A 68,938-nucleotide genomic window follows, 5' to 3' on the forward strand; every position below is an offset into this window, starting at 1 on the left:
TGGAGCACGGGTAATGCGCATGCTTTGAGTGAGGGGCCCCACTTACAAGGGGGTTATCGAAGATCTGCCAGAGGTCTGGGTGCAGGTGATCTGTGTCGTACCGGGAAGTGGCCAGGAGCCGGCCGAATTCATGCTGGTTGCTGAGGTGGAGGAAGATGCCCTGGAGGGGGAAGGTGGGAGGGGGGGTGATGCAGGAGATGCCAGGGGGCTGCCCCCAGCTGCCTCTCAGCACCCGGCCCCCAGGCACTGCACCCCAGAACTGACAGTTACTCACCTTGTCCCTCAGGCTCTTACAGAAGGCCATGTCTGGGTCAGTGTCGCTACCTGAGAACACCTCCTTCTGGGGCAGCTCCTTCCGCAGGGTCTCCCCACGGATCACATATGCTTGGGATATGTAGGGCACATTCCACACACCCCTGGAGGCACCAACACCAGGTTGGTGAGATGGGTGGCCCCCCTAAATTCTGCCCTGTTCATCCAGACAGTTCATCCCTCGGGGCATCCCAGTCCCTGAGCCTCAAGGCCCCCCTCCCATCCCATAAGGCATGGCTGGTCACAACCACACCAAGTCATGGTGCATCCAACTGGTGACCAACATGTGCCCCTGAGAGTAAGGGGCTGGGGTCTGAGCAGGCCCCAGGTTGGTGGCAGGGGGCGGCTGGCTAGGCAGGACTCACACTCGCTTTCGCTGCACCAGCTCCACATAGTCCTCGGAGCGTGCATAGTATTCATCTGCGCTCAGCGCACCCCAGAAGTTGGACCACAGCTTGCCATGGCGTGACAACATGGGAGCTATCACCTTCCTGTGGACAGGTGGGCATGAGGGCTGGGCAGAGGGGAGTAGCATTCCTTCAGTTATTGGGGTGTTCTGGTTGAGGGGGACAAGTGACCTGTTCTCCTCAATGAGAATGCGCAGGGTCTGCCGGTTAGTGAGGATAGCGTCAGCATCCAGGCTGAAGTAGAACTCACACTCGGGGTCTTGCCGACAACTGTCCCTAGAGGGGACAGACCCGCAGACAAAAGAGCTGACATGGGCAGCAGGCAGGTGGAGGGGCTGTAGAATGGGAAACGCCCCCACCCCCATGTCCTCTGCTGGTGGACGGCAAGGGAGGGGACAGTTGAGTGGGACTGCAAAGGTTCGAGTACAGAAGCCCAGGACAAGCTGGCTGGGTGACAGATGAAGCAAGGGCCATGCAGTAGTTGGCAAACTCCCTCCTTGCCCAGTGCTTGCTCACATGGCCATATCTCTGGCCTCGCCTGGACTCAGGGCCTCCTCTGGCCCCACCAGCTTCACAGCTGAGAAGTGATCCTGGAGCTGTGGCCAAGTGTCTGCAATGTGGGGCTCATGGAACACCTCCTGGAGATGGGGTGGGGAGGAGGATTGGACAAGAAAGATGGCATCTGAGGAGGAGGCCAAAGGTGGAAAAAAGGAGTTTGGGGTGGGGATAGGGGAAGGGTCCCCCAGAAGGGTCAACAGGGAGGTGCTGCCAGGTGTCTCACATTGTTATGTAGGAAAAGGGTAACCCTGTCAGGTGGATAGTCCAGAAGCAGCAGCCGCTGCAGGAAGCGGGGCAAGAACGGTGTAGGTTGTTCCACGAACACAGCCAAAAGCACCCGGGGGGGAGGCTGGAAGACAACAGGATATGGCTTAGAGGAGGGCCTGGGCCTGCCCTGTGCCTCCCACCCCTGCCCAGTGTGCTCTGCCTATATCCCACCTCCAGTGCCCTCATGCCCCACACTAGCACACCCCTCACCTGCCCCCCCGGGAGTGTCCTCCGCTCACGGCTGCAGAACCCACAGCCTCCCTCAGGACTCCAGCCATTGGGGACATAGTTTCCCAGGTAATTCAGCTGGAGCTGTCAGGGAGAGATGTGCATGGCTGAGTTAGAAAAGTCTGGGGTAGAGGTGAGGGGTCAGAGGACAGGTGGGGGGACAGGGCAGCAGGGGGAGGGGGAGCCTCTCCCATTTCCTCTGCTGTGGGGGCTGAGGAGGGCTGACTTCTCAGAAGGGTTACAGGTATCTAATGGTTGGGGCAGGGCAAAGGAAGGGGCCACTGGGGGCACCTTAGTGGGACCGTTTCCATGGACCACAATGGGGAGTGTATCGTAGGCCACGTTCCGGATTCGCACATGATTCCGATCAAACTTTAAAACTATTTCATCTGGGGAAGAAAGGCCAGGCTTTAGACTCCCTTTCTCTGGGAGCTGTCAAGCAACAAGTTCTAAATATGGGTCTCAATTTCTCTAAGGGATAAAGGAACGCCTGTGTTATCCTAGACTTGGGTTCCATAATAGCAGAAGCCCTGCTTCACCTACTACAGGGTGAAGCTGTGACCTACTACCTGTGACGTGGGGCAAGTCGCTATCCCCTCAGGGAGTCAGTTTCCTCCTCTGTACCAGGTGGACAACAGGGACTGTTGCTGTGTTAAACTCAGTCACAGAAGGAAAGCCCCTAGCCTGGTGCCCTTGCCAGCATGTGCTCAGCTGGTGCTGAATATGCTTTGGCTGGTATGGTTGTTGGTATTATTAGGACAGCGCAACTCACGTACACAGCTGTTGGGTGTTTGATGACATTAACATAAAGGTGACCTATAGCCAGCCCAGTCCCCCCAAGGGCCCTTCCCGGTTCCCGACCCTGTTGTCTTCTACCTCTCATGGCCTTCTTCCTCACCTAAAGCCCCATTGAGGTTCTGAAAAATCCGGGATTTATGATCCAGATTAAGGCTGAGTTTCTCCTGCATTGGGTGGGATGAGATGGACAGTTCATTGAAGGGAGGTGGGAGGATATCCTCTCTCACTCTTTTCTGTTTACATCTTTACCCCTCCTCTCCCATCCAGCCTGAGGCTCCCACTCCCACAGAGCTCCAGGGTACTGCCACTCCTCTGCTCTTCCCCACCCTCAGTCCTGGGTCCAGGTAGAGTCGCGTGTAGAACAGTTGGTCGTCATCGTCATCCTTGTACTTCCATTGGCGGACAATGTGGTGGATGGTGGGGGCAAAGCCAATGAATCCTGGTAGGAAGGAGAGGTGTTGACTCCAAGACTCCCGGGGTCCTGCAGCCCTGTCTCATGCCCTCTTCAGATCTCAGGTATGTGGAACACTCCATGCCCCACCATTCCAGGCCTCTCTACCTGGGTACTCTGCCACTCACCACCAGAGTTGAGGAAGCGCTTCCCAGTGCCCACCTCAGGGTACTGTTCCGCTAGCCCCCACTGGGGCCAGCAGAAGCCCTCTGCAGAGAAGAGCAGGCGGCTGCCACTCTGGACAAACTTCTTCAGCAGCTCTGAGGGGCTGCCAGCCAGAATCACATCGTAGCTGGGCACAGAAGGAGAGAATGAGCAAGAGGCCACTAGGAACCTCAGTATCATTATCCTCCTTACCCTTCCTCATGTCCCCTCTCCTTTCTCCCCAGTCCCAGCCCCTTTACCTGTCCACAAACATGACGACCATATCCTCCTGGTCTGCATATTTCTCCATTTCTCTCTTTAGCCACCTGACTTTCTGTCCTCCACCAACAGTTCGGGCCACATCACCCCCTCGCCACTCCTCTCCCAGGCCCAGGGTCTGTGGGAAAAACCCTCTGTGACTAGGAAGAGCTCAGCGAGCTAATATTGGAATGATGGTGGGGAGACTGGCTCCTAACTAGGCTAACGGGGGTGGGGGACCCAGCCATCAACCCACCCCACCTGCTGGGACCACATTCCCAGGGTCCCTGAGGGCTTTCCCCCTCCTCACCCGCACACTGTAGTTGAAGAACTCAGCCGACTGCAGGAAACGCCGGTATCCTTCCGTCTCAGCTGTGGCCACAGTGATCACCAGCAGCTTCTCTGTCACCAGCAGGGAATTGGCGCTTGGGACCCACCCCACCCTCAACTTCGCGCTCAAAGTGGCTCACTCTCCGTAGGCCCCCTCCACCTCCCTCTGACTCTACTGCCCTGGCTTTTCTATTCTTTCTTTCTCTCTCTCTTTTTTTTTTGAGACAGAGTCTCAAGCTGTCACCCTGGGTAGAGTGCGGTGGCATCACAGCTCACGGCAACCTCAAACTCTTGGGCTTAAGCGATTCTCTTAACTCATTCTCTTCTTTCTTATTCCCTCTTAAACGTTTCCACACCCAGGGTCACTTGAACTCCAGTGAGAGCGAAGTGGGAAGTGACACGCGGGAATCCGGGGTCAGTTCTCATGGGGAGGCTGGAAGTCCCAGTTCAGGTGGGGAGTAGGAGAGAGGCCGCGAGATTCAGTCCCAAGGAGCACGGGGGCCAAGACAGAGGCTGGACACCCCTTGGAGCCCCCGACCACCTCCCGAGCCAAGTTGACAGACACGTCAGTCCGGCACCCACTCAGCCCGTCCGCCCCTCCCGGGTTTTCACCTGGGTTGACCGGGTTGCTCCTTCGGGGCCGGTCGGAGGCTGAGGCGGCAGGAGACGGCGACGGTAGAAGCAGTAGCAGCAGCAGCAGCAGGAGGCGGGGACCCGGGCCCGACTGGGCCATGGCGGGTAGCGGGCCGGAACCGCACACAGGTTCGCAAGGGGCTCGGCTGTGGGCCTACAGCCCAACTCCGGACAGGGGCTCTGGGGAAGGGGAACCCCGGCTGCTGTGCGGCCCGCTGCAAGGAGGAACAGGGCCGAAGCTCCGCCCTGGAAAAAAGGCGTATCCGGAGGCTACAGAAAACTCAGATGCTGGCGCTACGGACAAGGAGAGGATTGTCCCGGGCGCCCGGCTTGGGGCGGAGGAGGGCGCGGGCTCAGGCCGGCTCGTGGGAGACCGGGACTTAGGTCCGAGCCAGCCGGGCCGTCTGCCCACCTGACACATGTGGAAACTGAAACACGCAGAAGGGAAGTGACCCGCTTGAGGAGGATCTGGAGGCACGCGGAGGCGGGTCCTTGCCACAGCCCGGCCGGGCACAGCCGGGAGGAAGACGGAGAGAGCGAGGAGCCGGGGGCGTGCAGAGCAGGGGCGTCAAAAGGCCACAGACGCTGCGGCCTGGGGAGCTGGGGGTTGAGTTTTCTGTACAGGGTCACCAGGGACCTCTCGTATTGCCCACTGAATCCTGCCACTTTCTTTAACTGTCCGGCCCACCAGTTCTACTGCCCCAGGAGAAGTTCCAGGAGCTGCCTTTGTGATGATGTCATCTACGGAAGGATCAAAGGAAAATAACGTTTTTCGCTAGACCTTCGGCACCACTTCTTTAAAGTGATTCGTTTCTCCACGCTCACAAAATTTACACAACCTCACTGAGGCCGGAAGCAGTTTTGCCCCTATAAAACATGGCGGAAAGCGTTCTTATCTCCAAGGGAACAGCGCCCAAGGTGTCCAAGCAAGGGGTGGGCGGGAGTCGTTGTCGTTCTGCGCGTGAGCAGAAGTACATGCCACCGGAAGTCGGGGTGCCTCGTCGAAGCCTTTGGTTTTAGTACGCTTGCGCAATAGCCATTTCCGGCAGCTGTGTTGTCCAAATGGTGGAGAAGAAAACTTCGGGTATGTGAAACCCCTGTGGTTTGCTTCGGTCCTCCTCCCAGGTCTAAGCCAGGCTCAGAATCTCCTTCCTACTTATTCGTCTCAAATCCCTAACCCAACCCTAGGGTTCTGGCATTGGGGCAGCCTCCAAACGTCTGCTCCCGGGCCACGGGATGAAGAAGAGAAAGATCCCGGTTATCTGAAAACTGACTTTTTCGGCTGGGGCTGAGACTGGGGCTGGGGCGGGGTCGGGGAGGAGACAATCTCGCTGACCTGCCACTGCATTTTGGAGTGATATACCCTGTGGCATAGGGAGGCGGCACATCACCTGGGCGCAGGGAGGATTGGTACCCAGCCTAGCTTCTGGGAATGAGGGGACCGGCAAGGCTCAGGAAGGAAAAAAACAAAACCCGCATTAATTGAGTCTGAAAGTTGAGTTACAATTTCGCTTGGTGTATGTGTGCAGCAACTACTCTTCAGCAGCGGAACCGCAGGTGCAAAGGCAAAAAGGAAAAAGCAAGTCGCTTAGGAAGCCAATTCACAGTCAGAAGCTTGTGGAGAAACAAGAAAGGCCAGAGGACTGAGAAAAGATTACATTTTGAAAGGCATTATGTATACTGCCGAAGAGTTTTATGGAGGGTAACTGAAGAACCGTCAAAGGCTTCTAAGGCAAAGGAGTGACCAAAATAAATTTGTTTCACTATGGCAGTTCTGACTTTAGTGCAGAGGACAGATTGGAGGGACTAGAACTATGCTGGCCAGTAGGACTTTCTGGATGATGGAAATGATCTTAATGTGTGCTGCTCAGTAATGGGATATTAGCCACATGTAGTTGTTGAGCGCTTGAAATGTGGCTAGTGCAACTGAGGAGTTTTAAATTGGGGTGAAGAGCAGCCTCTGCCAGAAGAATAATGGTGGAATTTGGCTCACTTTGGATAAATTAGGACTACAGTTTTCAGCCTTGGTTGTATATGAGAATAGTCTGGAGAGCTTTTCATTTATATACTTAATTTTTTTGTCAAGAGACAGGATCTTGCTATTTTGCCCAAGATGGTCTGGAACTTCTGGCTTCAAGCAATCCTCCCACCTCTGCCTCTTACAGTGCTGGGATTATAGGCATGAGGAAGCACACTTTATTGAATCTTAATTAGCCTACATTTAAATAACCACATGTGGTTAGCGGTTAATTTATTGTATAGCACAAGTCTAGAGGCTGGAAGGCCAGTTTAGAAGTTATTAAGTAGTCCAGATAAAAAGAGATGAGGGTTGGAACACTGCCAGCTTGACTTTGAGTAAATCCAGTAATGTCACTCTTTTTTGAAAAATCCTTTACTGTACTTGGGAGGCTGAAGCAAGAGAATCGCTTAAGCCCAAGACTTAGAGGTTGCTGTGAGCTGTGATGCCACAGCACTCACTGAGGGCGACATAGGGAGACTCTGTCTCAAAAAAAAAAAAAAAAAAAACACCAAAAAACAAACCCCTCACTGGATCTCCATCACGCTCATCTAAATCCCTAGTTCAAATTCCTTTAGGCACTTAAGACACTCCTCTCTACCCTCACTTTATACACCAGCCATACTGAACTCACTGTTTTGAAGTTACCACAGTCTCCCATTCAGGCCTTCTCTCATGTTGGCACAAAGGACTGAAACACCCCCGCTTTCTTCCTCAACCAGGCTATTCATCAGTTAGGGCTTAACCAGGCTATTCATCAGTTAGAGCTTAGCCTAGACTTACCTTCTTCTTGGAAGTCTTGCCTGACTACCTACTCCAAGGCCAAGTTAGGTGTTTCTGTCTTGTGTTCTGTAGTAAGTACTTTGCACTTCCCTCTCCTAGTGTATACTGTGTGTACCATGCTTGTTTGTTGAGTCATTTGTGTTACTAGACAGTATGCTCTTGCCTTCCCGGAACCTAGGGCACTGCCTGGAACATGAAAGAGAGACACTGTATAATATGGTTATCAAGATTATATGTTTTGATGCTGGTCAGTTCTGGATTTGAGCTGTGCCACTTATGAGCAGTGTGAACTTTGGATTATTTCTTAACTGGGCATAAAGATACCTATCTCATAGGATTGTTGTGAGGGTTAAATGGTTGAATTTATGTAGAGCACTTAGTACCTGGCTAATAGTAAGTATTTGGTATAAGTTTTTGCTGTTGATACTGTTGCTATTATTGTGGTTCATAGGCACTCAAATATTCATTGAATGAGTAAAGAAATATTTTGTGTAGAATTATCAGAACCTAATGGCGGTGCCTGTGGCTCAAGGAGTAGGGCTCCAGTCCCATATGCCGGAGGTGGAGGGTTCAAACCCAGCCCCGGCCAAAAAAAAAAAAGAACCTAATGAACAGAAACTAGTGACATCATGGCACTCTACCTAGAGCAGCGGTTCTCAACCTGTGGGTCGCGACCCACAGGAACTATATTAAAGGACCGCGGCATTAGGAAGGTTGAGAACCACTGAGCTAGAGCAACAGCTTGAGACTCTATCTCAATAAATAAATAAATATATAAAATATGGTACTGAGGAAGAAGGTTTAAAATAATTCCTAGGGCCAAGCGTGGTGGCTCATGCCTGTAATCCAGGCGTCCTCAAACTTTTTAAACAGGGGGCCAATTCACTATCCTTCAGACCGTTGGAGGGCCGGACTATAGTTTAAAAAAAAAACTATGAACAAATTCCTATGCACACTGCACATATCTTATTTTGAAGTAAAAGTACAAAACGGGAGCAAATACAATCACACTGCCTTATGTGGCCCGCGGGCTGCAGTTTGAGGATCCCTGCCTGGGAGGCTGAGCTGAGTGGATTGCCTGAGCTCTGGAGAGCCTGAGCAGGAGTAAGACTCTATTGCTAAAAATAGCTGGACGTTGTAGTGGACGCCTAAGCCCCAGCTCTCAGGTGGCTGAGCCAAGAGGATCTCTTGAGCCCAAGTGTTTGAGGTTGCTGTGAGTGCTGATGTGTCATGGGACTCTAAAATACAAAGTCTAGGTGCAGGGCTCATGCCTGCAATCCTAGCACTCTGGAGACCATGGCAGGTGGATTGCTTGAGCTCACAAGTTAGAGATCAGCCTGAGCAAAAGCAAGACCCTGTTTTCTACTAAAATTAGAAAAACTGAGGCAAGAGGATCGCTTGAGCCCAACAGTTGGAGGTTGCTGTGAGCTATGACACCGTGGCACTGTACCCAGGGTGACGGCTTGAGACTCTTTATCTCAAAAAATAAACAAATAGGTGCATCTTACAAGGGTACATGTGAAATTTACTAAATGTAGAATACAAATGTCTTAACACAATAACTAAGAAATGCGGTGAAGTCTATGTTAACCTATTTGATGAAAATATTTCAAATTGTATATAAAACCAGCACATCGTACCCTACGATTGCATTAATGTACACAGCTATGATTTAATTAAGAAAAAAGAAAATAAAGGCTTGGCACCTGTGGCTCAAGCGTCTAAGGTGCCAGCCATATACACCTGAGCTGGCGGGTTCGAATCCAGCCTGGGCCTGCCAAACAATGATGGCTGCAACCAAAAAAAAAAAAAAATATCCAGGCGTTGTGGCCGGTGCCTGTAATCCCAGCTACTTGGGAGGCTGAGGTGGGAGAATCGCTTGAGCCCAGGAGTTGGAGATTGCTATGAGCTGTAATGCCACAGCACTCTACCCAGGGTGACAGCTTGAGGCTTTGTCTCAAAAAAAAAAGAGAGACAAAATAAAATAAAGTTTAAAGAGTTTCCACTGGGAGCTTGGCGCCTGTGGCTTAAGCAGCTAAGGCGCCAGCCACATACACCTGAGATGGAGGGTTCAAATCCAGCCCAGGCCCGCCAAACAACAATCATGCTGCAACCAAAAAATAGCCAGGCATTGTGGCGGATGCCTGTAGTCCTAGCTACTTGGGAGGCTGAGGCAGGAGAATTACTTGAACCCAGGACTCAGAGGTTGCTGTGAGCTGTGATGCCACAGCATTCTACACAGGGCAATAGCTTGAGGCTCTGTCTCAAAAAAAAAAAAAAAGTTTCCACTGGGGGGAAAAATTAAAACATAAACAAACAGGGTGTCGCCTATGGCTCAGTGGATAGGGCACTGGCCCCATATACCAAGGGTAGTGTGTTCAAACCTGGCCCCATATACCAAGGGTGGCAGGTTTAAATCCAGCCCCGGCCAAACAGCAACAAAAAAATGGTGTTGTGGCAGGCCCCTGTAGTCCCAGCTACTTGGGAGGCTGATGCAAGAGAATCGTTTAAGACCAGGAGTTGGAGGTTGCTGTGAGCTGTGACACCGCGGCACTCTACTGAGGGCGACAAAGTGAGACTCTGTTTCTAAAAAAATAAATAAATAGACAAACAAACAAAATAATTCCTAAGTTTCTGGTCTGGGTGTCTCCACAGATGGTTCCATTAACTTAGAATCTGCAGGAGAAGCAGAGTCTGGATGGGGAGATTTTAAATTTTGAGCTGCAAGGCTGGGCATGGTGGCTCACACCTGTAATCCTAGCACTCTGGGAGGCCCAGGTGGGTGGATTGCCTGAGCTCAGGAATTGGAGACCAGCCTGAGCCAGAGCAAGACCCTGTCCCTAAAATGGCTGGGTGTTGTGTTGGGCACCTGTAGTCCCAGCTACTTGGAAGGCCGAGACAAGAGAATAGCTTGAGCTGGAAAGTATGAGTTTGCTGTGACCTGTGACTCTGGGGCACTCTACCCAGGATAACAAAGTGAGACTCTGTCTCAAAAAAAAAAAAAAAAATAATAATAATAAAATAAATAATAAATAAAATAAGATAAATTTTGAGCTGCAGCATGAATGAGGCCAGCACATGGTATCCTGCAGCTAGTTCACGAGCTGAAGAGAGGGTTCTAAGTTGAAAGAATCATTTTTGGAGTCATTTGCTTGTGGGTAATAGTCATAGCCCTGTGTTTGTGTTAGAAATCCCAGGAAGTAGGTGGCACCTGTGGCTCAGTGAGTAGGGCACTGGCCCCATATACCTAGGGTACCACTGAGCCACAGGCGCCACCCAAGGAGCTCTTTCAACTTAAGAAAAGCAGCATAGTTGTAGGTACCGGTTTGAACCCGCCAAACTGCAACAAAAAAATAGCCAGGCATTGTGGCGGGTGCCGGTAGTCCCAGCTGCTTGGGAGGCTGAGGCAAGAGTATTGCCTAAGCCCAAGAGGTGGAGGTTGCTGTGGGACGTGTGATGTCATGGCACTCTACCGAGGGCCATAAAGTGAGACTCTGTCTCTACAAAAAAAAAAAGAAAGAAAGAAAGAAATCCCAGGAAGTGTGTGTATACTGAGCGAGGGAAGAGGGACAGCCACTTTTTTTTTTGCAGTTTTTGGCCGGGGCTGGATTTGAACCCGCCACCTCTGGCATATGGGGCCAGTGCCCTACTCTGTTGAGCCACAGGTGCTGCCCTGGAGAGCCACTTTTGTAGAGACAGAGAGCAGCCCCACTGGAAAACATTGCCAAACCTGGAGGAAGAGGACTATAGTCTTTTTTTTTTTGAGACAGAGCCTCAAGCTGTTGCCCTGGGTAGAGTGCTGTGGCATCACAGCTCACAGCAAACTCCAACTCCTGGGCTCAAGTGATTCTCCTGCCTCTGCCTCCCAAGTAGCTGGGACTACAGGCACCCGCCACAACACCCTGCTATTTTTTGGTTGTAGCCATCATTGTTGTTTGACGGACCTGGGCTGTATTCGAACCCGCCAGCTCAGGTGTATATGGCTGGCGCCTTAGCTACCTGAGCCACAGGCACCGAGCCAAGGACTAGAGTCTTGTTGAGCAAGCAAACAAAGGAGCTCTTTCTTTCTGTTCTTTTTTTTGAGACAGTCTCACTTTGTCACCCCCCCTCCCCCAGTAGAGTGCCCTGGTGTCATAGCTCACAGCAACCTCAAACTCTCTGGCTTAAGTGTTTTTCTTCCCTCAGCCTCCCAAGTAGCTGGGATTATGGGATTACGGGTGCCTGCCACAATGCCCAGCTATTTTTAGAGATGGGGTCTTGCTCTGGTTCAGGCTGGTCTTGAACTCATGAGCTCAGACAATCCACCTGCCTTGGCCTCCCAGAGTTTGATGATATGCAGACATTGTTGAGGCAGGTGGAAGACAGGTGTGAGTCTAGGAGCCTAGGATTACAGGTATGAGCCACTGCAACTGGCCCCCGAAGGAGCTCTTTCTTTCTTTCTTTTTTCAAATTTAATTTTATTTTTTTGTTTTATTTTTTTTGTTGTTGCAGTTTGGCTGGGGCTGGTTTCAAACCTGCCACCCTTGGTATATGGGGCCAGCACCCTACTCACTGAGCCACAGGCGCCACCCAAGGAGCTCTTTTAACTTAAGAAAAGTAGCATAGTTGTAGGGTGCAGGGATGTCCAACCTTTTTTCTTTTCTGTTATACATCAGAAGAAAAGTTGTTTTGGACCCCATGTTTAACATAAAAACACTAACGTAGATGATGAGCCAAAGAAAAGGTCCGTGTATACTTTCCCAATATCTAACACTACAGATAAGCAAAACATTCCTTAAATAATCTGCATGCAGCCCATGGGCCACAGGTTGGACATCCCTGAACTGCAGAGAGAGGAGAAGCCTAGAAATGCATATTCCAGTTAGCCCTACAAGGTCACTAGAGCCCTAAGTGTGGGTAGTCCCCATTGGCTGGTCAGGTGGAGTCAGATTGATGGGGTGGAGGAGCAAATGGAAGGTGAAGACACATCAAATGTGGCCGCTCAAAGCAGAGTAGCCATGAGGTGGGAAAACACAAAGCCTCAGCAGGCTTTTCTGTTAAAGGGAAAGTGCCAGCTGAGGAGGAATTGAACATGCCAGAGGGAGGAGAGGGACTTGAGCTGGAGCTGGAGGTTTGGATTTAGTGGTGGGACTGGGGGAGGGGTGCATCTACTTGGAATCCTGTTTTCAGGTGAGCCAAAAGGTGAGAGTGTCTACGTGTAGGTGGACCCAGACTCTTTTGAGGTAGGAAATGAGATTTCTGAGTAGGATGGTCTCATGCATTAAAGTCCCAGTAGAGCCTAGAAGCCCTGACTGCAGTGGCCTCTAAAGTAGGCACAGTCATGTGATTCCTGCTGACAGCGAGATGTCTCCAGGAGGAGTCTCACTGGCTAGGTGTGGACTGGAAGGAAGGGCCAGGCCAAAGAGCTAGACAACAGCCATGAGAGACTAAAAGGGTGTCAGCCAGCTGGGAAGGAAGCAAAGGCAGAGGGCTGGCCTTCTGGGGAAAGACATGGGGGGCGGAGGGCTTGGTGACTGGGACGAGAGCAGGCATCTTCCACACACCACCAGAGCTGAGGCTGCCAGCTTCTTTCTTCTCCATTCTCACATAACTCTGCCTCCCCCCATCTAGTCCGCTCTCAGGACCCTGGGCAGCGGCGGGTACTGGACCGGGCAGCCCGGCAGCGTCGCATCAACAGGCAGCTCGAGGCCTTGGAGAATGACAACTTTCAGGATGACCCCCATGCTGGACTCCCCCAGCTTGGCAAGAGGCTGCCTCAGTTTGATGATGATGCAGACACTGGTGAGGCAGGTGGAAGACAAAGGGTGGTTGGGCCTGGCAAGACGAAGCTGAATGAAGGGGGACGAGTTTGCCTGGGTCAGGGTTATAGAAGGACCCAGGAGTCCTTTCTGCCTCTGTCATCTATTGTGAGCTGTGAGCAGTGGCCTCAGGTTCTTCCTGTGTGTGTAGACTGGAGAAGATGGAGAAGACAATATCTGATGTGAAGCCTGAGGTGTGGGGTGTGGAGATGATAGTTGGTTAGGATTGGAGAAGTCTGGTGAGGGCAGAGGCTGGTGGAGCAGGGCAGACTTAGAGCGCAGGAGAGCATGTGGGCACTGGCAGTGACCAGGCACAGAAAGGTGGAGTCTTCCTTGGCAAGTGTTAAGCAACTAATTACCCTTGACCCCTAGGAAAGAAAAAGAAGAAAACTCGAGGTGATCATTTTAAACTTCGCTTCCGAAAAAACTTTCAGGCCTTGTTGGAGGAGCAGGTGAGATGGGAGCTAGCTTGGGAGGATCTCCAGGGAAGGGTCAGGCCTGTGGAGAGCCTGGTTCTTGTTGCGTGTTTGCTGCATGGGTGAGCAGAGGAGTCATAGAGTCTGCCTCCTGTCTGCAGAACTTAAGTGTGGCCGAGGGCCCCAACTACCTGACAGCCTGCGCGGGGCCCCCATCACGGCCCCAGCGCCCCTTCTGTGCTGTCTGTGGCTTCCCCTCCCCGTATACCTGCGTCAGCTGTGGTGCCCGGTATTGTACTGTACGCTGCCTGGGAACCCACCAGGAGACCAGGTGAGCATGGGACCTCACTTGGTCCATACCCACTTCTCTCCCTGCCAGCCTCCCCCAGGCCTCTCTCCTCATCTTGGGCTTCCTCTCTGCAGATGTCTTAAGTGGACTGTGTGAGCCTGGGCATCCCCAGAGAGGCAGGGCCTCTGTGTATCACCTGGCCTCTGAAAGGCATCACTAGAAGGAGGGGGCTCTTCCTGGACCAAGAGAGGAGCCACTTCCTCACACACTTATCCAACAAAACTTAACCTACCAGGGAAGACCAGTCTTCCATCCAGGGACTACGGCGGGAGGTGGGCTGGGCACACTGAGTGCTGTTATAATAAAGATCTTGTGTCAGGAGCCTTCTGTTTTGGTTGTGGGTCCTTGGGGGTGAGGGTGGTATGTCAGTTTATCCTCCTCACTACTCTGTCTCTCTTCTCACCCTTCCCACTGTTTACCCCTCTGTGTCCCTGACCATGAGATTTTGTCACCTTCCACCCCCACATTTCTGCCCTTCTTGGCCACTACTTTATGTTTTCTTGGTTATTGACTTTGTTTTTGCTTTTTTTTTTTCTCTAGTTGCTCTGAGTATTTTCCAAGTACAGCTAGGTCCTCTCTCACCTGGGAGATGGTGAGAGAACTAGAGAGGCGGGTGCAGAATAATGTGCTGCAGAAGGAGCCAGGCCTGTCTCCACCATCAGATGCTTAACCAAATGGGAGTGATTGGGCCTTGGTCCTTAGGACCAGGCTGAAGGAACACTTGTCTTTAGGAAGACCCTATTATCAAGGGCTGTAGTATATGAAGTTATTAGCAACACAGAAAACCTAGAAGTTTCTGGGAGGCATGGGTAGAATTCATGGTAGAGGTTTCTGTCTGTGATGGCTCTGGGTGCTGTGACTTGGGTGGTACTGGGACTTCTAACATCAACGTCTGGTCTAGGTGGATTGCAAAATGCAATGTTTTTCTTTTTTTGAGATACAGCCTCAAACTGTCACCCTGGGTAAAGGGCCGTGGCATCATAGCTCATAGCAACCTCCAACTCCTGGACTCAAGCGATTCTCCTGCCTCCACCTCCCAAGTAGCTGGGACTACAGGCGCCCGCCACAACGCCCGGCTATTTTTTGGTTGCAGCCGTCATTGTTGTTTGGTGGGCCAGGGCTGGATTTGAACCTACCAGCTCAGGAGTATGTGGCTGGTGCCTTAGCCACTTGAGCCACAGGCGCCAAGCTGCAAAATGCAATTTTTTAAGCTCCTTAGAGTTGTTATTTTAAGGCGCAGTACCTTCTTAAGCACATAGCAAAAGCAAGTGCTTAGTAAGTATTGGTGAACAAATAACTTCATTAAGATATTAATGAGATCCAGCAAAGTCAATGTTAGGCTCCTTCCTCTGCTTTGAGGGACTTTCTTGGGAGCTAGCCCAAATGTTCCCAGTGTGTTCCTGAGGAACTTATTTTCCTTTTTCCAAAGACTTGTTGCTGGGCAAATGATGTTGGTGGCAGCTTCATTTTGGAGACGGCTCTTCTCTGCTGTGCCTGTCTAAACTCCTAACCTACAGGATCATAGAACAGTGATGTGTCCCTTTGGGATGTTTTTTTTTTTCTTTTCTTTTGAGACGGAGTCTCACTTTGTCACCCTCGTTAGAGTGAGGTGGCATCACAGCTCACAGCAACCTCCAACTCTTGGGCTTAGGCAATCCTCTTGTCTCAGCCTCCTGAATAGCTGGGACTACAGGTACCTGCCACAACCCCCGGCTATTTTTTGTTGCAGTTTGGCCCGGGCTGGGTTTGAACCCGCCACCTTCGGTATATGGGGCCAGCGCCTACCCACTGAGCCACAGGCGCCATCCCCCTGGGGTGGTTTGTTAACAATGATAGTAACTGGGCCCCCAGGCATTTTGCCTAGTCTCATTGTCTGCTCCAGGAAAGGGGCCTCTCTGGGATCTTTAGCTTCCTCTCCTTCCTTTTCTTTTCCTCTCCATCAAGAAGTATACTCAAGCAAGGAAATAGAAGTGGAAAAGATTGTTTGTGGCTGCACAACACTATCTGTGCTTCTCTGTAGCATCCTGCATCAGGACTCACATTTGATTTGTGCTGTCAGTACAGTGTCTTTGGTTTGTTTCCTAATTGACTTGGTTTCATATTTTGTTGTTTTATTTTTTTCAAGACAGTTTCACTCCATTGCCTCTGTAGAGTGGTATGGTGTCACAGCTCACAGCAACCTCCAGCTCTTGGGCTTAGGCGATTCACTTGCCTCAGCCTCCCAGTAGCTGGGACTACAGACGCCCGCCACAACACCCAGCTATTTTTTGTTGCAGTTTGGCCGGGGCCGGGTTTGAACCCACCACCCTTGGTATATGGGGCCGGCACCCTACTCACTGAGCCACAGGCGCTGCCCCATATTTTGTTGTTATAAACTGAACAGTCACATATGTTCTGCTTGGTATGTCTCTCCTCAGTGATTCACTAAATCACCTTGAGAGGATAGAGTCAGACCCCAAGGGCTTCCCATTGCTCTGATGCTGATCACTCTACTATCACCCATTGATGTCCTCTAGGAAGTAGATTCCAGGATCTCTGGATCCTCATTGAAAACCCTAACTCCCAAGGGCTGGGTGAGATGGCTCTTACCTATAATCCTAGCACTCAGGGAGGCTGAGGTGGGAGGATAGCTTGAGCCCAGAAGTTTGAGATTGTTGTGAGCTAGGCTGACACAATGGCACTCTAGACTGGGCAACAGAGTGAAACTGTGTCTCAAAAACAACAACAAAGCAAAACCAAAACCATAGCTCGTCAAGGAAAACCTTGAACAATTTTGCCAGCTTCCTTGTTCCCTACCTTGGAAGACACCTGATCTTTGGGAAATCTACACTATGCCAAAAGATTCTAGAACCTAAACCTAGTGTCATGTGATAAGGGCGGTACCACCCTTTCCTGGGAACACAGGGGAAGAAGACCTAGGTGGCTGGAGACGGGGATTGATTCCTAAACACCTCAGTGAGCCTTGGATTTAATTTAATTGATATAAATTAGGAGAGCCAAGAGTTCTGGGAAGCAGGGAAGTTGTGTTTTCAGTCTTGGAGAAAACTTGCTCCCACTAACTAGTTGTGAAGCCTGACCAGGTCACTTCACCTGACTTTGTGAAAGCCACCTTGCAGATCAACTGAGATTGTGCACCTAGCCCTGGGCCTGCCTTGTAGTGAGCACCTAGTAAATGAGAGCTGTTGATACTGGCCAAGACCTAAAGCAGTTTCTGGAGCTTTTCACAGCCAGCTCCCTCAAAGTAGCCACAGCACTAGTCCATAGTTGAGGAACCAGCGATTTACATTTGTTTGCTCCTAGGTTGTGAGTTCTTTGAGGGCAGGGACCATATTTTGTTGCCCACTCTGGTTCCTAGCAGAGAAGCAACCCGGTAAGTTGTAGAAAAGGGCAAATATGTCAATGGCTCTTTATTGCTGCATGACCACACATGATAGATTAAGAAATCAAAACTCAACCTAGTGACCATGTTAAGGCACACACTTCAATGCTCAATTGTGAAACTTGGCTCAGATTGGTTTTCCTGAGAGGGGAAGGGGTGATCAGGGCAGAGCTGGCATGTGGAAAAGGAGGAAGGGACTTGGCGAGGAAGGAAACGGAGGAGACTGTGTTGGAGGCGCCAGAGCTGTCAGAAGTTGTAACTGGCTTTTGTCTTTCTTCATGGGGGGAAGGGAACTCTCATGGCTCTTCAGGATTGGAAGACAGATGCCTATCTGTCCCACCTTTGAGAGAGAAGTCTCTTATCTGTGCCAACAAAGCAAGTCATGTTGCCCAAGACTTGGCAGGGATGGAGTGCTGCACTGAGGGTCCCAATGTGACGTACTTCCCAGTGTCCGAGCTCTGGTGCTGACTCTTCCACATTGATTCTGAACTTGGCCAATGGGACACCTACATGCTTTAGGAAAGCAGAGCATGGAGGGGTAGGATGTATGGATTTTTGTAGACTCGTTGGCCATGGGACCCTGTATATAGGGTGCTCAGGAAGCACCAGTCTTTCTGGGTGGAGCCTAATTGGAAGCCTTGATGGAAAGGTGTATGTAAGGCCTGGGGAGCAGACAGAGAGGTTGGGGATGCTGGTAACAGGAGTGACAGGAGCTGCAGCCTCAGTAGAAAGTGATAGTTTTGACGTGCCTGAAGCTCAGACTTGGGAGAACATGCTGGGGGTTGGTGTGCTTCTGAGGCCATGGAGAGAGGCCCAGGCAGAATGCAACCAAGTTGATGAGATGAGGGAGAAAAGTGGACGGAGCTGCCGTCAGAACCCAGGGAACCCCCAAGCAACTAGTCACTCATCAGTGCTGTGGAAGGTGCTGGCTGGGATAGGGCCCTGCTCCCTTGTCTTCACAGACTCCAGGCTTCTTTCTGGTGTCCTCATTGTTCAATTTCAAACAAGTGCAGCTCTGCTGAGTGTTCACTGGGCTGCACCAAGCCCATCCACACCCCAGGTCTCAGTCTGAGCTGGACACGATCCATGCACACACCAACAAGCTTCGGAGCCTCTTCTGGAAGCTATTGAACCCTCCCAGAGACACGTGCCTGCACCAGACCCAGTTAATTTGACACAGAATTTTAAAGGGCTTGTCAATGACATCCATTCTTGGCTCAGGTAGAGCAGCTCTGCTTTAGGTCAACTGTCGCCTTGTCCAGCTAAGGAGAGTAAAAGGAGAGGCAAGTTATCCTGGAATGACCAGGGCCAGCTCTGCTGTTTCCAGTTTCTTGGAGCCATGGCTGCCTCATATCTGCTCCTTGATGACTCTTGTCAGTAATTATGTGCCATCACTTGTAGCCCTTTCTCTGTTTTGCTGGAGGATACAGCCCAAAGGTTGTGGACAGTGACAATCTGGGGTCTGAGAACTGAAAAGACCCCTGGAGCACCCCCCCATCCCTTGCGTGGATAGCGGTTTCATGACATCCTCGGTTCCTGAACAGTCACAATATACCTTTATTTATGCATGAAGAATACACACGCACAGGGCCACCGCTGACCCCTTCACAGCCCAGATGCCAGGTTCTGAAGACTGATGAGAGGGGTCCAGCCAAAGGGACTCAGGAGGAGTTCTTGGCCTGGAAGGCCCCTGGAGCATGAGGCAAGGGGGCGTGGCGGGCCAGGTTTAGGGTCCTGGGTATAGCCTTACCCTGAGGCTGTCATTGGGAGGGCGGGACACGGCCAAGACTCCTTCTCACCGGGGCAGTGGGAAGGAAAATGGGGCTCAAGGGCCAAAGCGCCTACACATAAGCGTTTTTGCCGTATTTGCCAAAGCTGCTGTCACCTTCTTCCCCTGAAGCGGCAAAGGGCACCACGGACCCGGAGGCCTTGTAGGGAAGGTGGGCGCTGTAGGGAGGGGCCAGGTCAGAGAGAGGTGCTGCCATTGCTCCCAGCTCACTCCTCCTCCCACCCTGCTTCGCTTCAACCCTTCCCGTCCCCACCAACCTCCCCCCCACCCCACCCCCACCACCACTGCTCGCCCTTCCCTCACCTGGCAGCGGTGTCCTCGTCAGGGCCGCAGCAGCAGGTAGAGCAGAGGCAGATGCCACCCAGGATGGAGAGCAGAGAGGCGCTCCAGCCCAGGTAGAGGGCGGGGCCCAGCTCATATCTGGAACCAGGACATCACGGTGGGTGGGGGGAGTGGGAGGTGAGGTACCTCCAGAGGGTGAGCCCCACCCACTGCCTCAGAGTGGCATCCCCTAACTCACTTTGTTCCAGGATACAGGGGGTCAAAGAACTCCCGGGTGATGTTGAAGGCGTACCAGGAGATGGCCACCATCCCACAGACACCTGCAGGGGTGGGAGGAAGCTTAGGAGAGGAAAAGGCGGGGGCTGCCCAGAGTGGAACATGGGGCATCAAGTCCAAGAGCAGCAATTTTGCCAAATTCCTTCCTCCCCGCTCCAGTTTATGCCTTCCCACTTCCTGGGGTCAACTGTAAACTCCCTAATCCAGCACTCAGGACCCCAATTCTAGCCCACCTTCCTCCTCTCTCACCACTGTGGCCTCTTGGTCTCCTTCTTGGTCCCACACCTGCCTAGTTCATTCCATCATGTCATTTCCTCACTTGGAATGTGCGGCATACAAACTCTACCCACATGCAAAAGCCAGGCTGCCCACAGGAGTCCTCCCCACGGGCGGGCCTCCCGAAGCCCTCGGCCTGTGATGGGCTTCAACTACTTGGGCAGGGGGTGCCCACAAGCACGCAGACCCCAGGGCTGGCACCACTCCACTCGTTGGGAGCTTGGCCTTACTTTTCACCTGAACTTTTACTTTTGGAAAACAATACCCACCCTACTTCAAAGGCTTATTGTGAGGTAATGTAGGCAGAAATGTTATAGAAGCTGAAAAGTGATGGCCAGTCCTATGGTACTGTTGTCCACAATGTGTGTGTGTCTAACTTCGGTTGCCCAGTGAAGATATAGGCTCTGGGAGGGTGATGCTCACTTTCACCTTTGACATCCTTCCCACACCTGCCTCATGCCTGGATTATAATGGGTGAGCTTATGAAGCATTGCAATGGACTGATTGGAGCCAAAGGATGTGGGGGGCTGGTGATGAGGGTGCTGTGAGCAGGGAGGGAAGGAAGAGCTGAGCATGGGAGGGCAGGTGTAAGGTGAGGCAAGGGGAAAGTGAGACAATATCAGGAGTGGAGGGCTGGAGATGAGGACAAAGAACCCAGGGTGTGCTGTGGAAGGCCACCCCAACCCCCACTGCCGTGCAGCCCCCTCTCACCCCCATCACCTTCCCGAAGTTACCAGCCAGCATGTGCAGGGCCCCTGCAGTGGCTGCCAGCTTGGCTTTCCTGGAGAACACCATGTTCCCAATGGTCGTGCAGCGCAGCCCCAGTATGCTCAGAAAGAGGCCAAGGAAGCCCAGTAGGATCGCGGTGATCATGAGTGCCCGGCAGGCCTGGATATACCCTGGGGAGGTGGGCACGGTGTCAGTCTTTCCATCTCTTCTCCCCTTTACCACTCAGCCACTGACAGGCCCTTAACTTCTTGCTCCTCTCTTGTCCCTACAAGTCCCCAGATCCTCTCCTTCCCCTTTGGTCTCTGTCCAGCCTACCCTGCTGAGCAGTCACACATCCCTCCCTAGGAATTTCAGCCCCTCTGGCCTGCTCCCTTCCTTCCCTGCACCAGCCGCACTTTGCTTGTCCTTCTATTACAGGGTTTCTCCTCCCCACTACTAACACATTGGACCAGATGGTTCTTTGTTCTGGAGGACCATCCTGAGCACTATAGGATGTTCAGCAGCCTCCTTGACCTCTACACACTGGATGCCAGGAGTAAATCCCCTTCTCTAAGCCATAACAATCAAAGTGCAGGGTTGCCCCGTTGAGAACTGCTGCTCTGTTAGATGGCTTCTGTGTTCTGTAGTGTATTATAGAAACTGCACCAGAGCACCCGGCCCCCTTCCTCACACCTGGTTCCTCTCCAAGTTCACCCTAGTGCCCAGCACAGTGCAGGACACAGTGAACTGAGTTTCTTCCTGGAGTAACCAGTAGGTGGCAGCAGTGTTCTACAGCAGAGGGTCCAAGGGCAATTTCTGATCTGGAAGGTGGGATACCTGCACCCAGGACCCATCCAAATCAATCTAGCTCATATTTTTTCCTTCGTTCTTTCTTTCTTTTCTTTTTTTTTTTTTGTAGAGACAGAGTCTCACTTTTATGGCCCTCGGTAGAGTGCCATGGCCTCACACAGCTCACAGCAACCTCCAACTCCTGGGCTTAAGCGATTCTCTTGCCTCAGCCTCCCGAGTAGCTGGGACTACAGGTGCCCGCCACAACGCCCGGCTATTTTTTGGTTGCAGTTCAGCCGGGACCAGGTTTGAACCCGCCACCCTCAATATATGGGGCCAGCGCCTTACCGACTGAGCCACAGGCGCCGCCCTCCTTCGTTCTTTCTTTCTTTTTTTTTTTTCTGAGATAAGGTTTCACTATATGGCCCAGGGTAGTCTTGAACTCTTGGGTTCAAGCAATCCTCCTGCCTCAGCCTCCTGAGTCACTGGGATTATAAGCAGATGCCACCACTCCTGGCTTAGTTTGTAATTCTTTTTTTTTTTTCTTTTAGAGACAGAGTCTCATTTTGTCACAGAGTGCCGTGGCATCATAGCTTATAGCAACCTACAACTCCTGGGTTTAGGCAATTCTCTTGCCTCAGCTTCCAGAGTAGCTGGGACTACAGAATGCCTGTTAGGATGCCCGGCTATTTTTTTGTTGCAGTTTGTCCGGGGCCAGGTTCAAACCTGCCACCCTTGGTATATGGGCCAGTGCCCATATACAGGCGCCACCCAGCTCGTAATTCTTTCAATGCCTCAGTTCTCCTTTCTCAAAGCTGAGGCAAGCTGCTGGCTCCCTCCTTGACCCTCTCCTCCTTTCTCTGTGATAGTTGCCAAGCACTTCCAAGGACCTTGCACCCCTTTCCTGGGTGGGGCTGTACCATTGGTGCTGAAGGGGAAAGTCTGGGTTCCTGCCAGGAGGAGGTGAAGTGGTGAGTTGGGGGGTAGGAAGGAGGGACAAAGTTCTCTGGGAGCACATCCTCACTCCCTGCCACTCCCTCTGGCCTTCCCCTCCCAGCCCTGAATCCCCAGGTAGCTCCAGCAAAGGAAGATGATGGATAGGCATGGGAGAACATAGGCTGAGTGGGTGGTGGTTGTGGTGCACAGCTGGGAAATGATCAAATGATGGCCACAGTCACCCCTCAGGACTACAACCAGCCATCGAGTCTGAATTCCAGCTCCCCTCTCTACCACCTGTGGCACTCTGGGCAGGTTGTCTAACCTTGCCAAGTTTTTTTCAGCTTCTGTAAAAGGAGGCCTTGCCTGCTGCCATCCCCAACAGCATAGCTATTGTAAGACATCAGGAAAATATGTAGATAGCAGTACCTCGCACAAGGCCTGTAATCTGCTCCCCTCTGACCCTATCCTCATGGGCTCTGGCACCTGTCTTTCATGCACACCCATGCCCTCTCTAAAGCCAAGAGCAGCAGTTCCAAGCGGGGCCCCTTTCAGGTATACAGGCTCATAGCAAAGGCCCTCCTGGCACCATGGTATTTGCCATGGGGCTGGCATGGGTTGCTGAGCAGCTGTCCTCAGTGTCACTTCTGGCCACCCAGCACTCTGGGCTTCTGGCCCAGATTATACTCAGCCTTTACAGGGTTGGTGATGGTGGGGATTGCCCTGAAGTTAGTTCTGGAGAAATGGATGGAACACATGGCCCTGGTCACAACTTCTGGAGATTCTAGGACTAGTGGGAGCACAAGAGACCTACCCAGACCTCTCACTGCTTAGAGTGTCTCTGACATTCAAGGGGGCAATTTCAAGCAGCCCCACTTCATACCCACTGTTGGCCTCAGTTCCTTCTCCCACCACTGAATACCTACAGCATGGTGCTGGGAGAACAGGCTGCCCCCAAAGGACCCAGTGAAGGTGGGGAGTGGCGCCGCCTATGATTCACAGCCAACACCTCTTGGTCTCCGGCATGGGGTAGACCAAAGGGAGACCACCCCCCAGGAGAATGATGGTGAGAGATAGTTCCAGGGAGTGGGCAGGAAGTAGTAAGATACTGTAGCCTCCAGAAAGGACTGCTCTGGTCCCAAAGAACTGTAGGTTCCAGCCCTCTAAGAACCTCAAACACGGGTGGCGCCTGTGGCTCAGTCAGTAAGGCGCTGGCCCCATATCCCAAGGGTGGCGGGTTCAAACCCGGCCCCGGCCAAACTGCAACCAAAAAATAGCCGGGCGTTGTGGCGGGTGCCTGTAGTCCCAGCTACTCGGGAGGCTGAGGCAAGAGAATCGCTTAAGCCCAGGAGCTGGAGGTTGCTGTGAGCTGTTTGATGCCACGGCACTCCACCGAGGGCCATAAAAGCGAGACTCTGTCTCTACAAAAAAAAAAAAAAAAAAAGAACCTCATACACATACACATATACACATACCTCCTTCTTATAGTAGACACTCAGACCTGCAAGACCCCTCCCTTCTGGGAACCAGGCCTTCACAAGGGGCCTTTAGAGCTAAGCAGACATGGAGAGCAATATCCTAGCCAGTGGCAGCCTGGAGAAGCTACTGATACTGCGAGTGCGTCAACCACCAAGAATCTGAGATGAGGCCGCCTCACCCAGCCAACCCCAGCAATCCCACCCCAGCAATAAAATGTGAAACTCTGTTGCATACATATATGTTAATATTACATTAACATTTTGTACTTTCTCACCACCTGTGAACTGGGACTATTACCATCCTAATCTTACAGATGGGTTAAAATGAAGCTCATCTTATCACCTCCCCAATACACAGAGTCAGTAAAGGTAGGAGTTGCACCCGGCAGTCTGACTCTGGTGCTTGCACCTGTAACCCTTAAGGTAGAGTGTTACACTAGGGCAGGGAGCCGTGTGTAACAAGGTCTCCATTACAGTTCTAGTTCCAGGTTTCCCACCCCCAGTACTCCTGGATGCAGAAGCCCGGACTCCAGAGCTTGACCCGTGGCCCCCTGCATCCTTACGGCAGTACCCAGCCTCCCCTGGGGTCTCTCCCACCTCCCACCCCCCTTTGCTCCCTGAAGCTCTCCCCACCCCCTACCAGAGAGGGCCAGCATTGACGGGAACTCCCAGCAGTTGGAGACTCCCAGGGAGTCTGTAGCACAGCTATACCAAAGGTTCTCGAAGATGGTGTTGGTCGTGATGACGCTTCCGTGCACGGTGGAGACTCGCCAGTAGCTGTTTGGCAAGGTCACCCCCAGCATCAGCAGCCCCAGGGCTGCCATGAAGAAGCCAAAAGTTTCCACAGCCATGGACATGGTGGGAAACAGGGCCCTGAGGGGCTGGTGCCCCAGAGAGGGGGTAGGTAGAACCCCTGGGGAACTTTGAAGGGGCTTTGGCTAAATAGGGGTGTTAAGGGAGGTTGGGGAGGGAGGGAAAGGACGCAAATCCTGCCGCAGCCACTGCCCGCCTCTTCCTCAGGTCTGTCTCCAGGTTTCTGTCTCCCTCCTCTCTCTGGTCTCTGCTTCCTGGCAGGTCAGAGCCCAGCACACAGCAGCTGTTGACGATGGAGGGAATAAACGAAACAAATGGGCCAAAAGTCCATCCCCTCCCCCTAGCCTCTGGGCTGCCCCAACTCTCCGCCCCATGAGGGTGGGGGGAGCTGACTTACCCGGGAGTGACTGACAATACAACCAAGGAAGGGCCCCCAGGGAGGCATTGGGAGCCAAGGGGAAGCGTCTGTCTCTGACTCAGCTTTCATGGGGGCCAGGGAACAGATCAGAGGGACAGGGGAAAAGGTGACTGAGAAAGATGATAGAGATGAGAATGAACTCAGGCCCACAAAGCAACCTTCAGTGGAGAAGGATGGGGGGAATACAGCCACGCCCTCAGAATGGAGAGAACAATCTAAGACACTCAAAGACCTAGGGATTGGGACATTTGAGTCTCCAAGAAAGATTAAGGTTGCATGAGGATGTGGGAAGTTAGGAGAGACTGATAACTCTGGAGTCCAACCCAATGAAATTTGAGCTAGACCCCCACCATTTACCCAGGTGACTGGGGCAAGGGTTTCAGCCCCTTTGAGCTTGTTTCTGCTTCTGTAAACTAGAGATACCACTACTCACTTCATAGGTTGTCATAAGGACGGGGACCACAGATCCAAACTCTCCAAACATATCAACTGCTCAATACTTGGAGATTGTCCTGGATCTGAGTGCCCCACAGGGCTGAGCAAGGTCAGCAGGGCATCACTTTCCTCCAGAACTGTAATTTCCACCTTGTTGAGTTGATCTTTGACTCTCAGCATCAAGTTTGAACCTGCTGCCGACGGGGCCCATAGTAAATCACAGGCCCAGAACGTGATCCTGTGGCTAACATCTCTGACCTATTCAGAATTATCAGGAGCTTTCACCAGCTCTATCATGTTGAATTAGAAATGTCTGGGTTGGACAGCACCCATAGCTCAGTTGGCAGGGCACCAGCCACATACACTGAGGTTGGCGGGTTCAAACCCAGCCCCTGCCAGCTAAAACAACTGCAACAATAAAAAAATAGCCGGGTGTTGTGATGGGCACCTGTAGTCCCAGCTACTTGGGAGACTGAAGCAAGAGGATCACTTGAACCCAGGAGTTTGAGGTTGCTGTGAGCTATGATAATCTATCTCATCAAAAAAAAGAAAAAGAAACGTCTGGGTCCCCAGCCAGCACTGAGCACCTGTCCCAGTGTGGACACCTTCATTTTCTGGTCCCCAGAATCAGAGCTGGGACATCCCTGGTTCTCTTCTGGCAAATGGCACTAGATCTCATCCCTGAGGGGCTGATCCTACACACTCAGTTACAGGGGACATCACTGGTCTAGATGTGTAACATCCCCGTTCCTCCTTCTTGTGTCAGCCTCCTCCATGCTCCCCTCAGGTGCCTCAACCCTGCCTCTCAGCTGGGCTGGCCTGGGCTGTGGAACGAGAGGTATGCAGCGAAGCAAAACAGGCCCACTCGGAGCCTGGCACAAGGGGGTGTAGGGGCATAGCAGGCTGGGTGGGGACCGGTTCTGACCTTCCATCCCACAGTAGAGCTGGAGCACCCTGAGCTCCTGACCTCCTCCAAGGCCCCACCTACCCCATGCCAATGCCAGTTTCCTTCCTCACCAGCAGGCAGCCCCCCCCTTATCCGGAGGAGAATGAGGTAGGAGGAAGGGGAGGTTGCAGGAAGACAAAGAGAGGGAAGGGTGGAGGGTTGGGAGGGAGCTGAGAGGGGTCCCTGCTGCTGTGGAAAACTCCATGAGCTGAGAAGCAGCCGAGTGGGTCAGAGGAGATGGGAAGCATAAATCCCTGCCTGTGTCCTCAGCTCTCCCCTTCCCTTCTCCGATCAATGCTCCCTCCAAGGATTCTAGGGCCATGAAAAGTCTCTGCTCAAAGATAGGACTTCAGGGGAGGGAGGAAGGGTGTGGGATCTGGAAGGGACAAAGGAGGACCTCCCCTCACCAGCCTGGATGATAGGGATGGGGCGAGAGAGGACCACAAATGACTCTCCTCTATCCTCTGCGCCCTGTGAGACCCCCATACCCCCAATTCAGACACAGAGGTTCCCAAGCCACAGCCCACTTTTATTTACACTCATCCCAAAGCACATGATTTGGGGCTGAAGGGCAAGTCTTAAGGAAGTGGAAGTTGAAGATCACAGAGGGCAGTGGCAGGAGTGCAGGGGAAGAATAGGAAAGGGACGGTTAAGACAGATGTCTTCCAGGGTCTCCCGTGTCACCCTCGGCAGAGGAGGAGGTGCAGTCTCCCTCAGGATTTTGACTTGGACACAGCAAGCCCGATGAGTCCAGCCAGTCCTGCCACGCCCAGGGCCATGCCTCCAACAATGGCCATGCCCACCAGTCCATCTGGGAAAAGGAAAAAGGACACTGTCAGAAGCCCGGCCCTCACTTCTGCAGGGACCCTAACCATCACCTTCACCCTGGCTCTGATCCTCAATAGAAGTGTACACCCCTACCAGGAGACTCAGGCAAGAGCCTCCAAGGATTATAGAGGGGTTTTGAGGAGGGACTTCCTGGAAGGAGTCATTTAAAAAGAAACCAAAGGGGCTCGGCGCCTGTGGCTCAAGTGGCTAAGGCGCCAGCCACATACACCTGAGCTGGCGGGTTTGAATCGTGCCCAGGCCCACCAAAACAACAATGACAGCTGCAACCAAAAAATAGAAGGGTGTTGTGGCAGGCGCCTGTAGTCCCAGCTATTTGGGAGGCGGAGGCAGGAGAATCGCTTGAGGCCAGGAGTTGGAGGTTGCTGTGAGCTAAGATGCCACAGCACTCTAGCCAGGATGACAGCTTGAGGCTCTGTCTCAAAAAAAAAAGAAACCAAAGGGTCCAGACATGGGGGAAAGAAGAGGACTTAATAGGGCGGTGCCTGTGGCTCAGTGAGTAGGACACTGGCCCCATATACTGAGGGTGGTGGGTTCAAACCCGGCCCCGGCCAAACTGCAACAACAAAAAAAAAATAGCCGGGCGTTGTGACGGGCACCTGTAGTCCCAGTTACTCAGGAGCTGAGGCAAGAGAATTGCCTAAGTCCAAAAATTTAAGGTTGCTGTGAGGTGTGTGATGCCATGGCCCTCTATTGAGGGTGATAAAGTGAGACTCTGTCTCTACAAAAAAAAAAAAAACAAAAAGAAGACGACTTAACAAATAGACATGAGACTTTCACCTTTCTTCATGGCCTTGTCAATGAGCCGTTCCAGTTCCTTGGCTTGGTTGTTTTGGGGCTCAGTCTGCAGCAGCCCTCGAACGTACTTTAAGGCTTTCTCATATTCCTACACTCAGGAAAAAAAACATACACACATATTATATACGCCCCAGTGTGCTATCACTCCTTTGCCCACCCAAAGAGCTTTCCCTGTTGAGCCCCCGGGGCTCCTCCCTCTACCTCCACCAGCTCCTTCACTGTAGCCCCACCCCAATGGAGTAGAGTCCACAAACAGCCCAACTGTGTAGCGGTGATAAACTAGGGGAGATAACAGCCCAGGGCTTAGGGCTGCACCCCAATCTTGATGTCACCTTGTTCCCCACACCCTTGGTACCCTGATCCTCTCTCACCTTCCCTAAGAGTCCTGGTCTGGTATCACTCAACACCTCTGTACCCAACACTATCCCTTGCCCTGATGTCCAGGGTTCTACTCTGGAGAAGTAAGAAGTTACTATAGACCACTCAGTAGGCTGGAGGGAAAGAAAGGAGCCCTTTCTGCCTTACTTTAAGCCGGTAGTTCCCCACAGCCAGGTAGAAGACATAATCCCGCTGTTCTTCTTTGCTCCCCTTGGGCAGCAGCTCTGGAGAGGGAGAAGGGAAAACAGTGTGTTTTCCTAAAACTGTGTCCCAGAGATCCCTTCTGCTCTCTGAATCCTTCTGCGACCCTGGGAAAGTCACTGTCCTGAGCCTGTTTCAGCTCCTGTCACTCTCAACTCCCCAGCCAGAGCTGTGGGGCAGGGTGAACCCAGGTTGCCAGAACGCCCCAGTGTTAAATCATGTTATCAGTATCAGTCAATTCTGGCTCATACACGTGAACTGATAGGAAACCAAGGCCCTGGAGAAGTCCAAAGGCAGCTGAACTCAGTTTTGATATCTGTTGTATGTTTCAACTATATTGCCTGCTATACAATCACTGTTAAGAGTAAGTTTGTAGCTTCTGGCCTGTGGCTCAAGGAGTAAGGCACTGGCTCCATATACCGGAGGTGGCGGGTTCAAACCTGGCCCTGGCCAAGAAACCTGCAACAACAACAAAGAATAAGTTTGTAGGGCGCCGGCTCCATATAGGAGGGTGGTGGGTTCGAACCTGGCCCCGGGCAAACTGCAACAACAAAAAAATAGCTGGGCATTGTGGTGGGTGCCTGTAGTCCCAGCTACTAGGGAGGCTGAGGCAAGAAAATCGGCTAAGCCCAACAGCTGGAGATTGCTGTGAGCCATGATGCCACAGCACTCTACCAAGGGCGACAAAGTGAGACTCTGTCTCTAAGAAAAAAAAAAAAAAAAAAGAATAAGTTTGTACTTGGCTTGGTGCCTGTAGCTCAACAACGAGGGCACCAGCCATGTACACTGGAGCTGGTGGGTTCAAATCCAGCCAGGGCCCGCCAAACAACAATGACAACTACAACCAAAAACTCTGTCTCCAAAAAAAAAAACTCAAACAAAAATAAGTTTGTACACCAGGTGCAGCAGCTCATGCCTATAATCTTAGCACTGTGGCACTGTGGGGGCTGAGGCAGGTGGACTGCTTGAGCTCAAGAGTTCGAGACCAGCTTGAGCTAGAGCGACACCCCAAGAGCGAGGCTCTGTCACTACTAAAAATAGAAAAACTAGCCGGGCATTGTGTTGTGGTGGGCTCCTGTAGTCCCAGCTACTCAGGAGACTGAAGCAAGAGGATTACCTGAACCCAGGAGTTTAAGGTTGCTGTGAGCTATGATACCATAGCACTCAACCCTAGAGTGAGGAGGTGAGATTCTGCCCCCCTCCCCCCGTGCCAACTACAGTGGTTCATGTCTATAATCCTAGTACTCTGGGAGGCCAAGGTGGGAGGATAGTTTGAGGTCAGGAGTTTGAGACCAGTCTGAGCAAGAGTGAGACCCCATCTAAAAACAGAATTTTTTTCTATTTTCTAAAAATAGGAAAATTAACCAGGCATTGTGATGGGCACCTATATTCCCAGCTACTCAGGAGGCTAAGAAAGGAGGATCCCTTGAGCCCAGGAGTCTGAGTTGCTATAAGCTAGGTTGATGGCACTCTAGCCAAGGCAACAGAGTGAGACTCAATCTCTAAACAAACAAACAAACAAATAACAAAAATGTTTGCACTGACCCTCCCCCTTTAAAAAATCAGCTCAAAATTCACCTTCAATTAGCCTTCTCTGAATGACCCCACCTGACTTTCTTAATTCAGTGACTTCCCAGAGCCTTCTGTGTTTGATTGTACACTAAGCACTAGAATTAGTTGCTAAGTAGTTTTGCAGGTGTTTATAAATCTTAAAATCTTTGTTCTGTCTCCTCAACTAGAATGGCAACACTTAGAAAGACTACTTCTACAGTTGTGTCCCGCTATAGAATAAATCTGAAAAATGAGAATTACCAAAACAGACAAATGTAGGGTGAGACTATTTGCATTAAGGAATATTCTTCTTGGGTGGTGCCTGTGGCTCAGTGGGTAGGGTGCCAGCCCCATATACTGAGGGTGGAGGGTTCAAACCCAGCCCTGGCCAAACTGCAACAAAAAATAGCTGGGCGTTGTAGTGGGCACCTGTGGTCCCAGCTATTCAGGAGGCTGAGGAAAGAGAATCACCTAAGCCCAGGAGTTGGAGGTTGCTGTGAGCTGTGACACCACGGCACTCTACCGAGGGTAATAAAGTAAGACTGTCTCTAAAATAAAAGAAAGAAAAAAAAGAAAAGATTCTTCTAGCTGAGCATGGTGGCTCACACCTGTAGTCCTAGCACTCTGGGAGGCCGAGGTGAGTAGATTGCTTGAGCTCACAGGTTGGAGACCAGCCTGAGCAAAAATTGAGACCCCTCCCATCTCTACTACAAAGAGAAAAACTAAAGCAAAAAGGATTGCCTGAGCCCAAGAGATGGAGGTTGCTGTGAGCTATAACACCACGGCACTCTACCCAGGATGACAGCTTGAGACTCTGTCTCAACAACAAAAGTAAATAAATAAATAAATAATTTAAAATATTCTTCTTTTTATAGGTTTACAGTATGAATTCTCTGCTAGTACAGTCAGCCCTCATATCCACTGGTTCCAATCTGTAGGTTCCCCAACCACAGACTGAAAATACTAAAAATAAAAAAGGAAAAAAAGAAAAATATTTGAAGATGTACAAATTTTTTTCTTGTCTTTATTCCCTAAATAATACAGTATAACAACTATTTACATAGTATGGACATCGCATTAGGTATTGTAAGTAATCTAAAGATGATTTGAACGCTATGGGAAGATGTGCATAACATTATATCCAAGTGCTATATACCATTTTATACCAAGGACTTGAGGATCTGTGTATTGTATCCACAAGGGTCCTGGCACTAGTCACCCACACATACCAAGGGATGACTGTACATGGACTGTTTGCTTATAAATGATTACTTGACCACTAGAAAGGGGATACAGAGAAATTTAAAGGTCAAGTATTGTGGCCTCTGTCAAGTGACAACCCACCCCAAACCAATGGAAAATGGGTTCCAATCCCAAAAAGCACCATCTGTGACCATTTTTTAGGACAGTCTTCCATACCTCTTCTATGCCATCCCCACAAAAGGTTGTGGCTAAGCAACACGGTGGGGGACAAAAGCATGGGACTGAGACTCACAAGACATGAGCTTCTGTTCTAATCCAGCCAATTAACTGATTATTTGTGTGACCTAAGACAAGTCACTTTCTCTATCAGATTAAGACTCTCCTGTGGGAACAAGCGTGCTATGTCTCTGGCAAAACAATGGTGCGTGGTAATTAGCTAAAGTTCACCGGGAGAAGTCAGACTAAGTATAGCCCTTTGCTACATAAATTTAGTGGCGCTAACTGCCAGATAACTGTATTACAGGGGCCCACGTTGAAGAGCAGCCCCCAATGGCAGTAGGAAAGGGGAGAGTTGGGTAGCCCAGCACCTCACCCTCGAGCAGCGCGATGCCTTTACGGATGTCATCATTGTACTTGCTCCGCACCAGGCACCAGGCGTACTCAAACTGCGTGCTCTTGGACACCGAGCCTGCTGACTTCTCAGACTGAAATTTCATTTCAAACTTCTGCCATGGGGAGGAGAGGAATTATTTAGAAAGGGTGTCAACTATTCTCCAATTGGACATGGTATCCATTTCCAGTTACACTCTATCTTCCTGTCTCTGCCCCATTTCCCTCGCGGGTCTTGGTACATGGCACCCCGGCTCCTACTATCTCCATCCCTGGGATCCAGGAATTCTGCTTCTCAGGGCTGCGAGGGGCTGGCTATTTGGACAGAACCCCCTCAGTCTTCTCGCCCCCTAGTGGTACCGAGCAGCGATGCCACCTGGTGGCAGTTCCAGGCACCGCTCTCGGAGCAGCTGACTCTGAGTGGCTGAACAGTAAACACGCTGTTAGAACTGCTCAACAACAGCCCACACGGGCCTGGTGGGAGAATGCTGGACCCATTCGGCCCCGCCCTGCCCCACCTTGCCGGGTCTGACCCTTACTTGTCTGCAAGACAGGAATAGAAAGAGTGCCTACCTCCTTTAGAGCTACAAAGATTGAGACGTGGCATGCAATGCACTTAGCACCGTGCCGGACGCAGTAATATGTGAAACTTTGATAGTCGCTGTATTTCCTCGCCACTGAAGGAGCACCCTGAGTTCCCAACTCCTGCATGAACCCAGAACCCGTCAGTCTTTCTACCGTCAGACTCCAGGCCTTTACAACTAAGGTGTGGTGGCTCAAGAAACTACAACTCCCACCAGCCTCCGGAGCAAAGTGGGCACCTCGGACAGGAGCCCGACGCTGCAGAGGCTGCCGGGAGCCGTAGTTCGGCTTCTCTGGGCTAAGCTGATGCTGGGAAGAGCGTTTGGTCAAAGCCCAACTCTCCTCAGGACCCACCCTCCGAATCGTCCCTTTCCCTCTCTCAGGGCCAGGCCTCACCAGCAAGTCATCCACAGACACCAGCTCGTTCAACACGGCCTCCATGGCCGCTGCCCCCACAAGCCTCACACCAGACTCTACGGTGCCTCAGTCTCCATGGCCCAGGAGAAGGGGCTGAGGGCCACTTCCGGCGTCTGGCGGAAGCAGGCGCAAGGGGGCGACGCCCCGCCCCTTTCTCTCAGCGTGGCCGGCGCCCGAGGGGGCACCATTGCGCACGCTCGGTCAGTCCCTGCCACTCCAGGAGATTCTTGCTTGTTAGTGTTACTGGAGGCTGCCGCAGGAGATGGTGGGACTATGTTTTGGTAGTTAGCTCTTGGGCTGAAAATAGCGGAAAAGGGAGGGTGGAAAACAGGGCAGGGATCACGTTAGGGACCAGTCTAATGCGCCCCAGTAATCTAGGACCCTGGAGGCTACGTGACTTATCACTGCTGCAACAAAATCATACTCAGGGTCTCTGCTGACTCTTACAATGCAAGAAGGTAGATGACTGGATCCATCACACACCCATAGACTGGAATACATAATAGGGGATGCTATTAATGTAATTTTAAAAGCTATTGTTCCATTACTTGAAGAAAGCATCCAATCTTTTAAATATTTAGATAAACCATCTTCTAGGAAGCGGGAGAGCCTGTGAATGAGAAAGCCGCTAACTTGACTTTCAGTGTTCCGTGCAGTGAGAGGACTGGGTAGTGACTTTCATATTCTTTTTACTTGACCTAAGTACTCTAGCACGTATCAGAATGTAAGTTCCACGAGGACAGGGACTATATCTTGTTTATCCCCTATCTAGCACAGCATGCGGCACAATGTGAATGCTCCATAAATATTTGTCGAATAAACGTAGAATAAAGCAAATAATAGTGAAGAGGGCAGTGCAAATGCAGGGGATTATCATCCGAACACTTACCACATTTGCAAAGCCCTTTCAATTTTTTTTTTTTTTTTTGAGACAGAATCTTCGTCGCGTCACAACTCACAGCAACCTCAAACTCTTGGACTTAAGCAATTCTCTTGCCTCAGCCTTCCAAATAATTGGGACTACAGGTGCCCACCACTATGCCCAGCTATTTTTTGGTTGCAGTTGTTGTTTAGCAGGCCTGCGCCTGGCTTGAACCCACCACTCTCAGTGTATATGGACGGCATCCTACTCACTGAGCTACGGGTGCCGAGCCCATTTTTTTTTTTTTTTTAATTCTCTTAACAGTCTTGTAAGTTAAGTAGAGTTGTTCTTCCCTATTGGGCTTGGACAGCTGAAATAAGCTCTGTACACTTTAAGAAAAGCTTGAGTTTAGGGAACTAGCTTCATAATGATCACCAATATAAGACTTATGAAAAATGCATATTCATTCAAAGATGTATTGAACACCTAATCTTGGCTGGGCCTTGAGGTGAGCAGAGGATAAAAAGGACACAATATGAACCAGACAAGTGAAAACAGGACCAAAGACAGGAGGCAAACACTAGCAAGGAAGGGGAGATAGGAAGGCCAAAGAGGCCTTATTCCTATTAGGAGGCTCCTTTTGGGGGTAGCCTGCACCATATTCATCTTTGTATTTGCTACAGCTTTTTACGCTCACTTAACACATGGTAAATCAGAATTTGTTGAATGTATATATGGAGGGGGGTGTTGAAAGGGCTTTGGGGCTCAGCACCTATGACTCAAGCGGCTAAGGCACCAGCCATATACACCTGAGCTGGCAGGTTCAAATCCAGCCCGGCCCGGCCTGCCAAACAATGAGGGCTACAACCGAAAGAAAAAAAAAAAAAATAGCCAGGCGATGTGGCGGGCTCCTGTAGTCCCAGCTACTTGGGAGGTAGAGGCAGGAGAATTGCTTGAGCTCAGGAGTTGGAGGTTGCTATGAGCTATGATGCCATGGCACTCTACCCAGGGTGACAGCTTGAGGCTCTGTCTCAAAAAAGAAAAAAAAGGCTTGGCACCTGTGACTCAAGTGGCTAAGGTGCCAGCCACATACACCTGAGCTGGCGGTTAGAATCCAGCCCGGGCCCATCAAACAACAATGATGGCTGCAACCAAAAAATAGCTGGGCGTTGTGGCGGGCGCCTGTAGTCCCAGCTACTTGGGAGGCGGAGACAGGAGATTCGTTTGAGCCCAGGAGTTTGAGGTTGCTGTGAGCTATGATGCCACAGCACTGTACCCAGGGCAACAGCTTGAGGCTCTGTCTCAAAAAAAAAAAAAAAAGGGGGGCTCTGGCAGTGTACCCAGGACCAGACCTGGAGAGGGTTAGTCCAAGTTTAACGAAAGGGGACAGAGACTGACCAGGACAAAAATGGTGGCTGCAATGAGGATGGCTGGAGGCTTGTTTTTATACTGAGCATAGGGGAAAGGAAGATTCCACAGCTTGCTGGAAGGAGGGGACTTTCTGGGGAAATTCATGGGGTGGGACCAGGTAGGCCTTTTGTTCTAAGGGAGTAGGAGGGGGAAGGATTTAGGCCCTCAACAAGAATAACTTGATCTGTTGGCTAAATTTTGTGCCAATGAACAGATCCTAAGTCTGAGTTTGTGCCTTTCCAGTTTAGTTAGCATAGCCATCCACCTTGGATCATAGGCATAGGAAGCAGTTTCTGCTAATTTTACATCCAAACCTGTGTCATCTCTACCTAGATGTCTTCAACAGCCATCTCACTGGTCACCTACCTCCATTTGCCCCATTCCCACTATTTACCACCCAGTAGTCATAAGGAGCTTATAAAAACACAGTTCTCAATTTACATGAAACCCTTTAATGGCTTCTCATTGCCCTCAGAACAAAGGTTAGCATCTTGTAACACAGCCTACAAGACCCTCCACGGTCTGGTCCACCCGAAATTCTTTGCCTTACCTCTCTCCGAGTGGCCCCATGGCCTCAGACATGCAATTTCTTCTGCTTACAACATCTATCTCCTCCTTTGATTATCTGGCTCATTCATTCATTCAAGATTAGTGCATTCAACAAATACTTATTAAGCACCTCTTTAAGTGCTAGGGATCCACTGAATAAAGTTCCTGTTCCCATGCAGTTAACATTTTTTTTGTGGGGAAAACAGAATAAAGTAATTAAACAAGTAAATACATAAAAACACTGTGGCATAACAGGAAATATACTGTATATTTGGTCTCTGTCCTGATTCCTAACACCAGGCTCCTAAAATCCTTGTAATTTCCTGAGTGATGGGAGTAATAGGAGCATCTTACAGAGCTCCTAAATTCTTGGAACTTTGCCAGTGATAGGAGTGTCTTTTGTTCTAATGACATGTCTCTTGGTGGGCTGCTGGATAGTATCAGGATGGGGGCTGGTTACCAGAAAGACCAAGCCATGAGTGGGAACTTTCCGTCCCACTCCCCTATCCTCTGGCAAAAGGAGTGGAGTTGGAGGTTGACTTAATAATTGGTCGTGCCTACATGGTAAAACCTCCATAAAAATCACTCAACTTTGGAGTTTAGAGAACTTCCGGGTTGGTGAACACAACAGAGGTGCTGGGAGGGTATGGAATCTCTGAGCCCCTTCCCTGTAACTTGACCTTTGCATTGTTTACCTTTGGCTGGTCCTGAGTTGTGTTCTTTATGGTAAACTGATAATAGTACATAAAGTGTTTCCTTGAGTTCTGTGAGCTGTTATAGCAAATTATCAAACTTGAGGAGGGGGTCTTGGGAACCCTCAACTTGTATCCAGTTGGTCAGGAGTTCAGCTGGCAACCTGAGCATCGGAAGTGCAGGCAGTCTTGTGGAACAGTGCCCTTAACTTGTAGGACCAGGTGCTAATTCTAGGCAGATGGCATCAGAATTGAACTGAAGGACACCCAGTTGATGTCCACAAAAAGATAATTGCTTGGTGTCAAAAGTTCCCACATATTTGGTGTCAGAAGTGTTACAAAAGTCAAGAAATAGTTTTTTCATTTAAACACAGTAATGTCATGAGTTGAAAGGGGGACAAAACTACAGCAGGGTGAAGGAACAGAGGAAGAGGATACTACTGTAGAGTGTTCAACAAAGACCACTGTGAGAAGGCAACACCTAGCAGAACCCTGACATGAACGAATAAACCACACAGGTAAATGGGAAAAGAACATTCCAGGAAGATAAAGTATCAGGGACAAAGGCCTCTAGGAGGAAGCATGCAAAGGTGATATGGTTTGGATGTTTTGTCCTCTCCAAATCCCATGTTGAAATTGATCCCTAATGGGGTGGCGCCTGTGGCTCAGTGGCACCGGCCCATGTATGGAGGGTGGTGAGTTCAAACCCGATCCTGGCCAAACTGCAACAAAAAAATAGCCAGGCATTGTGGCAGGCCCCTATAGTCCCAGCTACTCAGGAGGCTGAGGCAAGAGAATCACCTAAGCCCAGGAGAGAGAGAGAGAGAGAAATTGATCCCCAATGTGGGAGGAGTTTGGGTCAGGGGGCAGATCCCTCTTGAATGGCTTGGTGCTGTCCTGGTTTTGGTGAAGAGTGAGTTCTCACTGCTATATTCCCGTGAGAGCTGGTTGTTTAAGAGAGCCTAGCACAGCTCCTCCTCCCTCTCTTGCTCCTTCTCTCACCTTACAACGTGCCTGCTCCCCTTTATCTTCTGTCTTGATTAGAAACTCCCAGAGGCTCTCACCAGAAGCAGGTATTGGTGCCATGCTTCTTGTACAGCCTGCAGAACTGTGAACCAAATAAGCCTTTGGTAATTTCTCTATAAATTATCTCAGAAATACCAGAATAGCCTCAGATATTTCTTTTATAGCAATACAGAACAGACCAGACAGAAGCTTAGGTGACAAGTGGAATGAGCGAAGGAAAGTATGACAGAAAGTGAGGGGAGATAACACAGGGCTCTGTAGGCCAGAGTAAGGAATTTGAATTTAATTTTACATGTAAAGGGATCCTTTTGGCAGATGCCTGGAGAAAAAGTGGGAGGGGCCAGAGTGAAAGCAGGATGCCACTTAATAAGAAGACCCTGTGGTGGGCCAGCTTCCAATCTTTGGTGACCTGGTCTACAGCAGTAGTTATGGAGGGATTCAGGGTATATGTTCAAAAGGTAAAGTCACTGGGATTTGCTGATAGAAGGCATGTGAGAGGGGAGACTAGGATGACAAATTCATTTCTGCCCTCACTGGCCTGGTAAACTCCTACTCATCCCCAAGTTCTCATCTCAACGACCGGGGCTTAGGGAAAGCCTTCTCTGGCATCCCAGACTAGGTGGGTTTCTGGAGAGGGAAAATGTCACTAGTCCTACATTTTCATTACATAAAATTATAATATACACCTCACTTTCTTTGCAACCACTGTATTTTTGTTAGCCACCTGATTGCTTTGGGTATGATAATAAAACCTGCAGGAGCAGACCCTGTTTTGCTCCCGTCTATTTTTTTCCCACATCATAGAATGCTGACATGTGACATGTTGTCAAAAATTGAACCCAGAAAGATGCTATTATTAGCTCTATTTGACTCAAGAGAAAATTGAGGCTCAAAAATGGTTAAGTAATCTTCTCAATGTCATAGAACTAGAAGCCAAGAAGCCGGGATTCAAACCCGAGTCCTGCACAAACCCAGCTTCCTGAGAAACGGTTGTGTGTTCCAAAGAGGAGGAGAAATCACTTAAAGGACAAATAGGAAAAAAGGTTAGGACATGTTCCTAAGTACACTCTAGTTATTCATCCGTAAAAATATTAGGCTGGGAGTGCCTGTGGCTCAGTGGGTAGGGAGCTACCCCCATATACCGAGGGTGGCGGGTTAGAACCCAGCCCCGCCAAACTAGAACAAAAAATAGCTGGGCATTGTGGCAGGCGCTTGTAGTCCCAGATACCCAGGAGGCTGAGGCAAGAGAATTGCCTAAGCCCAAGAGCTGGAGGTTGCTGTGAGCTATGACACCACAGCACTCTACCAAGGGCGACAAAGTGAGACTGTCTCTAAAACAACAAACACACACCACCCCCTTCCCCAAACCACCACCAGTTGCTGAAAATTGTTGTAAAATTGGTTTTAAACTCTTGGCTAGTGGTGTTTTTTCTTCATACCATCTGTCAGTTTGTCATTACACATTTGTGAGATGATGTGATTAATGCTGGCCTCCTGCACTAGACTGGAAGCCACATGTGGGCCAGGTCTATCCCTATTTTGCTTATATTATGCCCCTAAAACCCAGCTCAGTAGATATTTGATTGTAATTATTACATAAGTGGATATTGCTGTTGCCATTATTAAATTTTTGGAAAGCAATTGAGCAATACATACCCTGTTTCCCCGAAAATAAGATCTACTTACAGGAAAGATAAGACGTCCCCTGAAAATAAGACCTAGCGCATTTTTGGGAGCACACCTTAAAATAAGACACTGTCTTATTTTCGGGGAAATGGGGTAGTAAGAGCTATCAGTAAAATGCAATATTATTTGGCTAAATAATCTACTCCTTTGGGAAAATATTCAAGGAAAGGAGAAAAATAGAGGAAAAGAGAAATGAAGATGCTCATTCCTGCATTATCTGTGAAGGTAAACAAACAACAACCATGCTAGGGAATGATTTTATTAAATAATATATCAATATAATAGAATAATATACAGCCTTAACGTCACATTCATATGGATTCTATGCATGTATATTGTAATATTCAAAGCAAAACAAAAAAGTATGTACTTCTCAAATTCAGTCAGGTGGTTAAGCAGAAAGGAAACTGACTTTCTTTTCTTTTTTTAAAGAGACAGGGTCTCCCTATGTTGCCCAGGCTGACGTGCAGTGGCTATTCACAGGTGTGATCCCAGTATCGATCAGCATGGGAGTTTTGACCCGCTCTGTTTCTGACCTGGGCCAGTTCACCCCTCCTTAGGCAACCTGGTGCCCCCCTCCCCCCCCGCTCCCGGGAGGTCACCAGATTGACGCCAAACTTAGTGCAGACACCAGATCCGCATAGCGCACTACAGCCCAGACCTCAAGGATTCAAGCGATCCTCCTGTCTTAGCCTCCCGAGTAGCTGCGACTACAGGCGCACACCACCGAGTCTGGCAAGAAACTGACTTTTTTAGTGAAACTAAAACCGAGAACTGGTATTTGTTAGCAATCTGGGCTTTGGGCCCCTCCCTTGAGTACACCAGCAGTTGGGGGCCTGTTCTGGACCTCAGCCCTTTAGTCTTTTGTAGTGCTTAGCCCAGGAAAAGTGCTCACCAAACACTCAAAGAACAAGACTCTACTCTTTGTGTTTTTCCAATTTTCAGTAAGTTACTTCCTAGTTCCATCTACTCTCCAGTTAGGAAGCCCTACCAACAGTAAATTCATTCAGCCACTCACCCAACAAATATTTTTAAGAATCTACTATATGCCAGGCACTCTTCTAAGTGCTGGATAAGAGAAGTGAACTAAACAGAGTCCTTGCTTTCACAGAAGTCACAGCTTTGTGGAAGAGACAAGACTGCTAAAGAATAAATGACAGGCCATCCCCGCCCCTAGTCCTCCTCAACTTAGCCTGGCTGCCACTTGTATTTCAAAGTGCAAATCGGAACTCCTATGTCCTGATTAAAATACCGTCTTGGCTACTCGGGATTCTGTTTAAATTTCATATCACGCACACGAAGCCCTTTAGGGTCGCCCCAGCTTACCTTTCGAGCTTCATCTCCAGCAACCCACGCACCCTGCACAAGCAAACGTCTTCACTACAGTCACCTTTCTTCTCCTCAGAGTGTTCTTTCCACCTGCAATGCTCTGCCAACCGGAGATCCCCGTTCACTAAACACCAGGGTGCCTACGTGGCAGGCAACTGTTAGGCCCGAGGACGTTACCCCCCGCGAGCTTTCTTCTACCCGGCCCACCACCCCTCAGGGTCCTTGGAGACAACAGCATCCTGACACTACAGTACAGCATTTATCGCTCAATCTTACAGTCCTATCTGTGGACATAAACTGTGCCGCGTTCATCTCTCTGCCAAAATACAAGTATCCAGGAATCATCTGTTAGGTAAATGAAAGAGTAAGCGGTTCCAAAAAGGACGCTCAGAACCTCTCGTCGTCCGCACTTCCGGGTAGTTCTGGAGGGAAGGAAAAAGAAGAGGCCGGGAGGCATCCTCTCTGGGGCCGCTCTAGGAGAAAGGTTCGGTGGCCTGGAGGACTAGGGGCTGCTCCAGGGGCGAGCGCTGCGCCGGCGGTGGCGTCAGCGCCTGCGCAGTAGCCGCCCTCCGCGGGAAGGCGTGGGCCGAACGGAGTCCGCGGGGCGTGAAGGACCCACTGTCCAATTAATGCGTAGGTTAGCGGGAAGGGTGGGGCGCCGGGCGAAGGGGAAGTGGAAAGGAGGGTCACTCGTTTACGTCAGATTATTGAAGTGGTTTATGGCTCCTGTAAAGAGGACAATGACCAACAATTCCCCCAACCAAAAACTCAGAATCTTTGACTTAGGCGAGTCTCACTGTACTGGATCCAGGTGTCTCCTCCTCCCAAGTCATTACTGTAACTCGTCCATGTTTAGTGTCTCAAACCTCCATTCAAATGCGCTCCACCCAAGCCAAGTAACTCAAAAGTTAACACCTCCTTAACGGTTTGCTCCAGTATATATATGTGTGTGTGTGTGTGTGTATATATATATATTTTTTTTTTTTTTTTTGAGACAGTCTCACTTTGTCGCCCTCGGTAGAGTGCCGTGCCGTTCCTTTTTGGAACCGCTTACTCTTTCATTCACCCAACAGATGATTCCTGGATGCTTGTCTTTTGGCAGAGAGATGAACGCGGCACAGTTTTTGTCCACAGATAGGACTGTAAGACTGAGCGATTCTCTTGCCTCAGCCTCCCGAATAGCTGGGACTACAGGCGCCCCCCACAACGCCTGGCTATTTTTTGGTTGCAGTTGTCATTGTCGTTTAGCAGGCCCGGGTCAGGTTCGAACCCGCCAGCCTCAGTGCATGTGGCTGGCGCTGTGACTACTGTGTTACGGGCGCCGCCTCCAGTAAGTATCTTTCTTCCCACCCCCTCAGAATGCTGTCTCATTTCTGGATCAATCTAATACGCAATTGAAAGATATTAGGAAGAGACAAATTTACGACAGCGGTGATGACCTGCCCAGCAAATTCCTGGCCTGTTACATTTATACTGGCTTCCAAGCCCCTCCTACACTTAACTTGTCTATAGTTCAGGTTAAAAGTAAAAGTATCCGGAGCAGGTAGGAGAGAGTGCTAATTTCCGTCACAACAAGATTTTGCAGATGTAAGGTCACTGAGACGCAGCCCTTAGGAATGAACAGCTAACACGCAAGGGGAGAGGTTCTTCATGATAACTGCATTAGGACCTGGAGCATACTTTATTTATTTATTTAGAAACAGAGACCCACTATGTTGTCCTCCGTAGAGTGCTGTGGTGTCACAGCTCACAGCAACCTCAAACTCTTGGGCTTAAGCTATTCTCTTGCCTCAGCCTCCCAAGTAGCTGGGACTACCGGTGCCCACCACAATGCCAGCTATTTTTGTTGTTGTTGTTGCTGTTTAGCAGACTGAGGCTGGATTTGAACCCTCCAGTCCTGGTGCATGTGGCTGGTGCCCTAACCACTAAGCTAAGGGCGCTGAACCTGGAGTATACTTTTAGAGTATTTTATTCTTTTCTTTTGTATTTTATTCTTTTTCTTTTATATTATTTAAAACCGTGATTTAGATGATACTCTGAAATCCAGTTTTCTTCATTGGAAAAATATATGCTTTGCAACATGATTCTCAGCAACACATAGCAGCAAAAAGGAGATTTATTTCCTTTTAACTAAACAAGCTATTCTGTAACTTTAATTCATTTACCTTGTTGCCAAGTTTTTGGCCAGGTGGGCTGTTCACTGTATCTGTATGCTGCTAAGACCCAACATCTCCTAAGATTTTTTTCTGTGTAACCTTGGCTCTGCACCTAAACTTCCCGTTTTCTGTTTCACTTCCTTTTGGTCATTATTCCTGTTGTATTCACCGGCTCCCATTATTTTCTGTCTACTTTGCCTTTGTAACTGACAGCTAGAAGAATGATTTAATGACAAAAATCATAAAAGCTCATTGTGAATGAGCCTTGTGGTCAAGTGCTAATGAGAAGGTGCTTTCTTGGCCAGAGTTTAAGTTAAATAGATCACTGTCTCGATTTATATTCTTGAGCCTACATGATTGGAAATCAAATAGGCATCAGCATATTCTCTTTTATTTTGTTATTAGCTTTGTTCTAATAGGATCTGAAACTCAGATCCTATTAGACACAAAAACTCCAACAGATTGAGCAATGTTTTTACCAAATAGAGGTATTAAGCTACAAAAGAGAATTCAGATGTATTTACAGATTTGCCTATTCATTTAGCAACTATTTATCCAACACGTGTACAGATTATTTAGTAGAAAAATGAGTTTAGACTTGACTTAAGTTCAGCTAAGGGAGCATCCCTACTCTCTGCCTTCCCAAGATCTAAAAAGTAACAGTTATAATCATAATATTTTATGGTATTACCAATGTACTTAATAGTTTATGCAATTTTTTAATGTCTTAAGGTGCTAGGAATATTAAATTAATTATCACTCACTTTACTTTTACAATAACAAAGGGAACCTTTATTGAGGATATTCTGGACCAGAATTTAATTTACCCTTGCAATGAGGCAGAATTGCAGCAGCATCATGAGTGGCTTATGAGGACTTAGCTTCCCACAATCTCCATTAGCCTTCCCTTCTCAAAATCACCCCAAATAATTAGATTATTGGTGTGATTAAAATATGAATGTTAAATATGCAGACAAAGCTTCAGTCCCTTCCAACTACATTACCACTCCTAAGTCCCTCCTATGTAGTTATTCTGGAACTTTTGCTGGTCCTCTCCTACTTTTCCTCTATAGCATCCTAGCTCAAAGCTCCTAAGAATCTAAGACAAAACAGTTAATATTGATCAGTCATTTCAAGGTCATCCTGAAGGAAACCCTGACTAGTTGCCATCAAGAAATAGGTCTGTTTCATGTTCATAATGAGGGTCTAAAGAGAAAAACAAATAGATCTGCAGAAAATCAACTTACCACCAATGCAAGAATAAACATGATAAGCATATCTGTCAACTAGAAAACTCAAAACTATTTTTACAGAAGGATGTCTTTATGTCTACTTATTACTTTTTTTTTGAAACAGAGTCTCACTATGTCACCCTGGGTAGAGTTCTGTGGTGACACAGTTCACAGCAACCTCAAACTCTGGGGCTTAAGCGACTCTCTTGCCTCAGCCTCCCAAGTAGCTGGGACTACAGGTGCCCACCACAATACCCAGCTATTTTGTTGTTGTTTTTGTCATCGTTTTAGCAGGTCCAGGCTGGGTTTGAACCCACCAGCACCGGTGTATGTGGCCAACACCCTAACCAGTGAGCTATGGACATCGAACCACGTCTACTTATTTTAATACACAAATATTTTCTGTTGTTTACTCTTGAATAAAGTTGCTAACTATCAGAGACAAATATTGATACTCAGAAGCACTTTCCCCCTTAAGCTTGCATATAAAACTGCATGGATATTTAATCCGTAGTTTCCCTTTTCCTTGAATGGGAAATTGGTGATATTTATATTTTCTTTTACTTCTACATGTGAAACTGGGAGTGAAAGTAAGGGGTTGGCTGAAAAGCAGGAACATTTTGCAGAAGCGAAATCACCAACTGCTGCACTGAGAAGATGTTCCCAGCTGCTGTCCGTTCAGCCATGTCTGTAGGAAGACAACTTGGAGCAGCACTAGGGAACCTCAGTGTGGGAGAAACAGCAGTCTGGGCTCAGTGATTATTTTCCATCAGATAGTTTCTATGGAAAAGAAACCTCATAGGTATTTGATAGAATTATTATTATTATTATTTTTGAGATAGAGTGTCACTCCGTTGCACTGGGTAGAGTGCTGTGGCATCATCATAGCTCACAGTAACCTCAAACTCCTGGTCTCAAGCAATCCTCTTTGCCTCAGAATAGTTGGGATTTCAGGTGCCCACCATGACACCCAGCTAATTTTTCTATTTTTAGTACAGATGGGTTCTCACTTTTTCTCAGGCTGGTCTCGAACCCCTGAGCTTAAGTAGTCCACACACCTCGGCCTCCCAGGGTGCTGGGATTACAGGCATGAGCTATTGTTCCTGGCCACTATTTGGCAGAATTCAGAACACAACATTGCAGTATTTATACTGAAGACAAAATCTTTGAATGTAGCAAGCATGGGAAAACTTATACATCTTATTGAACATGAGAAAAACACTAAAGTGGGCAGCTCCTGTGGCTCAAAGGAGTAGGGCGCTGGCCCCATATACCAGAGGTGGCGGATTCAAACCCAGCCCCGGCCAAAAACTGCAAAAAAAGAAAAACACTAAAGAAAAACCATGTGAACATAAGGAGTGTGGGAAAGCATTTAAGTGAAGCTCAGATCCTATTAGACACAAGAATATTTGTAGTGAAGAGAAATTCTATTAATGTGATAAATGTAGGTAAACCTTCAGCTAGAGTCCAAATCTTAACAGTGTATAATTCATATAAGAGAGAAATGTAGTTAATGTGGAAGGGCTTTCAGGGAAAATGAACACTCGTTCAGTATGTGATAGTTCATACTGGAGAAACAATATCTTTTTTTTTTTTTTTTTTTGTAGAGACAGAGTCTCACCCTATGGCCCTCGGTAGAGTGCCGTGGCCTCACACAGCTCACAGCAACCTCCAACTCCTGGGCTTAGGCGATTCTCCTGCCTCAGCCTCCCGAGCAGCTGGGACCACAGGCACCCGCCACAACGCCCGGCTATTTTTTGGTTGCAGTTTGGCTGGGGCTGGGTTTGAACCCGCCACCCTCGGTATATGGGGCCGGCGCCCTACCGACTGAGCCACAGGTGCCGCCCTATCTTTTTTTTTTTTTTTTAATTGTATTTGCTTTTTATGTTTTTTACTTTTTTTTTTTCTTTTGAAGTTTTTGGCTGGGGCTGGGTTTGAACCCGCCACCTCCGGTATATGGGGCCGGTGCCCTACTCCTTTGAGCCACAGGTGCCACCCTGGAGAAACAATATCTAACTGTAGGAAATCTTTCACTTGAGTCTCACACCTTATTCAACATCAGGGAATTCACACTAGAGGCTGAGGAGGGAGGATCACTTGAGGCCAGGAGTTCAGGACCAGCCTGAGCAACATAGCAAGACCCCAGGCCCCATCTATGAAAATATAAAACACTTATGCAGCATCAAATAATTCAAACTGGAAAGAAACCCCATTTGTTTTGACGAAGCAGGCAGAAAATTGTTTGGAAGAAGTTCAACCATTCCTCAGAAAATTCCTCCTGAAAAAAACCTTGTAAGTGCAAGGAATGTGGGAAAGTCTTAGTTGATGATTAAGAGTGATTTATCATTTGATACTTCATATTGGAAAAAGCCTCAGGAATATGAGGAAAGGTTCAGTTTAAGGTCAGTTCTTCTTGGCTACCAGAGAATTCTTAGTGAAGAAATGAGTTTGGGGAAGGTTTCTAAACTAATAAACTAAGTTTATTTTTTTATTTTTTATTTTATTTTATTTTATTTTTGAGACAGAGTCTCACTCTGTTGCCTAGGCTAGAGTGCCATGGCCTCAGCCTAGCTCAATGCAACCTCAAATTCCTGGGTTCAAGCAATCTCCCTCCCTCAGCCTCCTGAGTAGCTGGGACTACAGGCACCCGCTATGACAACCTGGCTTATGTTTTTTATTTTTAGTAGGAAAAATAAAACTTTTTTTTTTTTTGAGACAGAGTCTTCCTATGTTGCCCTCGATAGAGTGCTGTGGTGTCACAGCTCACAGCAACCTCAAACTCTTGGGCTTAAGCGATTCTCTTGCTTCAGCCTCCCAAGTATCGGGGACTACAGGCGCCTGCCGCAACACCTGGCTAATCTTTTTACGATTGTCATTGTTTAGCTGGCCTGGGCCAGGTTTGAAACCGCTGTCTTCGGTGTATGTGGCTGGCGCTGTAACCACTGTGCTACAGGTGCCGAGCCCAGAGTCTGACTCTTGTTCAGGCTGGTCTCTGAGCTCAAGTGATCCTTCTGCCTTGCCCTCCCACAGTGCTAGGATTACTGGCATGAGCCACTGTGCCCAGCCAACATTAAGTTTATTAAACATCAGAGCATTTATACCAAAGATTACTTCTGTGAACTTAAGATTTTTAATATTCACAATTACACCTCATTTAGAATAATGATATTCTAAATATCATAATTTTCTCCTGTCCAAAACTTTCTTAGTGCTTCCATAATGCTGTTTAGCATATGATCTTGTATTTTGACTTATATGAGGTTTTCTTCCATACCATGTGGTCTTTAATAACTTATTATTAAGTCTAAGAAGTAATAGAGGAAAACAGGGACCTTGTTAAGTCCAGAACTCCAAAAATATAGAAGGTGCGTTAAGGCCAAGACAGAGTCTGTTCTGAATGAGATGGAGGCCTAGTGGTAGCATTGTGCTAACTCTGATATCACTGTGGCTTGTTCATAGTTGTGCCCTGTAAATGTGGTCACTCCCATGAGCTACAATTCTGCATTGTTAAGGCTCACCTTAGATGGGTAATGGTTGGGCAACTATGCTTAAGTTCAGAGTTTAATGGAATAATCTTAATTTTTACTGTAAGGTAGGAGAATGCCAGTGTGGTGAAAGCTGTATGGCCTGTAATCCCAGTACTTTGGAAGGCCAAGGCAGGAAGATTGCTTGAGGCCCAGAGTTTCAGCAATGTAGCAAGATCCTGTTTCTAAAAAAAAAAAAAAAAAAATCTAAAAATTCGCCAGGTGCGATGGTGGCACATGTCTGTAACTACTTGGGAGCCTGAGGTGGGAGGATCACTTGAACCCAGGAAGTTCGAAGTTACAGTGAGTTACGATCATGCCACTGCACTCTAGCCTGGGTGACAAAAAACCTAGAATTTTGCAGCAGGAAATGATTGAAAATCTTTAACTGCTCATTTTTCAAAGAACAAAATATGATCAAAGAAGTTGGGCAATTTTTTCAAGGCTTAGTACTTAGGGATGGAAACCTTCCTAGGTCTTTTGACCCTATAAATTGTCTATAGCAATTTCTTAATGCACTATTACCTCTTTTGATTTGTGGTAGAGCAACTTTTTAAAAAAGCAATTTTGATGTAAAATCATCTATTTTGGGTCAAAAAGGCAGGTAGCTCTGTCGTTCCTGAGTGGGATGCCTGTGTGAGCTAGATTACTCAAAATGTTCCAGTATAAAAGAAGCCCCCTAAAGCACTTGGAAGAGTTCAAATGCTAGAAGGGATGTTCCAGGAGACCAGCTGTGACTAAAAGGTGAATAGAGGCTGCTTCCTCTGAAAAATAAGATCACATCAAGCTGGGCAAATCTAAGAGCTAGCAAAGGCATTGAACCTTCCTAGATGCCAAAATTGGTAAGATATTTTTAAAATTCTGGAACTTTTATTGATTTAACAACTGAGAGGATGAAAGCAGTGGAAAAATATGAAGACATCTATAACTTTTATAAGTTTTTCTATACTGGGAAGGTTTTTGTTTGGTGTTGAATTGCCTGAGCTTTATGTGTTATGGGCTGAATTGTGTCCTCCAAAATTCACACGTTGAAGTCCTAACCTCCAGGACCTCAGAATGTGACTGAAGTGGAGATAGGTTTTAAAAGAGGAAATTAAGTTAAAATGAGGTCATTAGGGAGGGCCCTATCCCAACATAACTGGCGTCCTTCTAAGATGAGGAGATTAGGACACAGACACACAGAGAGGAGACAATGTGAAGACAGAGAGAGAAGGTGGCCCTCCCCCAGCTAAGGAGAAAGGCCTCAGAGAAACCCAACTTTCTGACACCTTGATATCAAACTTCCAGCCTCCAGAACTGTGAAGAAATAAACTTTTGTTGTTTAAACCACCCAGTCTGTGGTCCTAGCAAATTATTAATAATACAACATGTAAAAGTCAGCTAGTGCATGTCTTTTTATAATTTTACAGAAACATTCCTTACCATATCCTGGTGAGTACACAACACAGTCTTCCTTTGGGTTTCAGCTTTGCTGTTGCAGAGTTTTCCTGATCTGATTCCCAGGCAAGCTTTGTGCATTCCTGGCTTCTTTGATTGTTTCTGCCATGCACTCTGAGTGTAGGATGCAGAAGCAGCTTTTCAGATACTGGTGTTTAACTCCCAAAGGGCATGAAGAAAAAGGTCTTTGTACATCTTCTGTGATCATGGAGGCTCTGAGGACAGGTCTGCTGGCCTCTTGCTATTCTCAGACCCCTACTTAGTGTTCTGGAGGAGTTTGGAGGAAGGGGGGGAAAGAGCTGAGCTTCAGTTCCCTTTAGGTGTGAGGGTGGTCTTTCTGTGTGCAGTGAGGAGCTAGGCTCAGAGACTCATGATCCCTAACACACTTCCCTTCCTTTCTCTGGCCAGGTTGTCTCACTTGCCCCCCGACCTCAGAACATCCAGCTTTGCCAACCCTGCAGGAAGATCTTGGTAGGGAGCAATCTCCATTCTGACCATATACTGTGCAGCCTCACAGGGCACTGGAGCAAGAGCCAGGTCACAGTAGACCCTGATGGAAACTTTAATAAAAACATTTAGCTCAAAGAGTAGGATAGAGAGGCCAACCTTTGTGAAGATATATATTGCAAACTAATAGTACTGGCCATGTGCCCAGTACTATGTGATGTATAAGCCCTAAAAAGATAAAAGAGCAAAACAAAAGAAAAGAAAAACCCTAGCATCTCCCCAACACAAGCTCGTCTAGTGAAGATTAGGTAAAGCAGTTTTTACAGTATGATGAGCAGAGTGTTCCGCCTCTTACCAGAACACAGAGAGGAGGGGTCTGAACACCAGCCTGCAAAGCTAAATAAACATTTAGAAGAGGAAATGGCAGAGCTGAGTTTTGAAAGGTGAGTAGCAGCTGGTCAGAGGGAGAACAGTTTAGTACAAAAGACAATTTAGGATAAAGGGCGAGAATTTGACTTTGGAGGCATGTTCCTGCTGGGTGCAGCCCTGGCACCTAATAGCTAAATGACCTTGAGTGAGTTTCTCAATGTCTCAGCTTCAGTTCTATCATCTGTAAAATGGATATAATAACCGTTTCATATTGTTATTTTGAGGATCCCTTGAAATAATGTACATTGCCTGAAAAAAAGTAGATGCTCGGTAAATCACAAAGGATTTCTAAAGAAAGGATACAGGACTTGTTATATATAAGGGGGGAATGGCAGGGGGAAGGGGGAGGCTTCAGATGAAGCAGGGCCTCGTGTGCTAGGTTGAAGGAGCTGGGGCTTCATCTCACAGGCAGCAGCAGAATAGTGTGATCAGATTTATGTCTTAATAATACCACTCTTGACATCGTTAGGGAGCATGAATGATGAATTGGTCTTGGTGAGGAATGATTTAAGGAGACTCTGGGTCAAGGCAGGGGATAGAGGGTGACACCAGAGATGTTTGGTGGTAGGATCACCAGGCCTTGGTAACCAACTGGATGTAGAGAGGGAGGGAGTGGATGTGCAGTAGAAGGCCAGGTGTCCAGATCCTAGGGACAGAAGGACCTTAAGTCAGGAGGACGTGCTGGGTAGGAGGTAGGAGACCTTATGTGTGCTATGTGGCATGAGATGGAGGGGTCTTGAGTCAGTCATTGGTAGCCAATGACTTAATCAATCATGCTTACATAATGACACTGCCCGAGACGCACATGGGTGGCCCCAAAGGTTGCTTCCTGTAAGCCCCAACCCCCCATTGCCTTCCGCTGCCCACCTGGCTTGACCCCTCTTTTTACCTTCTGTTTGTTTTTTTTCAGACAGCCTCAAGCTGTTGCCCTGGGTAGTAGAGTGCTGTGACATCACAGCTCACAGCAACCTCCAACTCCTGGGCTTAAGCGATTCTGTTGCCTCAGCCTCCCAAGTAGTTGGGACTATAGGCACCTGTCACAATGTCCGGGTATTTTTTTTTTTTTTTTTTTTTTTTGAGACAGAGCCTCAAGCTGTTGCTATGGGTAGAGTTCTGTTGCATCACAGCTCGCAGCAACCTCCAACTCCTAGGCTCAAGTGATTCTCCTGCCTCTGCCTCCCAAGTAGCTGGGACTACAGGTGCCTGCCACAATGCCTGGCTATTTTTTTTTTTTTGGTTGCAGCCATCATTGTTGTTTGTCAGACCTGGGCTGGATTTGAACCTATGAGCTCAGGTGTATGTGGCTGGCACCTTAGCCGTTTGAGCCATAGGCGCCGAGCCAATGCCCGGCTATTTTTTGGTTATAGTTGTCATTGTTGTTTGGTAGGCCCAGGCTGGATTTGAACCCACCAGCTCTGGTGTATGTGGCTGGCATGCTAGCCACTGAGCTACAGCTGCTGAGCCCATTTTGAATTACTTTTTGTACAACATGAGTTTTAGGTTGAGATCCATTTTCTTGTTTACAGATGTCCAATTGCTCCAGCATCATTTGCTGAAAAGACTCTACTGAATTGTTTGCACCCTTGTGGAAGATTTGTTGGAAGTATTTGTAGGGATACACCCAACAAGTACACCCAAGATTTGTTGGGTTTATTTCTATTTCTGGATGCTCTCTTCTGTTATTTTGATCTATATTTCTATTTGTGATCTATGTGTCTATCCTCTCTCCACACATTGTCTTGAATACATTATCTATAGAGTAAGCCTTATAGTCAGGTAGCATATGCCTCCCACTTTAACTTTTTTCAAAATTGTTTTGGCTCTCTTAGTTCCTTTTCTTTCCATATATAAGAGCTGTCCAGAAAGTGCCATGTAATATGACAATAAAGACATACATGGCTGGGAATACTTTTTGGACAGCCTTCATATATTTTAGAACATGATTGCTAATATACCTAAAATTGTTTCTGTGATTTTGATAGGAATTGCATCAAACCTATAGGTCAATTTGGGAAGTGATTATCTTCACTACATTACATCTTCCAATATATGATCACAATGTCTCTTCATTTATTTTGATTTTATTTGCATATTTTTTAGTTCTCAGTGTACAAATTCTGTATATATTTTGTCAGATTTATTAATATAACTAATGTTTTGAATGAAGTATTTTTTATTTCAGAATATTAGGGGGCACACACATTTTGTTTACATACTTTTTTTTGGACAGATCGAGTCAAAGTGTGTCCTTCACCCAGATAGTGTGCACTATGCCCAACAGGTAATGAAGGATGTTTTAAATACAGTTTTCATGTGTCATTGCTAGTATGTTGAAATACAATTAATTTTTCCGTGTTGCCTTTTTTTTTTTTTTTTGAGACAGAATCCACTCTGCTACCCTAGGTAGAGTGTTGTGGTGTCACAGCTCACAGAAACCTCAAACTCTTGGGCTCAAGTGATCCTCTTATCTCAGCCTCCCAAGTAGCTGGGACTATAGGCGCCCGCCACAATGCCTGGCTTTTTTCTATTTTAAGTAGAGATGGGTTCTCACTCTCACTCAAATCCCTGGTCTCAAATTCCTGTGCTCAAGGAATCCACCCACTTCGGCCTCCCAGAGTGCTAGGATTATAGGAATGAGCCATTGCACCCAATCGTGTGTTGGTCTTGTATCCTGAGACATTGCTGAACTCATTATTAGTTTTAGAAGTTTGTTATTATTGTTGATTCCTTGAGCCTTTCTATATAAGATAATCATGCTATCTGAAAGTAGGAAGTTTTATTTCCTCTTTTGCAATCTGTGTGCTTTTTATTTCCTTTTCTTGCCTTATTATATTGGCTAGATCTTCCAGTATCGTGTTGAATAAGATGGTAAGTGCAGACATCCTTGTCTTATTCCTAATCTTAGGGGAAATACATTCAGCCTTTCCCCATTTAGAATGATATTAACTGTACATTTTTTAAAATTTTTTTATTATTATTATTATTTTTTTATTGTTGGGGATTCATTGAGGGTACAATAAGCCAGGTTACACTGATTGCAATTGTTAGGTAAAGTCCCTCTTGCAATCATGTCTTGCCCCCATAAAGTGTGACACACACCAAGGCCCCAAATTGTAGATTTTTTGCAGATGTTCTTTATCAGGTTGAGGAAGTTCTTTCTATTCCAAGTTTTCCGAGAGTTATCCTAAATGGATGTCAAATATTGTTAAATGCTTTTCTACATCAATTGATAGGATCCTGTGGTTTTTCTTCTTAGCTTTTTAATATGATGGATTACAGTCTTTAATTTTTTTTTTTTTGAGACAAAATCTCACTATGTTGCTCTCAGTAGAGTGCTGTAGCATCATAGCTCACAGCAACCTCCAACTCCTGGGCTTAGGTAATTCTCTTGCCTCAGCCTCCCGAGTAGCTGGGACTACAGGTGCTCACCACAACGCCTGGCTATTTTTTGTCGCAGTTTGGCTGGGGTTGGGTTCTAACCCGCCACCCTCGGTATATGGGGCCGGCGCCCTACCCACTGAGCTACAGGCACCGCCCAGTGTTCATATTTCTTATAAGTAAAATTCTTCAGCGAAACTATCTGGGTCTGGAGATTTCTTTTTCAAGAGTGTGAGGAAAGAGTTAACACAGCAGGTCTGTTTTGTCATTTTTAACTGATCTCTGTAGTCATGTGATGGCCCTTGGTCCAATTTGGAGAACTTCTGGAATATTCATGTAGCTACTGCGTGAGATGTTATTCTCTACGCCCAAAATGGTGGGTCAAGATGAACCAGGGTTTCAGCATGTTTAAGTAAACATGAGGATTCATAATGCCCACTCAGTACGTGGTTTGGAGTTATGCTCAGGTAGGTGATTAGAGGAATTTTCGACTCTTGAACTCAAGTGGAATTTCCTGGGCAAGGACATCTCACACATGTCCCTGCTGTTTGCCATCCCCGCAGAGAGAAAGGCCAAAAGACTTTGACTCTCCAGCCTTCATCTATTAATATCTTTCCCCCTGCTGTTCCTGCACTGGATCCTTTGCTATAATAAATCTTAACTTAGAGTATAACTTTATCTAGCATCGTGGGTCCTTCCAGTGAATCACTAATCTAGTTCTATGGGGCCACCAAAACAGGACATTGTTTTTTTTTAAAGCTGTGAATTCAGTTTTTAAAGTTGTTACAAGATTTTTCAAATTATCTATTTTGTATTAAGTGACTTTTGGTAGTTTGTAGTTTTCAAGTAATTGGTCCATTTCATCCAATTTGTTAAATTTGTTTATTTGGTGGCCAGGCATGGTGGCTCATGCCTGTAATCCTAGCACTCTGGGAGGTCAAGACCAGTGGATCGCTTAGGCCCAGGAGTTCGAGACCAACTTGAGCAATAGTGAGACCCTGTCTCTATTAAAAATGAAAAACTGGATTGCTTGAGCCCAAGAATTTGAGGTTGCTGTGAGCTATGACACCATGGTGCTCTACCAAAGGTGACAAAGTGAGACTCTAACTCAAAAAATATTTATAGATAGGGTCTTGCTCTATCACCCAAGCTGGAGAGCAGTGGTGTGACCATAGCTCACCTTAGCCTCAAACTGCAGGGCTCAAGCAATCCTCTTGTTTCAGCCTTCTGAATAGCTAGGACTATAGGCCCACACTACTACACTTTGGCTGATTTCTTTATTTTTTTGTAGAGATGGGAGTCTTGACTGTGCTGCCCAGGCTGGTCTCAAACTCTTGGCCTCAAGGAATCCTCCTACCTTGGCCTAACAAAGTGCTGGGATTATAGGTGTGAACAACCACACCCAGCCCTAAATTGTTAAATTTATAGGGGTAGAGTTGTTTATAGTATTCCCTAATTATCATTTTAAGATCTGCAGACTCTGTAGTGATAGACAGTGTTATTCTTGACATTGGTAATTTGTGTCTTCCTCTTCTTTTATCAGTCTTGTTAGAGGTTTATCAACTTTATTGATAAAGAACTAGTTTTTTGTTTCATTGACTTTCTGTTGTTTTTGTTTTTCCATTCCATTTATCTTTTATAATTTTCTTCCTTTTGTTTGGGCTTATTTTACTTTTCTTTTACTAGTTTCTTGTGGCGGGAGCTTAAATTATTAGAGATCTTTCTGTAAGCATTTAGGGCTGTGAATTAACCTCAGCCTACTTTAGTTGTATCCCGCAAATACTGATATGTTGTATTTTTATTTTAGTTCAATGTGACTTTTTTTTTTCTAGAGACAGAGTCTTACTTTATCGCCCTCAGTAGAGAGCTTACAGCAACCTCCAACTCCTGGGCTTAGGCATTCTCTTGCCTCAGTCTCCCAAGTAGCTGGGACTACAGGCACCCACCACGATTCCCAGCTATTTTTTGTTGCAGTTTGGTCAATGTGATTTTAAAATTTATCTTGATGGTGGCGCCTGTGGCTCAAACGAGTAGGGCACCAGCCCTATGGGTTCAAACCCAGCCCTGGCCAAAAAAAACAAAACAAAAAACTTACCTTGAGATTTCCTTTTTTTTTTTCTTAGCATCTCAAGTGTTCTATAGAGACTTCCTACTTAACTCATGAATTAAAGTGTGTATTATTTAATGTCTATGTGTTTGGAGATTTTTTTCCTGCTATTTTCTGTTACTGATTTCTAGTTTGATTCCATTATGGTCGGAGATCGCACTCTGTATGATTTCAATTCTTCTGCATTTGTTAAGGTTTGTTTCACACCTATAATCCTAGCACTCTGGGAGGCCAAGGTGGGTAGATTGCTTGAGCTCAGGAGTTGAAGACCAACCCAAGCAAGAGTGAGACCCTGTGTCTACTAAAAATAGAAAAACTAGCCAAGTGTTGTGGCGGGTGCCTGTAGTCCCTGCTACTTGGGAGGTGGAGGCAAGAGGATCACTTGAACCTAGAAGTTTGAAGTTGCTGTGAGTTAGGATGCCAAGACACTCTATCTAACCTGGGGACAACAAAGTGAGACTCTGTCTAAAAAAATAAAAGAACACTGCTACAAAATGTTAACATGTTAATAATTATGGAGTGGTAAAAATATAAACATACACAATTCAGAAACCATAAAATGAAAATGTACATAGTAAACTCTGATCTATTTAAAAATACAAACAAACTTGAAAGACAAATAACAAATTTGGAAAGATATCTGCACCAGATTTGACATATAAAGAACTATGATCTTCAATAAATACAAAACTTTTGCAAATCAAGAAAGGGAAAAATAAGTAGAAAATAAAATATAAGAGGCCTCTCTTAGGGTCACTGTGACATCTTTTACACATGGCCCTCCTCCCCCTGGTCCCAGGATGGCTGCTTTGCCTTCAGGGGTCATCTCCAGGACCAGGCAGGAAGAAGGGGGGCAAGCAGGGACAAGGTGCAGAGGCTGCTTCCTTTCACAAATTTTCTTGGAAGCCCAAATTTTGCTTCTGTCTCTTTTGCCGGAACTGTCCCATAGGGACTGTCCATGAGGAGGGAAGGTTCTGGGTTTTTTTAACTTTCATAGTATAAAGTACACAAATCCTATGTATCTGATCTGATGGATTTTCACAAAATGAACATACCCATCAGACCAGCATCCAGAGCAAGAAACAGCCTCCTTGCAACTCCCATGCTGCCTCCCTGTCATTAGAGAAGGTGTTTTTTAGGGGGCACATTCTCACTGTAACCAAGATTGGGTTCATTAAGAAAGAAAATAAATATATAAAATACATCACCAGTAGTCTATCACATTCATCATTTTATTTTATTTTTTAGTACATTCATCATTTTATATATTTGCTCAAAGGCTTCTTATCCTTAAACTTTCTTCCAAAATCTTTCATTCTCAGTCCAAAAAATTTTTCTGCTTCAAGACAGCGCAGCTGCCAGGTACAGTGTCTCATGCCTATAATCCTATCAATTTAGTAGGCTGAAGCAGGAGAATCACTTGAGCTCAGGAATTTGAGACCAACCTGAGCAAGAGCGAGACCCCATCTCTAAAAATAGCCAGGCATTTGGCAGGCACCTGTAGTCCCAGCTACTTGGGAGGCTGAGGAAGAGAATCACTTGAGCTCGAGAGTTTGAGGCTGCTATGAGCTATGATGCCATGGAACTCCACCAAAGACAACAATGTGACACTCTAAAAAAAAAAGCAGCCGATACTGACATTTTCTTTGATTTCATACTGTGGGACAGGGACCATGAACAATCAATGGGCTGACTCCAAAGCAGGAACTCTATGCATCAGAATCACGGATGGATATAATGAGATGATCCCTGTAGGCTGCTGACCAGGCCCCTGATTTGGAGAGGTCTGTGAATACGGAGACATTCCAGAGAACCATTTTAGGAACCTCTTCCATGTGCGGGATAAATATGGAAAAAACTTGTGATTTCAATTTGCATTATTTTAGAAGTGAGAAAACCCCCAAATAAGATATATATGGCCAAGGCTTGGTACAGACACTAGAATTTATTTGATGTTACGGTATTCGTATTAGAATATCTCTGACTGTTATGAATACAAGGCAGTTTCCCTGGAGCTCCCATCCTATTGAACATTGTAACATTCATCTTAGAGAGAATCCCAGGGGATGGGGTAGGCATTATCAGCATTCCAACATGGCATCAGTTAATTCACATGCAATAGAAAGTGTACAAATGCATAAATGTGCCAGGGCTTTCAGGAAAGTAAAGCTCATTCAACGTCAGAGAATTCACATTGGAGAAAAACCATATGTACGTAATAGATATAAAATTGCTTTTGGATGGTGCTCAGAGCTAATTAGACATCTGGGATTTCATAGCAGAGAGAGGCTCTGAATATAATGGGTGAGGAAGAACCTTCAATCAGAGTTCTATCCTTAGACAATATCAGCTAATTCATTTGGAACTTAAATTGGTCATATGCAATGAATATGGAAAACTATCTAGGGGAAGTGTGGGGCATACTGAACATTAGATCATTCATTCTGGAGAGATGATTATGAGTATAATCAATGTGGAAAATCACTTGGGGATAGCTTAGCACTTTTTCATCACTGGAGAATTCACAGGAAAGAACTGCTCTTATAAGGACTGTGGGAGAGCTTTCGTCAGTAATCAGGCTAATTCATACTGGAGACAAACCTCGATGATGAAGAACAGGGAAAAGCCTTCAGTTCTTTTCCTTTTTGGACTTCAGAAAATCCTTAGTGATGCACAGGGAAACTTTCTGGGGAAATTCCTGGTTTATTAAGTATCTTATTAAAGCATTAATACCATCAAAGTAGGAGTTCAACCTTTTCTGCTTCTTTCATCACAAAAGAAAGTATTCATTCCTTTCTCTGATTATGTCATATGATTAGTCCCTTAGTCCTTTTACAAACGTAAGTTTATCCAACTAGGTATTCAATACATTTCTGTCAAATGAAGTAGTAAGATAGGCAAACATCAGCGTGACACTAGTTTTGGCCTTTGTGTGTGAGGACTGCATTGAGAGAGTTAGGCTCAATAGCATAATCTGGCCCCATAAATTTGATAAACTTCTACGGGCCACATCTCCACACTGCCAAAGATTATTCTGACATAGGAAATGGGGTGGGTGAAATAATTTGCATTTGTAAGATACAATGGGAGGATGCCAGATTATTTTTTGTTTTATATATATATATATATATTTTTTTTTTTTTTTTTTTTTTTGCAGTTTTTGGCCAGGGCTAGGTTTGAACCCTCCACCTCCGGAATATGAGGCTGGCGCCCTACCCCTTTGAGCCACAGGCGCTGCCCTTTCTTTTATATTTTTAAAAACAGAAAGGTAAAAGAGGAAGGGCTAGAACTCTTTGAGTTCATCGTCTCATTTCCCAAAGGAAGGATTGGGCACATTTATTATGTTGAAGACACAGACACACACAGGCACCACACATGAAAGTTGAATCAGAAGAAAGCTTTCTCCAGCCTCCATCAACTGCTTGCTTCTGTTCTACCAATCAGCTCACTCTTCAACTTAGACAAGCATTCTAAGTCTTCAGAATACATCTTTGCTTCCCACTATATTAACTCTCTAATTGAGCTAGAATTGATTCAGATCTTACTTATTTCTGGCTCCTGGCTTTCCTTACAGAAGGCAGAAGAAAAAGGTAGAGAGAAGAGAGGAGAGTTGGAGAGACAATGACTAGACAAAATGGGGAGTGCCTTTGCACGGGACGGCGATAGAGGGCCACAATTCAGGCCACTTTATTCCCAAGAGGATCTGAAACATCACTAAGGTTGGCTGGCGAGTAACCAAAAGGCCTAGTTTTCCACCAGTTTAGTGTCAGCCATAAACTTCTTCCAATTAGTATGTAAAACTCATAAAATCCAGCTGTGGACACTAGCTTCTTTCTCGAGAATTTGTCAGACCCACCTGCCGTCTGCCCATCCCAACCTGCTACTCCCTCCATGTACTTTCTGTGGCTTCCTGGCTCTGGCTTAGGCTCTGCACCTCAGGCATTACAACCCCCACCAAACTTCCTGAAATCCATCACTGAGCCCCGTTTGAGAAGACATGTTCATACGTCTGGAACTTGCTCTTTCTTTCCTTGTTTGTCCTGTAGCCTGGGGGAGGGGACCAAGATCTGGGATTGCTCTGTAGGCTGTGACAAATCCTGATTTTTATTTTCTACCATATGAACAAGATTTCTTTTTCTTTTTTTTTTAAGAGAATTTTATTTTATTTATTTATTTATTTTTTTGTAGAGACAGAGTCTCACCTGATTGGCCTCAGTAGAGTGCTGTGGCGTCACACAGCTCACAGCAACCTCCAAATCCTTGGGCTTAGGCGATTCTTGAACAAGATTTCTAATGTCTAAACTTGGGCTGATTTCCCAAGGAGATGATGACAGAGAAGAAGTGAGGAATGCTTTAAGCTGCAAGTAGCAGAAATCTGCTTAGAAAACAAAAAGACCCATGAGGCTCAGTGCCTTGTAGCTCAGTGGCTAGGGTGCCAGCCACATACACTGGAGCTGGCAGGTTTGAATCCAGTCTGGGCTTGCCCAAAAAGTGACAACTACAACAAAAAAATAGATGGGTGTTGTGGCAGGTGCCTGTAGTCTCAGCTACTTGGGAGGCTGAGGCAAGAGAATTGCTTAAGCGCAGGAGTTTGAGGTTGAGGTTGCTGTGAGCTGTGATGCCATGGCATTCTACCAAAGGCAACATAGACTCTGTCTTAAAAAAAAATAAAACCCTTGATTTATGTATCAATAACATATCACTGGAAGTAGGCGACTTCCAGAATAGGTATGATGGCTCAACAATGTCACTAAGGGCTCAGGCTCTTTTTTTTTTTTGTAGTTTTTGGCCGGGGCCGTGTTTGAACCTGTCACATCCTATATACGGAGCGGCACCCTACTGCTTGAGCCACAGGTGCTGCCCAAATTGTATTTTTTTCTTTTTTGCAGTTTTTGGCCAGGGCTGGGTTTGAATTCACCACCTCCGGCATATGGGGCTGGCGCCCTAGTCCTTTGAGCCACAGGTGCCCCCAGGGCTCAGGCTCTTTTTGTCTGTTCACTCTGCCATCCCCAGATATTGGCTTTCCCCTTGGTCTCCAGGTGTCCCAGTCATTTCCCTGTAAATTTTATTGGCAGAACTAAGTCACATGCTCACTTCTAAGCCAAATGACTGCAAAGGGAACAAGTATCAAGCTGGCTGCAGTGACACATATGTGAGGCCAGGCCTGGTGAGCCTTGGGCAGGAGGACAGCTGCCGGGCTGGCTCCCTCTGCCTTCATGGGGCCCCACTGCTGCTCTGTCATTCCTTCCTTTGACAAAAAAAAAAAAAAAAGCTTATTTTTTGTTGAAAATTCACTATGAATGGATTTTTCTCCATGTCAAAACTTATTTTAGTTTTTTCTTCAATTTCCAAGTTTCTTCTTCAGAGTGATTTTGGCCAACCCACCTACCCTCTACCTACACTATTGGATATTTTGGTTCCAATTTCCAAAAGTAGACATCTGTCTGGCTTTCTTTACATGTCTGTGCCAGATGCCTTTAAGAATCACTGGCCAGCACACACTGGAGCCTGGTCCAGTGAACTGTATGTCAGGGCAGGGAGGGGCACAGAGGTAGCCTTAGGAGCTACGACACAGCTGCTGGGCAGCACTTCCCACAGAAAGGGCTGTTGGGTAGCACAGGATAGCGTGATGGGGCAGAGCATTGACAGAGGGCTCCTAGGGCCCTGATACCTACACAAGAAGTCAAAGCTGCTTTGCTGGAGAGAGAGGCCACATGGAAGAATCCATGAGTGAAGAAGTCATTTTGGACATTTCAGCCCCAGTGGATGCCACAAGGAAAGAAGTGGAAGAATGCAGCTGGCAAACAGAACGAGGCCCTAGGCGCAGAGCTCTAGTTGGAGCATCCCAGCCATCTCTGGCTGGTAACAGCTCCTCCAGTTAAAGCCCAGACACAGTGGAGCAGAAATAAATTGCAGTACCTGACTTACAGAACTGAGAGCATAACTGCAGATTCTCAAGTCTTCTTTGGCTCAATAATCTCAAATTTCCACAGCAGAAGTTTCAGTGACTGCTAGTAGAAAGTTTGGCGTCTCTCATGAACACAGCTTTAATAGGGATTGGAAGTCTTCCTTACCTGCCAGAATTGGTCTCTTAGAAATCTTTCTTTTGTGTGTATGTGTGGCTTTGACAGGCTGAAGAAGGGACTGTAGAAGCAGGACTATTCGAGATGGCCACACAACACAGAAAACAGGCTGGTTATCCCAGCAAATGGAATTAAAAATCCTGCAATGGAAAAACTAGAATGTATAAAAGCATGAGTAATGGGAAAACCTGGATTTGAATCCCTGCTCCCCTACTGATTAGTTGCATGACCTTGGGCAAGTTATTTAGCCTCTCTAGTCTTATTTCTTTCATTTGTAAGGTGAGGATAGAGACATACTTATTTCAATGGGTCGTTGGGAGGATTAAATGAGATCCTGCATGTGAAGCACTTGGCACCAGTCGGCACTCAGTAATGTTACTGGTAGAGTCAGAGGAGTCAGAGGCCCAGCGATGAGACCCAGTTATGGAATGTGAACATGCTGGCTTGGCTCCTAGATGGGGACTTTACTGGTGTTCTCTAAGGTGGGAGTGAGATATGGGATAATGGAGTGTCTTGTCTTTACAGTTTTCCATCTAGACCCAGTTTCTTGAACAATTTCCTAGAAGCCTATCCTTCTCTTTGAACAGCCTTTGCCATCCCCATGAGTGCCTAGTTTAGGGTCATTAGCCCTCCAGTCCTCTGCTTCTCTAATAGCTTCACTGGTTAACGCTTTCTGTCTCTTCTACTTGTTTTTACAATTTCTTATCCAATCTGCATAGAGGAGTGATTAGAGGAGTGACATGGGAGATCATTCAGGAGTCTCACTGTAAATGACACTCCAGCTGTAAACTTCTGAGACTGGATTACACAAGCTGGTGGCTGGCTGTCCCCAGAGGCCCAGAGAGGTCTAGGTAGGCACATAGTCCTAAGCAGATAAAAATGTGGCAGATAAAGGGACCTTTCCTTTCTTTCTCTCTGATTACTCAATGACCTAATGACATGTTGACGAAGTCAAGGTTCAGCTGCATGGAGGAAGACCCAGGTCCTTTGGGAATACAGTTCTTACAGGCAGTGCCAACACTAAGGTTCTCACTAGCTCATCCATGAACATACTTACTAGCTTTTAAAGCAAGTCAGAAGAGAGCTCTAAGGCTATATAAAACTCTGGAGTTAGATACAGAATTTGTCCCTAATTTTTTTTCAGAGTAAATAGTATTTGGGGGCCTTTTCTGTACTTTGTGCTTGGGACCCAGAACTTAGCTGCATACCAGTAGGATAAGGAGCTCACTGGGGGTGGCCAAGGCACAGGTGGAACATTCCAGTAGAGTCACTAACATCTGTTCTCCTTGTTACCTCCATGAACTCTTTGGTTGCTTGGCAACTGTGGTGCATTATTCACTCAGTAAATACTGGTGAATATGTACTATGTGCCAGATGTTAAGTCGGGCACTGTGAAAACAGAGACAGGCCTAAGACATAGGCCTTGACTTCAAAGAGCTCCAGGTTCACATCAAGGGTGGTCCCTGAGCAGTTGTACTTAGCCAGGACATTGTGAACACAGCTCTATGGCAATTTTGATTTCTTGCTTGTTCCCTGCCTCCCTCTCCCCAGGTCCCTCCTAGGCCCCTAGCGCAATGCATGGCAACTAGCCACACCTGTTGGGCAGAGCTGAGGAATAGGGGACAAAGCATCTGCCACCTTACCATCATCAAGGCTAATCTGGCTGCACTGTCCAGTAGGTAGTAGGTAGGGGCTGGGGAGGAAGGTGTGGCAATACGTACAAGATCATCCTCCCTGTATGACCTTGAAGACAATGACCAATAACTGTCCCAGAGAAGATGGGCTTCATCTTCAGTGAAAGGCAAATTCCCGAATCACAAACCCGTCTGCGTAGACTGCAGCGTCAGAATCAATCCAGAGTTCCTGAGTGTTTCAGCGTTCAAAGGTGCCACGGAGAATCCAAAGGACAGATGTGGTTCTTCCTCAAAAAGCTTTAAGTCCGTCTGAGAAGATAAAGGCATAAAAAGATGACGAAGCCCGCCAGTGTTAAATGTGTTTCACAGGCAGTGAGTTCTCAGAGAAGTACAGGGAGCTGAACCGCAAGGCTCGCGGGTTCCTAGGAAGGCTTCAGGGAAGAGGTGGACTTGGGCCAGGCTTAGACAATGGGCAGAATTTGGAGTGGTGGGGAGGGTAGCGCAACATGAGCAAAGACCATGGATACCCAGGAAAGTGCTAGCTCATCGCTGCCCTGTGAACTGAAGGGCTCCTCCAGTGCTCTCTTTTTCTTGCTGCTGTAATCAGCAAGAGGAAAAGGCAGGGAACAGGGTGTCTGTGAACACTCCAGAAATTTGTTTCTCAGAAATGGGGGCCGATGACACTCTCATTTCCTACAATGTCATCATAGCATGAGGCCAGGGCCAAGGACACATTTTTTTTTTTTTTTTTTTTTTTTTTATTTTTGGCCAGGGCTGGGTTTGAACCCGCCACCTCCAGCATATGGGACCGGCGCCCTACTCCTTGAGCCACAGGCGTCGCCCAGCCAAGGACACATTTTTAACACAAATGCTCAGCCCTCCTGCCAAAGTGCAGTGGTGGGGACTGACTTGGAGAGACAGCTGCTCCTCAGAGGCCAGGATTTGGAGAGAAGTTTTGATGAAGAAAATATTCATCACTTTGGGGAAACAGACAAATCTAAGCCCAATCCTGCTCTACTGGAATGATACACATGGCCAAACATTTGGATAGGATTCTGGCAGAATATCAAATTCACAGAGCAGAGGAAAGCTTTGAATAATATGAATGAGGAAAATTTCCATTCATTTCATAATTCATACTAGAGAGACTCCCTATGAATGGCAGCAATGGAAGAAAATCCTCAGATGGAAGTGAGCAGTTATTAGAGATGAGAAAATCGCAGGGGTGGATGCAGCGCAGAATAGAGTGGAGCCTACGTCAGAGCTCACGCTTGAAAGCATCACGCAGGAGAGAATGCACATCCCCAGTGAATGGACTGATGTTCTCAGAAGGCACAACCTCACCCCTCATCAGATCAACTATTCTGAGTAAGATGTTTTGAATGTAACGGATTGGGGTGGTGATCATTTGAGGAGAAATCAGCCCTTATTCATCAGCTGAATGTTCCGACTGGAGAGAGGGCGGGTGCTTGCCACAGATGACGAAGCTCTGGGGGTGATCTGATCTCACGAAGCACAGGAGACCACAGGGGGGCTGGAGGAGGATTGTCAAAGAGGCCTTATTGTACATGTGACATAAAATGTTTCCATAAGAGAAAAACATAATGAAAGAGATGAATTTAGAAACAAGTTTTGTTGGAATTTGTGCTTTCGGCACTGGTAATGGCTGTAAGGAAATGCAGACGCTCTTTGGGAGAGAGCTTGCTCAGATGACGTGCCACCAGGCTCATGTGATCTTTGGGGTTCACTTGCAGGGACACCTAATGCTGTGTGATAGATGCGTTTCTCAAAGCTTCCTTACCCCAGGGAGCTACACATTTTGTTCATCTTCCTGCTCCCTTCCTCTTTGTTCTGCATAAAGTCTAGAATCACTTTTTCTGTCCCTGGTCCTGGCCTTTTGAGAGTGTCCTGGTATCTGTGTCCCTACGTGTGCTTTGCAATGGTCAGGAAGCCACCTGTCCATCAAGAGGCTGGTGACTACTAGCAAACATGCTCCAGGGGATGGTGCTGTGGCTGATTTATTCATTCCTTCATTCGTGTCACAAATGTCTTTGGAACAGGGTGGCACCTGTGGCTCAGTGAGTAGGGCATTGGCCCCATATACCGAGGATAGTGGGTTCAAACCCAGCTCTGGCCAAACTGCAACAAAAAATAGCTGGGCACTGTGGCAGGTGCCTGTAGTCCCAGCTACTTGGGAGGCTGAGGCAAAAGAATTGCCTAAGCCCCAGAGCTGGAGGTTGCTGAGCTGTGTGACACCACGGCACTCTACCGAGGGCTACAAAGTAAGACTGTCTCTGAAAAAAAAAAAAAGTCTTTGGAACAGCTACTCTGCTCTGCCTGACACCACGCTTTGTGCTGGGGATACAGGACAGGGAAGGAGGAGGTGTCAGCAACAAGTGGCTTGGGCAAACTTGGGAAGGACAGAGGGGGATCAGGGAACTAGCAGTAGCAACCTTGAGATTACAGGGGTGTCTGTGTCTCAGTGTTCCAGAGAGGGCTTAGGCGGGAGTGCTGGGATGGTGGGGAAGAACTGAGCTAATGACTGCCCCATGTGACAGACTGCCATGTGCTTTCTCACAGCAACGTGCAAGCCCAGCACCATCATCCTCCCTTTGAAAACAGAACATAAGGTTCATGCCTGGCTAGTTGGTACTGAGCCAGTACTGGAAGCCTGGTCTGTCTCATCCCAAATCCCATTTCTTCCTACCACAAGGGAGAGACCTGATCCTTCAGCAGCCCTATTCCTTGGAATGTGTTTCCAAAGATGCAGGAGACCATGAGAAGCACCTGGTGACCTGAGAAGGACGAGAATGAAAGAAATGCACTGGCCTGTAGGTCTACCTCAAGGAACAAGAAAAGGCACACTCATTCATTCATTCATTCATTCACTCACCCATTTAGTACATCTTTACTGAGCCCTGTGAAATGCTGGGCACTGTGCTGAGGTGTTGGGAACATGAGTGAACAAGGCTGACATGGTCTTCACCTCACGGAACTTCCATTCCAATCCAGTATGCTAAGTGGTTTTTTTGTTTGTTTTTTTGAGACAGAGTCTCACTCTGTGTCCTGGGTAGAGTGCTGTGGAGTCCTAGCTCACAGCAACCTCAAACTCTTAGGCTCAAGCAATCCCCTTGTCTGAGCCTCCCGAGTAGCTAGGACTAAGGCACCCACCACAACATCCGGCTAATTTTTCTATTTTTAGTAGAGACAGGATCTCACTTTTGCAAAGGCTGGTCTCAAACTCTTGAGCTCACATGATCTACCCACCTTGACCTCCCAGAGTGCTAGGATTATAGGTGTGAGCCACTGCACCTGGCCAGTGTGCTAAGTGTTTTGAAAAGGGAATTTCTGGGCCCCATGAAGAATTACATAACCCAGACTCTTGGAGTTGAACAAGACTTCTGCAAACCTTGTGAAATGCTGGGAAAATCTTTCCAGAAAAGCATGCAGGAAGGTCTGCTGCTGACAGAGCAGGGTTGATCACAGCTGACAAGAGCCCATGTTGTCTGAAAATTGAGTTGCTGAGGTGGAGGGTCGCAGGGGAGGAGGTGGGAAGAGGGCTTAGGGTGTTCAGGGCCCAACAGGCCTAATGAGGAGTTCAATCTTGGGCCTGGGAAATGATGGGTAACCAGTGAAGAGTGTTAATTTGGGGGAAATGGCCTGAGTACCACAAGGTTGTGACATGGAGATCTAGCCAAAAATTCATCAAATTCGGGCAGATGTAGTAAAGAGTGGGCACATGAGTTCTGTGGGGTTTTTTGTTTTTTTTTTCTGCCTCATGAACCAAGGTTTTCCAGAGTGCAGAGAGGAGATTTAGCCATAAGCCAGGGCCGACTTCGTTGGGATGCAGCTTCCAGCTGGTTTGGGGCCGACATTAGTGAGCAAACACCCCCCTCCTGTGGCCGACAGTGGCATTGCTGCTGCGGAGCCGATGGGGGGCGGGGAGCGCCCGATACCACTTCTACCTTTTTTAGGTTCTCCGCCTGAAAACTACACCCGGGGAGATTCCCACATCTTTTTAGAGAACTCTGATTAATGGGGAAAATGTATATATACACAGAGGGTGCCAAAAAATGTGAGAAAGGAACAAACAGTGAAGGCCATACGGCTGTTTGTGGGAGAACTGGTGTGGGCAGCATACAACGGTCCCGCTGACCATTTTGATGCCCAGTGGCACAGACAGCATAGAGCGCACCTTGGGAACTAAACTGTGCCTTGTGAAGATTCTAAACACTATACCTGAGCAGAAAAGAAATAATTTTCTTTTTACTTTTATATGGTAGACTCAAGGCTGTATTATCTTTCTTTTGCAAGATTTTTGATCAGATTTTTTTTTTTTGAGACAGAGTCTCGATCTGTGGCTGTGCCCTGGAGTCACAGCTCACAGCAACCTCCAACTCCGGGGCCTTAAGTGATTCTCTTGTCTCAGCCTCCCAAGTAGCTGGGACTACAGGCGCCTGCCACAACGCCCAGCTATTCTTTGGTTGCAGTTGTCATTGTTATTTGGCAGGCCTGGGCTGGATTCGAACCTGCCAGCTCTGGTGTATGTGGCTGGCACCGTAGCTGCTTTAGCCCAGAATATTTTTTTTCTTATTGTTGGGGATTCATTGAGGGTATAGTAAGCCAGGCCAGAATTTTTTTTTAATGAAAAGAACTCTAAAACTGGTTTATACATGGGAGCAACTTGGACATGTAAACAAGTCACTTTTATTTTTTCTTATTCAATCAAGACTAGCAGTTCAATAGTTCAGTGTTAGCACAGCATTCATCTCAAACACACAGGAAAATTGTATCCCATGGCTGTGCCTGTAGCTCAGACAGTAGGGTGCCGGCCACATACACGGAGGCTGGCGGGTTCGAATCGAGCCTGGGCCAGCTAAAACAACAATGACAACTACAACAAAAAAGAATAGCTGGGCATTGTGGCAGGCACCTGTAGTCCCAGCTACCTGGGAGGCCGAGGCAAGAGAATCGCTTAAGCCTAGGAGCTGGAGGTTGCTGCGAGCTGTGATGCCCCGGCATTCTACCCGGGCAACAGCCTGAAACTCTGTCTCAAAAAAGAAAAGAAAGAAAGAAAAAGAAAAGAAAATTGTATCCCGAAACAGGCAACTCCTCAGATGCCCATTCTGGATGTGACACCACACTTGCCTTAAACAAAGGTGTCATAGTAGCTAACACAGCTAGCCTGAGAGAAGACACTCTTCTCTTCCAAAATTATACCCTGGAGTGGGGAATGGTGTGAAGGAAGAGCTCTCATGGAGAGGGACACTCTGAGTTGTTTATGCCACTTACTTGTTCAAAATAAAGGAACAACCTTGATTTGTGGAAAAAGAAAAATAAAAAAGAGCAGAAGTGGCCCAAGAGAGGACTAAGGTGGCTGATATGAGGACCAAGTGGCTGGTGATAAGCCACGGCCCAGCCTAGAATTTTCAGTGCAGGCTCCAAACAAGATATTTCAGGGAATGAACACGGAACTCCTACATATGTATTACCTTTTGGGGTCACTCCCAGGTGTGGATTTTCTTTTCTTTTCTTTCTTTTTTTTTTGAGATAGAGGCTCAAGCTGTTACCCTGGGTAGAGTGCCATGGCCTCACAGCTCACAGCAACCTCAAACTCCTAGGCTTAAGCAATTCTCTTGCCTCAGCCTCCCAAGTAGCTGGGACTATAGGCGCCTGCCACAACACCTGGCTATTTTTTGGTTGTAGTTGTCATTGTTGTTTGGTGGGCCTGGGCTGGATTTGAACCTGCCAGCTCTGGTATATGTGGCTGGTGCCTTAGCCGCTTGAGCTATAGGTGTTGAACCCCCAGGTATGGATTTTCTGATAGCTCAGGCACTCATCCCAGTGCAAGGCCTCCCCACAATCCATGGGCACTGATGGCCTCACTGATCTGCCCACTCCCTCTTACTGGGCTGCTTTCCATGTGAAGCTCCCCTGCTCTGTGACATCCAACCCGTCTGGCAGAATCAAGGCCCCTCATGCTCCAGGGTCGGGAGTGTTCTCTCCTGTGTGGACTCTCCGATGCTGTATAACAGCTGGGTCTGCTTAGAAACTGTGGTCACTCCTGTCACACCCATGGGATCTTCTGCTTGTATGTT

At 47.6% G+C, this 68,938-nt stretch overlaps 4 protein-coding genes across 6 annotated transcripts in view; 1 reads left to right on the plus strand and 3 right to left on the minus strand.

Annotated features, from left to right (window-relative positions):
• Positions 1-4,785, minus strand: part of PLOD3 (procollagen-lysine,2-oxoglutarate 5-dioxygenase 3) — a 7,282-nt gene extending 2,497 nt beyond the window's left edge. Inside the window, exons 1-14 of the mRNA XM_053554653.1 lie at positions 4,366-4,785; positions 3,734-3,825; positions 3,426-3,562; positions 3,150-3,313; positions 2,897-3,009; positions 2,671-2,734; positions 2,064-2,161; positions 1,755-1,856; positions 1,501-1,626; positions 1,236-1,357; positions 891-995; positions 678-803; positions 275-416; positions 47-160 (exon numbers count right to left, since the gene is read on the minus strand). Of these exons, the coding sequence (XP_053410628.1) occupies positions 47-160; positions 275-416; positions 678-803; positions 891-995; positions 1,236-1,357; positions 1,501-1,626; positions 1,755-1,856; positions 2,064-2,161; positions 2,671-2,734; positions 2,897-3,009; positions 3,150-3,313; positions 3,426-3,562; positions 3,734-3,825; positions 4,366-4,486 (1,626 nt within the window). The 5' untranslated portion in view covers positions 4,487-4,785. The remainder of the gene's footprint in view (positions 1-46; positions 161-274; positions 417-677; positions 804-890; positions 996-1,235; positions 1,358-1,500; positions 1,627-1,754; positions 1,857-2,063; positions 2,162-2,670; positions 2,735-2,896; positions 3,010-3,149; positions 3,314-3,425; positions 3,563-3,733; positions 3,826-4,365) is intronic.
• A 514-nt stretch (positions 4,786-5,299) lies between these two features.
• Positions 5,300-14,070, plus strand: ZNHIT1 (zinc finger HIT-type containing 1). Its single transcript, XM_053554654.1, has 5 exons — positions 5,300-5,470; positions 12,797-12,967; positions 13,357-13,436; positions 13,562-13,731; positions 13,824-14,070. Exons 1-5 carry the CDS (start codon positions 5,449-5,451, stop codon positions 13,843-13,845), a joined length of 465 nt encoding a protein of 154 aa, XP_053410629.1. The 5' UTR covers positions 5,300-5,448; the 3' UTR covers positions 13,846-14,070.
• Positions 14,071-18,661: 4,591 nt separating this feature from the next.
• On the minus strand, positions 18,662-24,758 carry CLDN15 (claudin 15). 3 transcript variants are annotated; one of them, XM_053554657.1, is made up of 5 exons: positions 24,303-24,758; positions 20,486-20,650; positions 19,438-19,519; positions 19,221-19,337; positions 18,662-19,075 (listed from the first exon to the last, which is right to left on the minus strand). In XM_053554657.1, the coding sequence occupies exons 1-5, from the start codon at positions 24,517-24,519 to the stop codon at positions 18,970-18,972; spliced, it is 687 nt and encodes a 228-aa protein (XP_053410632.1). In that variant the 5' UTR covers positions 24,520-24,758; the 3' UTR covers positions 18,662-18,969. The 3 variants fall into 3 exon arrangements, with proteins under 3 accessions (XP_053410632.1, XP_053410631.1, XP_053410630.1); XM_053554656.1 differs by having other exon boundaries at positions 20,472-20,650; XM_053554655.1 differs by having other exon boundaries at positions 20,463-20,650.
• Positions 24,759-26,782: 2,024 nt separating this feature from the next.
• FIS1 (fission, mitochondrial 1) lies at positions 26,783-32,973 on the minus strand. Its single transcript, XM_053554658.1, has 5 exons — positions 32,839-32,973; positions 31,844-31,976; positions 28,444-28,520; positions 27,901-28,006; positions 26,783-27,085 (listed from the first exon to the last, which is right to left on the minus strand). Exons 1-5 carry the CDS (start codon positions 32,881-32,883, stop codon positions 26,988-26,990), a joined length of 459 nt encoding a protein of 152 aa, XP_053410633.1. The 5' UTR covers positions 32,884-32,973; the 3' UTR covers positions 26,783-26,987.
• Between the last annotated feature and the right edge of the window lie 35,965 nt (positions 32,974-68,938).

The sequence above is a fragment of the Nycticebus coucang genome, chromosome 12 (assembly GCF_027406575.1).
Source record: "Nycticebus coucang isolate mNycCou1 chromosome 12, mNycCou1.pri, whole genome shotgun sequence".
NCBI lineage: Eukaryota > Metazoa > Chordata > Mammalia > Primates > Lorisidae > Nycticebus > Nycticebus coucang.

What these genes read in the sequence shown, in the direction of transcription:
- ZNHIT1 (XM_053554654.1), top strand. Translation starts at nt 5,449, where the DNA reads ATGGTGGAGAAGAAAACTTCGG. An exon ending in TGATGATGATGCAGACACTG is followed by an intron (nt 12,968 to 13,356) that starts GTGAGGCAGGTG and finishes CTTGACCCCTAG; the next exon opens with GAAAGAAAAAGAAGAAAACT. An exon ending in GGAACCCACCAGGAGACCAG is followed by an intron (nt 13,732 to 13,823) that starts GTGAGCATGGGA and finishes TCCTCTCTGCAG; the next exon opens with ATGTCTTAAGTGGACTGTGT.
- CLDN15 (XM_053554655.1), bottom strand. Translation starts at nt 24,519, where the DNA reads ATGTCCATGGCTGTGGAAACTTTTGGCTTCTTCATGGCAGCCCTGGGG. An exon ending in GTCAATGCTGGCCCTCTCTG is followed by an intron (nt 20,651 to 24,302) that starts GTAGGGGGTGGG and finishes CCACCTCCCCAG; the next exon opens with GGTATATCCAGGCCTGCCGG. An exon ending in ACTTCGGGAAGGTGATGGGG is followed by an intron (nt 19,520 to 20,462) that starts GTGAGAGGGGGC and finishes CCACCCCTGCAG; the next exon opens with GTGTCTGTGGGATGGTGGCC.
- FIS1 (XM_053554658.1), bottom strand. Translation starts at nt 32,883, where the DNA reads ATGGAGGCCGTGTTGAACGAGCTGGTGTCTGTGGATGACTTGCTG. An exon ending in TGGGGAACTACCGGCTTAAA is followed by an intron (nt 28,007 to 28,443) that starts GTAAGGCAGAAA and finishes TCCTGAGTGTAG; the next exon opens with GAATATGAGAAAGCCTTAAA. An exon ending in TGACAAGGCCATGAAGAAAG is followed by an intron (nt 27,086 to 27,900) that starts GTGAAAGTCTCA and finishes TCCTTTTCCCAG; the next exon opens with ATGGACTGGTGGGCATGGCC.